We start from the raw sequence: 72089 nt of genomic DNA on the forward strand, positions 1-72089 counted from the left end.
GTTACGACCTAAAGTGTATTGTGCACGTTAAACTATTATACTAGATAACGGACAGGGGATACCGAACTAACTAGGAATTTGAAACAAAGAGCAGATGACATAAACCAAAAAAATCTGCTGTGTTTGATCGTATTTTGATGTCATAACCTTTGACCTCAACCATGTGTAAACCTTATAAACAAACATAATATACAATGTACATGCATTGGTGGATTTTTTCTGAAATGAGGAAAAGGAATTGACAATGATTGTTGAAATTTGAAATTTTATAGATGACTTAGTATATCTTTAGACACTGTATTAATAGACATTTGCAGTTGAAGAAAAAAAAGGGGGGGGGGGTCATCTAAAATATAAAAAAATAAAACAATTGAGATACATAGTAAAACCAAATGATGTTTTATCATGTACATAAGTCTTTTCAACGACACACAAATGCAGCGCAAATTCCTCTGTATAATCTGGGGTTTGTCTCGTATAAGGTGTCAATACTGGATGTCTGTTCAGATATATTTTGTCGCTAGAAAAAAACAGCTCAGTCGAGAAAAGTAGTTCTTCTTCTATATTTCTTAGAGAAATACGCATTCAATATAATATATCATGTCTTCGTTCGATATTATAACTTGAGTGTGAATGCACTGACATTGTCTATGTCCTGAGAAAAACTGTTCTGTTATCCGCTGATAAATCTCAGTTGAAGCCCCTACTGCAAACGGAAGTTCTGCCAATCATCCAAAGAAGGCCAATGAATAAGAAGGTTATATGTTTCTTGAAATAGGTATACATGTATGTATTTCATGTTTGATAGTCGAAACACTAACGTAAAAGTTAGTCTTTGATTTGAACCGACGGTTTATATTTACACTTTGAAACGACCCAAATTGTAAATGCTACCTGCATCCTAAACGTACTGAGGTGTATGACAGTTTATGTAAATGTCGAATATGCCATCCCAATAAGCCGTTCTTCGAAGTTATATGTTATTTAAATGCTGAGTGTAATGTTGGTAAACAAAATACAACTGTACTTCAAGTACAGTTAAGATAACACCAATAAAAACACCATTTCCTTTAACTGTACGCTGTTTTTGCTATTTTGCTATTTATGGTACACCCATAATTTATGAAGATGAAAATAACACTTTGCAAATTGGTTCGGTCAAAGCTTTTCTGGATTTACATTCATCTTGAAAGCTTCAACTAAATAAAATGGATGTCGTGAATCTATCAACATGATAAAGACAAAATGGAAGTCGTGGATCTATAAACATGATAAAGACAAAATAGAAGTCGTGGATCTATAAACATGATAGAGACAAAATGGAAGTCGGGAATCTATAAACATATGATAAAGACAAAATGGAAGTCGTGGATCTATAAACATGATAAAGACAAAATGGAAGTCGTGGATCTATAAACATGATAAAGACAAAATGGAAGTCGTGGATCTATAAACATGATAAACAAAATGGAAGTCGTGGATCTATAACCATGATAAAGACAAAATGGAAGTCGTGAATCTATAAACATGATAAACAAAATGGAAGTCGTGGATCGATAAATATGATAAAGACAAAATGGAAGTCGTGGATCTATAAACATGATAAAGACAAAATGGAAGTCGTGGATCTATAAACATGATAAAGACAAAATGGAAGTTGTGGATCTATAAACATTATAAAGACAAAATGGAAGTCGTGGATCTATAAACATGATAAAGACAAAATGGAAGTCGTGGATCTATAAACATGATAAAGACAAAATGGAAGTCGTGGATCTATAAACATGACAAATACTTGAGTACTTGAGGAGCTATATGAGAGTGTGGATGGGAGTTTACAGAATAGAGAATAATGGGTAAAAATTTAAAGAATAGAGAAAAATGGACCAAAAGAATAAAGAATAGAGAATAATGAGGTGCTAAAATATAAAGAATTGAAAATAATGGGAAAAAAGAATAAAGAATGGGGAATAATGAGGTGCTAAAAGTATAAAGAATAGAGAAAAATGGCCTTAAAAATTAAAGAATACAGAAATGAAGGACCCCCCCCCCCCCCCCCATCCAGACCCTCCTATATGACCAAAAGGAAACAAAAGTTATCAGCCAATTCTTTCTAAGGTAAAGTTGTTAACGTCTCTTGTGGAGAGTTGTTTCATTGGCAATCACACCACATCTTCTTATTTTCATATTGAGAAAGCTACAACCTTTAGTTAGTTTCTTAACAAATTCTTAAAAAATGAATGGAAAATAAAAGAAAAAAATTCTAAAAATCATGTCATAAACACGAGTATTAACTCAGAATTAAAATGAACATTCATGGCTTGTCGCGCTGTAAAATATGGTTCAACCCACCACCTTCGACGGAAAGTACCTTTATGATAATCTTTTACCAATTCCAGTATATGAGGGTCTGGATTTACAGAATAGAGAGCAATGGGTAAAAAGTGCGGAATAAAAGGCAAAAAAAAAAAACAAAAAAAAAAAAAACATCAAGAAAAGAGAAAAATAGTCTTAAAAATAAAGAAAAGAGAAAAACTGTCAAAATGAATAAAAAATAGAGAAAAATAGTCCAAAAAATTAAAGATTAAAGAAACGAAGAACCCTCAATCCAGACCCATATACACGTTCATTGATTGTTTAGAGTATAATTAAACTAGTATGAACTAATTCATTTGTTTATTTCCTATTCCTAAAGCTAGTAGATATTGTTTAGACACAGTACTACATTTTCATGGTAAACAGTCTTATAAAAATGAGTTCAAATGACGAAGACAAAAGCAGTTATAGGTCACCGTACGGCCTTCAACAGTGAGAAAACCCATACCCCATAGGCAGGTATAATTCGTTCATTAGGAAAGCTTGGACAATTTATTTCGATACCTGAGGTCAAAGATAAAGGTCATAACATGAATTTTAATTATTCAACCAAGCAAGGTTCCCAAAGAACTTTATATTCTTTGCAATCTAAAAATAAAAGATTTTTTTAGTTAGAATAATTCGCTTACCCTTTGTTTTTCTAAGTTTCCTTGTATGAGTTCGATTTTCATTGAAGATACTGAAGCTGAACAATAAAAATAAAATGAAAAATAAGCATTAGAGCAAAATAGAACTCGTCAAAAAGATTTTGTTCTTAAAATTTGTTGTCCTTACAAAATAAATTCTCTTATTGTTAAAAATACATATATATATAAAGTACAAACCTTATCAATTAATAATTTTTCTTTTCCTCCTTTTTAGCTCACCTGGCCCAAAGGGCCAAGTGAGCTTTTCTCATCACTTGGCGTCCGTCGTCCGTCGTGCGTTGTCGTCCGTCGTCGTCGTCCGTTAACTTTTTCAAAAATCTTCTCCTCTGAAACTACTAGGCCAAATTTAACCAAACTTGGCCACAATCATCATTAGGTCATCTAGTTTAAAAAATGTGTCCGATGACCCCGCTTGCCAACCAACATGGCCGACATGGCTAAAAATAGAACATAGGGGTAAAATGCAGTTTTTGGCTTATATCTCTGAAACTAAAGCATTTAGAGCAAATCTGACATGGGATAAAAATGTTCATCAGGTTAAGATCTATCTGCCCTGAAATTTTCAGATGAATCAGACAACCCGTTGTTGGATTGCTGCCCCTGAATTGGTAATTTTAAGGCAATTTTGCAGTTTTTGGTTATTATCTTGAATATTATTATAGATAGAGATGAACTGTAAACAGCAATAATGTTCAGCAAAGTAAGATCTACAAATAAGTCAACTTGACCAAAATGGTCAGTTGACCCCTTAAGGAGTTATTGCCCTTTATAGTCAATTTTTAACCATTTTTCGTAAATTTTTGTAATCTTTTACAAAAATCTTCTCCTCTAAAACTACTGAGACAAATTTAACCAAACTTGTCCACAATCATCATTAATGTATTTAGTTTAAAAAATGTGTCCGATGACCCCGCCCGCGAACCAAGATGGCCGACATGGCTAAAAAATAGTACATAGGGTAAAATGCAGTTTTTGGCTCATATCTCTGAAACCAAAGCATTTAGAGCAAATCTGATGCAAATAAAATTATTCATTAGGTCAAGATCTATGTGCCTGAAATTTTCAGACCAATCAGGCAACCCGTTGTTGGGTTGCTGCCCCTGAATTGGTGATTTTAAGGAAATTTTGCCGTTTTTGGTTATTATCTTGAATATTATTATAGATAGAGATAAAATGTAAACAGCAATAATGTTCAGCAAAGTAAGATCTACAAATAAGTCAACTTGACTAAAATGGTCAGTTGACCCCTTAAGGAGTTATTGCCCTTTATAGTCAATGTTTAACCATTTTTCGTAAATTTTTGTAATTTTTTACAAAAATCTTCTCCTCTGAAACTACTAAGACAAATTTAACCAAACTTGTCCACAATCATCATTAGGATATCTAGTTTAAAAAATGTATCCGATGACCCCGCCCGCGAACCAAGATGGCCGACATGGCTAAAAAAAGTACATAGGGTAAAATGCAGTTTTTGGCTCATATCTCTGAAACCAAAGCATTTAGAGCAAATCTGATGAGATAAAATTGTTCATTAGGTTAAGATCTATCTGACCTGAAATTTTCAGACCAATCAGGCAACCCGTTGTTGGGTTGCTGCCCCATAATTTGTAATTTTAAGGAAATTTTGCCGTTTTTGGTTATTATCTTGAATATTATTATAGATAGAGATAAACTGTAAACAGCAATAATGTACAGCAAAGTTAGATCTACAAATACGGCAACATGACCAAAATTGTCAATTGACCCCCTTAAGGAGTTATTGCCCTTTATAGTCAATTTTTTACAATTTTCATAAATTTGTAAATTTTTGTAAATTTTTACAAAGTATTTTCCACTGTAACTACCGGGCCAAGTTCATTATAGATAGAGATAATAGTAAGGAGCAAGAATGTTCAGTAAAGTAAGATCTACAAACACATCACCATCACCAAAACACAATTTTGTCATGAATCCATCTGTGTCCTTTGTTTAATATGCACATAGACCAAGGTGAGCGACACATGCTCTTTAGAGCCTCTAGTTTTCTTTTACAGTCAGGCTAATATAATCATTCGGTTTTCTTTATTATAATGATACGTTGATCCCCGTAACTCTCCGACAATGCTAATAATCCGAGTATATACCTGTTACGTTATTTGATTTTCTAATTTTGTCAACTTCCGCATCATATTAGGTAAGTAAACTCCTTATATCATTTGTTTTTTTTTAATTTGTTTTAAGGATGTACTTAAGTCAGGTTTAGGAATTTTTGTCAGATGTTCGGACTCCTTGGATTCTTTCCTACAATACAGGGTAAAATATTTTACCCCATAACACCCATTTGTGTTTTCATATAAAACCTTAATAGCTTTTAAAGGGTCATTTACTAAAATTTGAGCAGATTCTAGATATCCTTTCTTTTGATTTGAAACCCAAATAATATCAATGCAAATATAAGGTAAAAATCCGAGTCAGCCTTCTCCCGCCATTTTTTGAAAATTAATTATCTCGAAAAGGAGCTCCATAACCTATCAATATTTTAGCTCATTTTGTCCCTTAACTTATGCTCTTCTGACTTATAGTATCAATTTTAAATTCTAGATTTTTAAAATTTCACCTAAGTACATCCTTAATAAACTTACGACTAACTGATCTGTTTGGATCCTCAAACATTTTTGACAAATCATAGAAGTTTAGAAAAACCAGCCCTGTTTTGAACTTTTCCATCAGTTTTAATATCACAATCATATTCTCATTACATACATAAATTGCCTTTATACTGGTAGCCCTATTAACGTATGACTGTATTGATGTACAGAAGTTTTCTGCAAATAGTTCAGGATTGTCGCTGATAACGTTCGAAGGAATGACTAGAGAATATAATTGTTCCTTGTCTACTGCACTCAAGACGTTGTCAAAACTCCTCACAATCCGTGAATATTTTTCCTTTGCATGTTTTGCTGAATGTGTTAAAAGAGAAAAGTGTGCTACCATACAATGTGGTAATCCGTTTGTTTCTGTACTCATGGAAACAGCTGTAAGTGGTAGAAAGGAAACGATTATTATATTGAAATTTTAAAATATATCATAAGTCAATACGGTGTAATTTTATAGGGTAAATTTGCACCCTACCGTCAGTAGGTATGAGTTGAACCTTTTCTTTGAAATCGTGATAGATGAATCTAACAGAACAACATTATACAAAAAAACATCGTTTATTTTAACTATAAAAACAAGAGAACAAGAAAAGTGTTTTGGTATAATCGATTCATTGAATATGTTTTATTACATTAGTAGATACAAGACGAGTAGGACCATTCACGAACATATTGTTTAGTGTGGATTTGTAAGGGATGCATCCGTAGCAGGAGACGCCTAACCTGTCGGAAACGAACCTCTAGTATCATTATACTTACCTTGATCTGCTGACTGCGAACATATAAGATGTTTGTTTGATTGACATATTACATCAGCAGGTAATAGTTCAGCGGATCCATGTAAAAGAACAATATGAAAATCTTTCATCGGATGGACCCATTGTGCAAACTGATGTCTTTTTATCTCAATACCCTCAATTGATAGAGTACACTTAAATTCTCTCTCTATTCTTCTAAAAGCGTCTTGTATTTTAATTTTTATTCTAGCCGGATTACCATATTTACTAATCCATTTCATTTTGCGTTGATTTTCAACTTCATAAGTGTGGTCGTAAGATTTATCTTTTAATTTTTCATATCCATTGCTGTCTTGCATCTTTGTGGTGGAAGAACACAATGGAGTGAATTCCTTTGTCTCATGGACACCTGCAAAGAACTGCTCGTGTACACATGATAAAACAGAATTCAGCATAATGCTAATTTATTTATTCATTCATTCATTTAATTATCAGTTAATTTATTCATGTATGCTTATATCATTATGAATCACTAAAAATAAATAAATTAATTAAAAAAAAAAACAAAAAAAAACAACACTTTAGAAATTTCATGCGTCCGAAGCGCTTTTCTGGATTTACCTTCATCAGGAAAGCTCAAAGCCGAATATTTGAAAGCCAAGGATGTGTAAGAACCGAAACAGTTGAAGAGCTGTATGACAAAAAGGACCTTAATATATTGTCTTAATTCATCTTGATCGTTTTCAATTTCTTTATGTAATATTGAATTGCATTTTAATAATGTTGTTCATCCATATTAACTCCTCTTAGTATTTTAAATAACACGAGTAAAGGCCCTTTGTCTTTTGTATCTTGAAGCTTTCATATAGTTTGTTATAAAGTTGTTCGTTATGTTCCCCCCTGCTTTATGGTTAATAATAGTAAAAATGTAAATCATTGACAATACTAGAAACTACTATTAAAATTTCAAATCCATATCTTATAATCGATTTAAACGCGATTACTGTTTTAAACGAACCTGACATATCAACATATTCCTCATTCTGTAATTGTAGAGAAATCTTTTGAAAGTGTGAACCTCTGTAATGCTTCTCCTCAGCCAACCATAGTTTCAGTATAATCGACTTTGTGGCAGCTACAAAAGTGCATTCTGGAAACTGTTCATATACCAAGAACTTGCTTTCATTTTCTCTCACTACCGTGGTGAACTCGCGGCTACTGGTAAATAGCGAAAGATTTTCATAAGGTGTTGTATTTGTGAATGCTGTGCTTACAAAGTTTTCTTTCACGACAGCTGTGAGTAAAGTTTGGACGATTTTAGAATTACTAAAGACCCAAAGATGATTATTAGTGATTATAATTTCTGCTATAATTTGATTTGTCATTGAAGATTTCAGTAAGTCCATCGACATATCACATTTCAAGAGTTTCAAAATAAAAGGATCAAACGGAATCGAGACATAAAACACATTTTTACTAGCTATCCGTTCAATATCTGCAACAGTTTGAGTGATAACTGTATTTCTGGACATAAATCCTACTATATGGATTTGATGCTGACCGTTAAAGAAGATAACAGTTGAGTCCTGTATATATTTATTGAAAAAATCAAACAAAAGTTTAGAGACGTAATTATTTGGCAAACTGTTCATAGACAAATTTTCGCATACGTTTTTCCATTTCGATTCAATTTCACTGAAAGCATCAGAAAAAGATTGCGTTTTTAACTTCACATGTATCATTTCGTCTTGGTTGCATGATACTGTAAGACATTTTAACATCTCGGATTTTTCAAATGCTTGTTCAAGCCTCTCGTTGTGGTATTTAACAAGGAACTGCATTTTGACGGGAATCAAAGATGAAGAAAAATCCTTTTGCTCAATAATTTCCCCGTTATCAATGACCACAACTGTTTTATTCCAAGCTAACTGCCATGGTAATGTGGAATCCTCTTCTGGCATGGAGGTTACGGTATTTGCACTGTTGACAGTAAATATTGGCAAACTGGTTGAAGTTCCTGCAATTATGAATCTGACATAAATAAACGTGAACTCTAATTGCTTACATCAACATTCTTTGAACTCTGGTTGTTAATTGTCTAATTGGCAATCATATCACATCGTCCTAATTTTATATCATCCACATTTTTATTGAGTGTGAATTTGCATTGCGAGTGATGCATGTATAGCCGGAGATACTTACCCTGTCGACGCACCGGTATCGCGCAAAACATAAACACTCTAATTTGATTTATTGATAGCATGATGTCTTTGCAGCATTTCCTGAAAACGCAATACTTAATCCTGCGTGTTTGTTCATTAATCGACAATAGCAATAAAAAATGCACACAAACATTCCCGAATTGTTCGATTGTTATGAAGAGAAATAGGTCGCAGTCTTATTTCAATAAGTTCTAAGCCTTGCATTTAACAGTTATAAGAGATTAGTCATAATGTCATGTCATTTACTGATGTAAGAGGCAGGTTAGCAAATCATGTAAAAGTTTGGTTAGATATGGGGCAAATTCATGAAAACGTGCAACTGAAAAAAGTAATATATCATGGCTCACGAGCTAGCTGGATTTTCGAATCCTTGCAAAACCTTGTATTTTGCTCAATTTTTAAAGGGTTATCGATATAGTAATGTCGGGACAGTGGGCAGATATATAATGTACATGGACATACCATTTGTATTTATATATTAACGAAGTCTTTTACTATACCAGTTGAGTTAAGCTATATATTATTCACTGAATTCGAATAGGTCTTTTTATTATTTAAGGCTTATTTGTTTTACATCCCTGGCAGTTAAGATAGCTGTGGTGTTTGACGATAGATTTTACTTCTGTTAAAGACTTCTAATATTAATGTACTTTCAACTTGCAATATAAAAACTGGGCTCAAGGAGTTTGTTTTTACGTTAAAATACATTGAAATTAACAAAATTACAGTTATTTTATATAGGGGAAACTTAATTTTTTCCTTATTACGGAAACATTGAATGATAGAATTTCAAAATTCTTATAAATACCTTCGAAAGATAAAAAAATAGGGGTCACGGGCCTTATTTTCTGAAAAATCCAAAAAAACGCAAATTGTCCTATCAAATTCAATATAATTGTCTGCCCTTGATTTAAAAAAAATATTTCTGAAGATTTTAAAAACACTTAACGACACTTTTTTGTTGATAGTTTACTCTTTAGATTTTAAGTATTAGATATTTCTGTTGTATATTGAATGATACCTGATTATATATTTTAAAGCCAAGAAGTATTTTTGGAACAGGCCCAGAAGGGATGCTCAGAAAAGACACCCGATCTACCTTAAAAACCATTATTTGCATTTCTTTGTTCCAATTAACGTTTTAATTACTGTGTCTTTAAATAGAATACAAACACATGTTAATACAATACCTCCCGGTGGCGTCCATGTTTCCTGTACAGGACAGTAATCACCACAATAACTCTCATCTGATGAATCCCCAGACATTTCTTCTACGTCAAGATTCTGTAGAGTGATTTCAGTATATCAATCATATTGTCTATGCTACCCTTAAACCTAATAGATAAACTGATCAAATATGATCAAAAATACAAAACTACTTTCATTGGTTGAGTATATTCAATGTTTAAAGTATACCATGATCTTGTGTCAACTACAGTTTTCTTCAATGAAAAATCACAATCGCTGTCCTAATATATAAACTGCAGAAAAATGATAAATTCCAGATTTTTATACTTCTTAGTTTATATCATACATTTGTAGTTACATAATGTTTTACTGTCCCTAGCATCAAAAGAATATTTTCAAATTATTAACTTTTGCCAATTTTGGATTTTGTGAAATGGTGTAACGACGGATGTTGCATATGACACAGCACTATGCAGCATTGTGTAAACAATAAAACTTAAAGCAGTAAGATTGCAGTCCTTTGATTGATTGGAACTAAAATTGTAAAGATAGAAAATATAGAAACGGAGAGTTGCCTATTATGTTTTGGGCAATTGATCAAAGATAAAGGTCACTGTAACAAAAAATAAATTTTCTTATGTTTCTCTCAACCTATCGAATCACTCATTATATCTTCTTGTTTTCATGATAGTAAATATAACTTTAAACTTAAGTTAAGTATCTCGTCCTGTATATTATTTGTGGTGGTATGTGTTTTTGCTATGTCGCTGTTTTGAGTATTTTCTTGTTTTCCGATATTTTACTCTTGATTGATTTATTTATACGGAAACAATGTAATATCTTTTTTAAATCAATTTCTGATATAAATTGAAAAAAAAAAAAAATATTTACTACTCCTTTTTTGTGTATTGATATACCTGCAATATACAATTGATCCAGTTCTGAGATTCTGATGCACGTATTATTGCCAATGAGACAACGCTCCACCAGAGACCAACATGACTAGTTAGCAACTATAGATCACCATACAGCTTTCAACAATGAGCAAAACCCATACCACATAGCAAGCTAAGTAAAAAGCCTAACTGTAAAATATAAAGGCATACACCATTGGCAAGGGACACATTCTATTGCATGCACACAGCACGAGCAGCAAACCCTACAGTTACTAGTTTTAAGTGTGTGGACCTATCTATTAGAAAAACAATAATTTTATTATTATTGTATCGTGTAAATTTCCTGAAATGTTAATTTTGTTTAGGTATATACTTGATCACTTCAACTATTTTGAAGGAAACATCATAGTTAATACGAAATAGATTTTTAATTGTATTTTCCTTCGCGTAATTGTGTCCTCATTTAAATGAGACCGCGAAGTAACTGTAACAAGTAGTTTCATGCGTTGTTGCATTAAGCATATCCACACTCTTAACTCATGGTCAGAAGACTTAAAGTAGGTATATGGCAGATTCAAATAGCACTCACACGTTACATCAAATCACTATCAAGCCGCTGACCACTGATGAAGTTATTTTGTTAAGATGTATCCGAGAAAAGTGTGACGAAAAGAAATGTTGGAAGAATGCATTCAAAGTATCGGCAAACAAGAAGTCGGTCTCTGCCAGATCCGACAAATGCTCACGCGTTACAACTGATCGCTCTGACCAAATATGACAGGATTCTGTTTTTTAGTACCCAAGATTAGTGTGACGAACATATTTGTTGGACGGACGTCGTACGGACATACGGACAGACGTTTGGGAATGCATTAAAGTCTCAACTCATAGAGTAGTGGAAAATATGTCTATTTCGTCACCAATGTTAAACTGGATAGGCTGTACGCATAAAAGCAAACAACGAGTAGCTTCAGAATTCTTGAACAGCGCTTATACAAACATTTAAGTAATGACCCATCCATACTTTGTGTTTATTTATCAAAACATGATTCAAAATTTAACATTTTGTATGAAATGCAATCAGGAAGACACTTACCGTGTGAAGCACATATTTGTTAACTTGTTGCAACAATTTACGTTATCTGAAAATAAACATATTGTTATCTTATCTGTTGAAATAGTTTATCTTTTGTGATTTATAACAAATAATTTTTAGTTTTATATTTCAATACTTGTTATCTCTCGCCTCTCTTATAAAATACAGACACCTTTTTGGAAAAGAAAAAGGTAATATACAACATGCGTCAATCTTATCCTGCAGTAGACATATCAATATAACTCTTTTGATTGTTTATTTAATTTGTCGTATGAATTATATTTCTGCCCGGACTGCCTTGGATGACAATAGCCTGATGCGTAGGGCCGTGGATAAGCCAAGTTTACATATTTGTAAATTTCAAACGGTAAAATGTTGTGAATGAAATGGTACATACATATAAAGTTCCTTGTTGCAGCAATTATATACAGAAATTAAACTGTGTATATGAGTTGTATATTGTAGCAGTGCTAGAAAAATTATATGCGTCGTCTGAGTTTTGCAGGAATTGTAACATTTTAAAACGCCACTTCCCAGAAAAAAACAAAAACTAAAACAAAATGACACAATCTAATCAACCAGGAAATTTAAAATGTACTTAAAAATAGGTTTATACTAAGCATTTGAATAGAAGATTTCAATCAAGAACACATGCAACAACACACAATAATGTGCTTTTGTTTGCGACTGTTATATTGGATTTACAAAAAAATGATCACATCGATATACCTTACATTAGTATCGGTATATGCTATTAAAAACAAAATGACAAGACGAATTCACCAAAAATTGGGATTCTGTATGGATACATACCGATTCCATATTATTAACACTTGAAATAAATTAAGGACAATTTGTGATGTAATATGGAAGTATTTATCGTTATTTGGTTTTCTAATCTTTCATTTAGTTACAAATGTATGTATTGGTTATAGAGATTTTTTTCGTGTAAAGTAAGGTTACAGTTGTTTAATCAAATGTTACACCCCAGTTCTATTGTTATACTTCATAGTTTCTATTTATGAAACAAGTGTAGATTGAATATATCTATTATTACGAATAACAAAGGATTTTGACCACAGGGTGTGACGAGCGGGGTTTCTGGAAACCCCTGCTTCTACATCCCGCAAACAAAGTCCATTGTTATTCATAACAATAGAAATTGATTATTTTTTAAATAGCATGAACAAAAGAAATTACTAATAGTGGTCACTACAAATTGTTTCAAGATATTAAAAAAAACACATTATAGGAAATTCCAATTGCGAAAAAAAATTAAGCATCTATTTTGAATACAAAAATAATCCTTTAAATACTCCTTTGCTTTAAGGTAATTTTTTTTATCCCAGTCATATGTCTCTATTCTAAAGCTTTAATTTGGTCTTTTAAAAAAAATGGGGATTCTAACTCCCGGTACAAGACCCCCCCACCTCCCCCCGGTTACCCATTGGCCGATCTGGGGGTGGGGGTTCCGCGGTTTGGACCCGACTTTTATTTAAAAAATCAATGCATTTGAATGGTTGGACCCCCTTTTCTCTTGAGTTGGGAACCCCCAGCTGGATCAGCCCCTGTTTGCCCCCAAAAAGGGAGTTCCTAAATATTAAATCTGTATCTTTGTATGTTGAGCGTGTCTGGTAGTCGGGTCACACCTATCCCTTAGTATGTCCGAATATGAATGTTTGTTTAATCTCGAGAAGATGGGGGGGGGGGGGGGTTAAAACCGTAAGATATAAAAGTCTCTTCTACCAAATCCAACGCTTGCCACATAATGTCGCCCGTCTTATACCCGTCCATATTGACAACTGCATACAAGGAGCATGATGTATTTTTTGTTTGTAATAAGAATACACGAAACGGTCAACCTTGACCCGCTGATCCATATTAGCACAGGATTTAACGGGAATATGCAAACAACAAAAATAAAATCACAAAAATACCGAACTCCGAGGAAAATTCAATCGGAAAGTCCATAATCACATGGCAAAATCAAATGGCAAAACACATCAAACGAATGGACAACAACTGTCATATTCCTGACTTGGTACAGGAATTTTCAAATGTAGAAAATGGTGGATTGAACCTGGTTTTATAGCGCTAAACCTCTCACTTGTACGACAGTCTCATCAAATTCCGTTATATTTACAACGATGCGTGAACAAAGCAGACATTATAAATAAAATAGTCAAAATATGGGTACAGCAGTCATCACTGTGTTACAATATCAAAACAAACAACTTTGACATTTGTAAAATATACTCACTTGTCAAAGTTTGAACGAAGATAGCCAAAGAAAGCGCACTAGTGGGGTTTCATGTAATAAAAAAATATTCTTATAAATCATGGTTTGATATTGTCAATAAATATGCTATCAGTTTTTTTTTCCATTTTATAATCAATGCTAACAAATATAGGGTTTAGAATGGGGTGTATAACTATTACATAAATTACGTCAATAAGACACAGGTACATTCAATTAGAGGAAAGAGAAGTTTGCCTTAAATGTAACAATCGGTAAATTTTCAGGCCTGAAGATTGTCTCATATCTAAAGATTTAAGACAGCAAAAACATGTCAATATGTGGTTGAGAAACGGATATATCGTATCGGTCAAACAAAAAACTTAATAAGTGACGATTTCAGTCGCTTTTCCTAATAACTCCCTTGGAGCAGATTTCGTGACAGGAGCAAACCCCTGTTAATTAGGTCCATTAGTGACACCCGACTTATATGTCCCAAAATATCCCACGAGATGTGTAAAAAGAAGCCAATAAAAGACACACTTTTTTCTTTAATTATCAAACACTCCGTGTATAAAACTTGTGAAAGCTAGAGTTTAAATACATACAAACCAGTTCATGTTCATGATTTCATTATTTTTTCATAACCGACGTTGTTTTCAATATGATTCGTTACGATTTACGACTTGTTTAATTAAAATGAATTGATCATACTGTAGGATCTTCATAAAAGTTTTATGGTGATTTCACCCTTTTAGATACATATTGTAAATGTAATACTGGTTCATATTGTTATACTCATGATAAACTGGTAATGATGAACTATAATAAATTAATTCTTTTTGAAAAATCTGTTTTCGTAATATTTATAGCAACTCTTTGTGGATGTTAGAAACTATAATTGTCCAAAGTTGATGTTATGGCGAATTTAGAGGGAAAGAACACACTGTGCAAGCGGCATGGACAAATAATTATGCTTAAGAATATCATAGTAAGTTGCAGTAGGTCAAGCAGAAAGAATCTGAAATTCGATTTGCAAGTCGTCAAAAAAAAAGTGCCAAAATCAAATACACACAGATTTGCTAGCATTTAAATATACCCTGACAAGTTAAACTTTGGTGTAATTTTGTATACTAAGACCACTTATTCCGAAAAAAACGTCGATCTTGATATGCAAGCCATAATTATATCTTTAGGTCCAGTGAAAATAAAAAAAGACCACATAGAGTATTTTAATTTATATATATATGTTTTGGTATTCAGGTCGTCCATACATTGAACCAAGGAATTTCTGTTAAAAATAGTTAGGCAAACCCACTAGTTTATCCTCCGAAACTAAGAACCAGATAAATAAATCAAATTAAAATTTAAAGAGTGTTTTTATTTATTTTTTCTGATATCAATTTGAATATTTGTTAGACAACACCAAAAAGACTAATTTCGAAATACGGGATATAGCTATAGTGTGACAGTCATTTTTTTTATTTTTATTTCACTATTCACCGCTTCAACTTGAATAATGAAACATAAACTATTTCATTATTCATTATTCATCACTTAACATTGAATAGTGAATAGTGAACTATTTCATTATTCATTATTGAATTTTGAATAATGAAAAATGAATGATGAACGTACTTCAGCGCGGTTCTTTATGTACCAATAATAAGATCTGTAGACAACGTCAGATGTTCCAACTATTGTTGGATTTCAGAATGATAGAAGGACTAAAGAACGGATATATACATATCATTAGTGTCGGGGTGTTATCACATAATTTATTATCAATTGTTCATCTTCATTATATTTAAATACTTAGTAAATATTTCAAATAAACATAAATGACTATTTAGTTATAATGAAAATAGTTTTAAGCCAAACTATATAATCAGTCGTTAATTTCTGTATCATGTTCGTCGGTGATAAATAAATCTTGATCCATGCAGTCGGAACAGTTACGAATCGTTTGGTGTCTCATCAACCAATATGTCACCATTAATCCTTTTCCCTGAATAAATATAAACAAAATAATTTACTTATGTTTTCTCTGTCACCTCTTTTGTAATAATTCTCAAGAACCAACCCCTTAAGGATGTTATCTACTCTGTTTCAAACTAACAATTTTTAAAAAACTGTTATAAATCAATAGTTTATAAATAAAGGAACTGAAAAAGCAGAAAAAAATTAAAGGTCCGTGTGCTTGTTTTCGAGATATAAGCCATTGAAAATTTGGCGGGAAATTATTCTCTCTAGACTTTTCATACATTTAACATTGGCACCTTTTTTCTTTCAAAAACTATGAAAAAATTACAAGGATTTTATAAGATTTTAAAATATGGCTTTTAAAACTATATGTAATAATATTATGAAAAGAAAAAGTAGGGGTTACCGGGTAATTTTTTTTATTGGCAATAGATGGATAAAACCAGAGGATTCCGAATATCTGGCAAAAATTCAAAAACAAGAGTAGCGAACATCCTTAATCTTGTTAAACACCATACATGATTTAGCTCCTTTTTATTATTTGGTTACTGCTCATCGGATTGTTAATGTCTTAGCAGTACAACGGGTGAAACTAAAGATCCAAGAAAGGCTTACAATTTTGGTACATTAGAGTTCCCACACTTTAATGGAGTTCTTGAAGAGCAGCATTTTGATTTCTGTGAAATATCTTATCGACTATTTGTTTGCGGTAAATTGGTTTTGATATCGCTTGATAGCTTCTTACTTTCCGTCCAAAAATTTATAATACGCTGAATGTAATTCACTTAGAGGTTATTGAACTCAGAAATAACACATTTTGTTGTTTTTTTTTAAATATATTTTGCATTGAAAAAAAAACTAGACGAACATTTTGAATATGCAGTTATGACGTCAGTAGATGTGATCTAGAAATCATGGTTTTACCTTGATAATCATTTCACCCCGTCTTTGCAACAAAAAACCTGGATGTTGTTCAAGAGCACATTTCGTTGTGGAAGAAATTTGAATCATGCAGGCTATAAAAAAAGTAACATATTATGATATTATTTCCTTACGCAAAACATACAATTGTGTCATATCCTTTACTCATGAGATAAAAGATAATAAACAAACATGTCTCTCTATCTCAATCAAAAATAGTCCTGTATAGGTTTTTTTTAATTTGTTTTTATAGAATATGTTTTTTTTCATTTTCTTCTTTTGTCCATGTTATTATCTGTTTTCGTCGACAAACGATTTTGGTTGCAAACTTGGTATTCTTTTACTTGTACAAAAATTAATCAAATTTATATATATTAGGTTTTAACTATGCTCATTTTATCTTTAAACCTTTGTAATTAAGACAATTATATTATTTTAAAATATCTAATAAGTGTTTGACCATGACAGTATAATATTAAATTTCCGAAACTCTTTGAACTATACCACCAATGTAATCAACCCCACTGTTTCAGCTTTCTTTGTCCGTTAAAAAGAGATAAAATTCTGGATATTGTATGCACATGTCCGTATGTACCGGTACATTCATCACACTGCAAAACATTAAGTTAAATGAATGAAATTAAACAGAAGTACCTTTGACAGTGTTTGAAAAGGCGGAACATATTGATTCGTTTTCCTTTTCTAAATTGATGCATTTCTTCTTTTTAACACGTTCAGTTTGATTTTTTTATGTATCTAGATAATATTATACTAGTAGTACTCAAGACAATTGCCAGGCTATGATACGTTCACATTTGATTGGTTGAAATTTTCATAACTTACATTTACTTGTTGATTCCATCCGAGATGCAACGTTGACAGTATCACCAAACAGACAATATCGAGGCATTTTGGTTCCAACAACACCAGCAACCACAGAACCTACAAACAAACAATTATCAATTAAAACGTCGACATATTTTCGAACAAACCATGATTATTCGACACTGTCATTAGTGAAGCAGGATATGTACTATTATCTGAAATCATCGCCTTTTTGTAGTTGGGTTCGTGTTGCTCAGTCTTTAGTTTTCTGTGTATTGGTTTGTAGACAACGGTTTTTGCAGTGGGTTTCTGTTGCTAAGTCTTTACTTTTCTGTGTATTGGTTTGTAGACTGTGGTTTGCAGACTGTGCTTCTAGTGGTGGGTTCGTGTTGCTCAGTCTTTAACTTTCCTGTGTATTGGTTTTCAGACTGTGGTTTGTAGACTGCGGTTTTCGTGGTATGTTCGTGTTGCTTAGCCGGTAGTTTTCTATGTATTGGTTTGGAGACTGTGGTTTGTAGACTGCGGTTTTCGTGGTAGGTTCGTGTTGCTTAGCCGTTAGTTTTCTGTGTATTTGTTTGTAGACTGTGGTTTGTACACTGCAGTTTTTGTGGAAGGTTAGTGTTGCTCAATCGTTAGTTTTTTGCGTATTGGTTTGCTGACCGTAATTTGTAGACTCGGTTCTTGTGCTTGGTTCGTGTTGCTCAGTCTTAGTTTTCTGTGTAGTAGTTTGTTGACTGTGGTTTGTCTTGTCATCGTTTGTCTTTTTGCCAATAGTTTTATTTGATTACGTTCCAGCTTTGACTTTGGTTGTCTTCTTGGTACCTATTGATTTTTTAAATGAACTATACATGATTGTTTATTACATGTCTTTCTGCTATTTTAGTGTTGTTAAGTTTCTGTTTGGTTTACGCATATACAACATCTCCTTGTTTTCATTTCTTACTTTTTTAATACAGATTTATAAAAAAGTTTGCCAACTCTTATTGTAAGAAGAAATGTTTTAACATTTATTGCATTATGCACTGTATAAAACATTATTAATTACTTGCTTTCATTGATTTAGCATTGCTAGTGTATCTGAAGACTGTTAGTTTTCTATTTATTTACTTATCTAAAACAAAGATAAGAACATTCTAGCAAATTGTAACTTTGGAGTAGTAATGACTAATTAGTTTGATATTGCGGACCATTTGGATTGTAAAGAGCTACAAATGCTTGCTATAAACAATGTTGAGTTAGAATTGTACAAAAAAAAATAAACCTATTTACGATCAAACATGTGCTTTAAACATATGTTGCTATGTTTTATGTTTTAAAGTTATATATAGGATTTCATACACGGTAAAGCAAGTTTAATAGCAAAATGTTTATTTTACTATAATAGCAAAATTTATTGCGGAGTAAGTCCTTTGACAGTAATAGACCCTTTCGAAAATTAAGATTGATGTTACATTCTTAATAAAAAAAAAACATAGTATATGTTAGCTTCCATTGAATGATGCGTTCTTGTCACAGTTTTTGCTGTGAATTGAATTGTTAATTTTTAGAAGAATTATCAGTCTGTTAACATATCACCTACACTACATATGCATATCTCAGTATAGTTTTTTATTGTGGTATTTCGTCCCTTTAGCATTTCTGATTTAATCATATGTCACTTAATTGTTATACCTGTATGTATTCCAATTCGTATTTGCCATTTCTCATCTGGTAAATGTGGAATTTCCGATTCACTGACTATTTCTAATATATATAATGCCATTAAAGCTACTTCCAGTGCATGTCTGTCTTTATTCCTTATTGGCAAACCAGAAACCATCATGTAGCCATCACCTAAATTAATCATTTTTATTTTAAAATTGAAGATAACATGCAAATCAAAATTAAAAAAAAACCAAATACATAATACATGAGTGATACCTGTCGGGACGAAGCGTCTAACAGAAAATAAATTATAACAACACATTTTCAATTATATGCGTCCACAGCACATGTCTGGATTTACCGTCATAAAGGAACGCTTAAATTCAAATATTTGAAAGCCATGGATGTATAAAAACCAAAAACAGGTGAAGAGCTATATGACCGAACAGGATCTAAACATGATAGTCAAATCAATATAAAGACAACTTTTACTGAGGGAGTTGAAACCTTAGTTTCTTAATAATTTCTAAATTTCTACTTGGAAAATTTTAGAAAGGTTTGTTATAAATCATGTCGGTACCAAAGTACTAACTATTGAGCTGATGATACCCTCGTGGACTGATAGACCAGAAGTCGACTCAGTGACGTTATTGTACAAACGCATGAAGGACAGAAGACCTTTCACTAGTATACTATACATGCGTTTCGTGTACATAAATCGAAACAGTTTGACAGAAAATCCAATAATGAAGTTGAAGCGCATTGAAAAACCAAAATTCAAAAATAATGTGCAAAAAAGTAACATACCGAACTCCAAGGCAAATTAAAAAAGGGGAAGTCCATAAAAACTGACAAAAATCAATTGCTATCAATCAACGGATCAAGTGCAAAAATGACTGCCATATTCGTGACTCGGTACAGTCATTTTCTGAAGAAAATGGTGGGTTAAACCTGGTTTTATAGCTAGCTAAAATCTAGTGCAAAATTGAGGTCAGCCCAAATATGCCTGCCGAAAAAAAACCTTACTGTTTTAAATGATTTTAAAGATTACTAAACGTTAACATACGGTACATAACCTTATCAATGAAATATTATGTCATCATAGGTGATCGAACCTTGAATCATGCACTGGTTATAAAACAGCATAGATATATTCTTTTGGTAAACTATAAAACTTAAAAAAATTACCTATCGTTTCTACTTTATACACATCAAACTTTTCTATTCGTTCATCCATCACACTGTACAAAGCATTTAACATATAAATAACTTCCATTGGTGAACTCTTGGAGCAGATAGTTGTAAATCCAACTATATCGGAAAAGTATACCGTCACAGATTTAAAATACTCTGGAACTATAGTTTTTTTCTTCATCATGCGCTTGGCTATGGCAACAGGTAACATTCGGTAGAGTAATTGTTCGGATCTTTTTCGTTCATGTTCTAAATCCAATGTTTTATTCTTCAACGAGTTAGCAAATGACTGCAGCGTTCTGTTAAGACGATACACAAGCAAAACTATCACAGGGAACATTATTATTGCTCCAACTACTATGGATATACCTCTGATCACCTTCATTTCATCGTCATTCAGATGATTGTCTAAAACCACAATAATTTCCTACATTCAAAAAGTAGAAGACAATTAACAATGTAACAAAAGTGATAACCGATTCATTTGTTCGTTGAACTCCACGGAGCGGTTAAATGATTATTTGTATTTTCTACTATCCGATAGGAATGTTGATTTGTAAAATGAAATCTAATCAATTTTATCTGTTCCAAATGTACGTCTACACCAATCATCCATTTCTCAATGGCGTTTTCCGGATATTGAATATATTCATGAACACTGAAAATCATATATTTTAATAATCCCACACCGACAAAAATAAAACTATGTGTACGGTATAGCAACATACAAGAAAGAAAAATGCATTTTATAGATTTTGTGCATCTGAGGGCCTATCTGCATTCATATTCATCAGGAACCATCAAGCTTAAACCTTGAAAGCCAGGAGTGTATACCTAAGTCGCCTTTGAAGGTGTAATACCACCAAATCATAGTACGTCACATCCGGTTGCATACGAAAATAGGTCGAAAAAAAATATTCCCTTGAATTTGACAGTTGTAGGTAATTGATCCTACATTTCATTGCAGTAAAACATTTCTGGGTCATAAACATATATCTTGGGTATTTCAAAGCACTGAGGTTACATGGTTACTAAAGCTTGTACACATGTTAAAAAAGGGGGAAAATTTAATTGGTTAACTTCCAGTGATGGTTATTTTCTTATATGCAATGAAATATTATGTGAAGTTTTTTCTATAGTACTGGACAGGATAAAACTTTACTCATGCCAAGTATTTCTTTATTTGAAACAAAGATAAATTCTGCACAATTTTTTGAAAAGTGCAAATTTAACAAAGACTAATAGGGGAAAATCAATGGTGGTATTACTCCTAATATGGGAAGCTGTACATGCACCTTTGACCTTGTGAGTACTCGCATGTGTTAAAATTTCTTGCTATTTAAGTGAAATATTACAAATAATGAAATATTCTGAGTGGATTGAGTCTCCAAAACACATTTTATGAGAAAATTTCCTTGAAATAGGACTTTACTCTGAATATTAGTTGACAGAACAAGCCATACTTAGAGTTTTGGGGAGCTTTTTCTCCTTATTTCTTATATTCTGCTATACCAGAAAATTTTTCCTAAGAAATACTTTAAAAACTATATAGTTTAAAGTAAATGAAATTATTTTTAAAGCAGTAACAACAAATTATTCACCAAAAGAGAAGATTTTTATGTCACTCTCTGGAACGCGGCGTAAATTTAAATTTTACGTTAGGACTTATTGAAACCTCCTTGGAGACTGTAAACTTTTATACGGATAGTTCATTCAGCTTGAATACTTCAATTAATCATTTATTATAACATTTCTATCATAAATGAGTGAAAGTTACCCCAAAATATTTATTTATTGGCCTAAAAAGTAGAAATTTTGAGGAAATGAGAGGTATAAACGGACCAAAAGAGACCTTATAAGGAAGACAAAGAGGTCCATTAGTAGTATTTATCATCCTAAAGTCATCTTTTGTATCATATTCAACTGTTTTTAGGCAGATGAGATAAATATTTGATCATTTATTGGTCCACACTATATTCTATCATGATGCGGCTTGGTTTGGATTTTTCGAAGAAATTTTGCTCGAAACACTGTAGATGTCGTCTTACATTATACTAGATTTTTCTCAAACTATTGAACTGATTATGACAAAACTTGACAGGAATGCTTGAAATAACCAGTATTACAAAGGGAAAAAGTCACATTAAGTTTATTCAACAAAAAAGTCTTCTTTAGGTGTAATACCACCAAATCATAGTACGTCACATCCGGTTGCATACGAAAATAGGTCGAAAAAAAATATTCCCTTGAATTTGACAGTTGTAGGTAATTGATCCTACATTTCATTGCAGTAAAACATTTCTGGGTCATAAACATATATCTTGGGTATTTCAAAGCACCATTATTTTTTTATTTGGGGTTTCTATAGAATATTTTAGAAACTAGAGGTTACATGGTTACTAAAGCTTGTACACAGGTTAAAAAAGGGGGAAAATTTGATTGGTTAACTTCCAGTGATGGTTATTTTCTTATATGCAATGAAATGTTATGTGAAATTTTTTCTATAGTATTGGACAGGATAAAACTTTACTCATGCCAAGTATTTCTTTATTTGAAACAAAGATAAATTCTGCACAATTTTTTGAAAAGTGCAAATTAAACAAAGACTAATAGGGGAAAATCAATGGTGGTATTACACCTGAACGAGAAAGTCGAAACCTTAGTTTCTTAGTAATTACTTAATTTATCAACGGGGAAATTTCGAAAAATATGTTATAAATCAGGTCAGTACCTACGCAACTACTGAGCTAATGTTCCTCTCGGGAACTAACAGTCTAATTCAGCAATTTATGTTAAAAAGTGATAAATTATGTTGCTCCGCTTCTTCGAAATGTCGCTTCGTAGAAAACACTTATACAATTTCGTTACCTAATTAACCTTTTATTGGATTGTAAAACATTTGACGATGAATGATATATTCATTTTGGTGTGAATGCAGCTGATTATTTGACCTTTGATTCATCATGAATGTTTGAGTTCTAGTTTGTGATTAGGTATTTCCGGTTTACGTGAAATGTCATGTCTAACCGAATATTCTTATTTTCTCAAGTTATGATAATTTATCGCTAGAGTAAGATTGTCGTATTATGATCTTATAAAATTGTCAATTACCCAACAACCCAGTGACACACATAACCAAAGACATCTTACAAATTACAAATTAACGAGAACATTTTATTAAAAGTTTACATTAGTATCAGTGGTGTAAATATCAAACAGATATATATATATATATTGTTCAGAAGGTGTATTTGCGAGAAGGTAAAATTACAAGGTGGAGAAAAGTTTTCTCCATATTGGTATTTTTCGCAAATAACCTCCTCATGAACTATGATTATTTACACCGAATATCAATAGAGTTGATTAATTTAAACATTGACATCTTATTTTATTATTATTTCCTGTATAAGTTACATTTTTGTAAGTATAGACAATGTAATTTTTCATATGAACACCTTTTAAGCCTAAATTTGTGCCACGTTTACTATGAAATTTCATAAAAATCATATTCTGGAATTGAAAGTTCATATGGACTACTTTTGCAAGGTCAAAATATAGAGTTGTGCGGCATATTTTTAACACTTATATGCTATAACTACTTAGTGTTTAAGATTATACTAAATTCTGTACTACCGCTCCCTTTACTCTGACTCTTATGATTAAATTTGACCGCTATCCAACTGTAATTATACTGCTTAACCTCCCAAGCTGTGTCTCTTTGAGATGAAATATCTTTGAAAGAGAAGTTAAACAAAATAAAATATTGAATGTCCCTCTAAAAGATGTGTGGTTTGTGAATCAGCTATAATAAAGGGGAATTAGCTGTCCAATTCATGTTTACCGATTTGACTCAAATTCTTATATCTGATTTAAAACATAATAAAACGTATACCAAAATTACAAAATCTAAAATAAACAATTAACAATGCATTTCGTGTGTATTTGCTAGTCTAGACGCCATCTAGTTAGCCATCGAGATGACCTCCAAAGACTGCCGACGGTCATGTCACCTGATATAAAAATAAGTATAAATACAAAACGATAGCGAACACGTGTAATTGGATTTTCTAGGTCTGTTTGATTTCATGTAATAGGTTTTAAAAATATGTTAATCATCGTTTTTACCTGTATAAGAAAGATTTTTTGTGGTTTGAATCAGTCAACGAAATGGTTCAGCTTTGTTTCACTTTAAATGCTGACATTCTTTTCCTTTTAATAGCGGAACACCCCTAGTACATGCGTTACCAATCTCCAGCTAAGGGGTTAAATTGAAAGTATAACATATTGATGGAAGCAAAAAAAAAACTACATTTAATAAAGCGCTTAAATAAACAAGCGTCGAACTGAAATGTAAAAAAGCATATTTATTTTGGCTGGAAATGTAAAAAGGACATATCATGGTGCATATGGTCAGTTTATGGTGACCTATAATCAGTATTTACCTCTCAGATTTACCTTAAAAAGGAAAATACACTAAAAATCAATCAATGAAAATAAATGTAATTATTCATATACAATCACTTTCAATATATTTTTCAAAGTTTAATTATCAAAATAAAATTGAAAAAAAATTAAATATATGAAACTAAAACAAAATGTAGTCAATAAAATATGTAGATGTATTTTAAAGATAACATCTAAAACTACTATAGTTTGACATTTCATCAAAGGTATAGATTACTGAACTAATTTTACCATAATGTCGTTTTCAGAGAGGCAATGAAGTTAATTTGTTATGGCTCTTATTGTTTAACTGATGAAGAAAAAGAAAAAAAAATGTTCAAGGATCCCATCACTGTTTCAATACAGCTAACGTCCAATATGATATGAAACGACATGTAATGATTTTAATGAACTCTTCCAACTTGTACCTGTGCTAATTCGTCTTGTATGCTCTTCAGTATATTAATGAATGACGTCATATTATCAAACCATACCATACCATCAATGACAGATGCTCTAGTTTCATTGTTGGCGGATATTTGTTGACGCATAATAGTCAGTTCTGTTGCTAGATCTGTATGTATGTAATAACCATGTAATAAGTTCTTTGCTTTATCTGAATATTGCATAGTTCTTAGTAAGTATGTTTCACCCAGTGTTTTCTTTTCTGTATACCATAGTAAATCTTCCAATGGGAAACAACCTACTAGAAATGAAAGTAAATAAGAGTTGGATAAACGTCAATATTACAGCTACACAAATAACTAAAATATTTACATGTCAATATGCAGTCTGCAACAAATAAATAGGTGCCATATGTCAATCTCTGACTCGTCCATGTTTGAAATGTGTGCCATTAACATGATTAACATCAAACATTTTTTTGTGTAAACGTAAACATATGACTGAAATTTAAATATTATTTTACGATAAATTGGTACTAGCCACGTACTAATAACAATTAACTGACGATTTGAATGTCAATTCAAATGTTGTCATTAAGTTATTGTCTAACGATAACATTGTACGATTGAATGATTTTATTGACGAAGCATGATACGATTTAATCGTGCAATTCTGCTGGAAATTCAATCAACAGACAATTCTTTTTTCAGAGATACATTTATTCTTCGAATTCTAGAACTGCAAAATTCAAACGTCAGACTTCATGAACCAATTGCAGGAATGGAAAAATAATTGTCATATTCCTAACTTGATTCAGACATTTTCCGAAAAAAATCGGGTTAAAAATACAATGATTGTTTGAAATACTAGGTAACAATGGAAGAAAACAGAAAACTGGTTAAAGGCGTCTTTCAAATGATGCCATTTAAATATTGTGATCGAATTGTGGAGTTAAGTAATAAAACGAAAATGTATTGTCGAGTTTAAACTCTAAAATAAAAAGTAAACCATATTATAATAGATTACCTCTGGCATAAAATGTACTTCCAAGGGCTCTTTCAATTCCTGCCTCTTCCTTGCTGATCAACAGCATATGATATGCAGTCAAAGACTGCCAAGCTATTGCACTGTTAGACTCTTTGACAGTAGAACCTACCCATCCAATCATAAGTGCATTGTCATTCGAGTAAAATTTTATGACAGCGTTGATCGTTGTATTGAGATGGTCAAGATTGTCTCTATAATTTCGAAGATGGATACGATAAGCATCACGAGACCGAAATTGAGACGGAGAAGAGAGTGTTATCCAGCCGTGCAGGGAATCAAGAGAGGAATCCGTCTTTAATCTATTTGTTTGTAAATCCGTAAGAACTAGCGGACTCCCCCCCGAACTGATATACAAGGCAGTAGTCCCTCTTTCGATTTGTAAAAAGTGAACAAGTAGACCAATCTCGACACTAAAAGATATCTTTTCGCGTATTTTCTTTTCTTGGCTCAATTTTTCTTCATCTTTTGATATTTTGAAGGCATTTTCTATAACCATTGCAATTATTGGGATTATAACCAGCACTATTATTTTTAACATTTGACAATTTTGTCCTCTTTTTGTCGATACATTTGCACTGAAAACACTGAAACGTTCTATTGGAGCTACCAAATTGCTATCAAATGTGTCTTTTGATGTTTCCGTAATGCTTATAGAGCTTTTCCGATACGCCATTGAACCTACAGTATTTTTCACATATAAGGATATATTCATTTATTATTTGTTAAATTTTGTTTACCTAAAAATCCATGCATGAGTATTCATGTCATTTATTCAAAATAAAATAATACGATAAGTTGTGTTTGCTATCTTGGTTTTAATCAGTAGACCTCAGTATCCATTCTACCATTTCTCCTTCTTCCAAGGTGAAACTAAGCTGATTTCAAATCTTCCTATAACATCATAAAATATTTTAATTGATGTAAAAGAACGACAAAGAGAACCAAATGGATATTCATACTCGAAAGTAGAAAAAAAAACAACAAAAAAACTGACACTGTCATGGCAAAAAACGAAAAACGATCTAAAGAAAAATACCAGTATACAAAACACAAGATAGAAAATTGAAGACTGTAGGGAGTTACATGTATGTTTTTTATTAATTAGACAACAGCTAATATTTCATACGTAACTGAACATTATTCTTATATATATTGTCGTAGCTGTTACTTTTATTATGTGTTATATAACTTTCCTTACTTCCAGAACTTGCATTATGGTTTAAATAGAATAAAAATCACACATGCAGGAAGACAATAATACATATATATAAGTGCCAAGACATCTTCGCTCAAAGAAACATCCTTTTGATACTGTTACTTTTCAAATCATAGATTTGAACACTGTGGGACACCACGACGAGAAGGAGAAGAGAAAACTTTTGGATCCAACAGCTCCATACTTTAAAACCTAATGGTCTAAATGAAAAAGACGAGAAAAGATACAGGAAAGATAAAGGATAATTAATAATGAAGCATCGTCGTTTGATGTCCTTGTTGAATTCCTACGAGAAGGTAACACCTCCAGAAACGAAAGCTGATTTTTATCAGCTATAGTTAGGGGAGGGGATAAGGTGTCTGAGCAATGCTTGGCGGTGTTGTCGTAGAAGTATGAAGTGAAAAGTACAGGTTCCAGCCGCGGCAGGGGAGGAAGTAAAGAATCTGATCTACTCTAGCATTGTTCGGTTGATTTTCTAGGCCCTTTATATATATATATATATATATATATAATCAGACGAATTATATATACAGAATGTGGTTTTAGCCTTGTATCACCATCACTGGTGAGTTGTCACTGGTTCAGACGTACTTATAATATAATTATTTCTGTGACTGCATCCTACATTATTTTGTAAGATCCTCTACGATAGATAATTCAGCTGATCTGTAATATTCCATCTTCATGCCTTATATGTCATGTACTGTGTTACGACGCTAGATAAAAACTGACGAGGAAAGGTAACACCCGGCCACCGAAAACTTGATTTTTGTCGAGCCTAGGTGTTCGGGTGGTTCAGCGCGACGGGCATAGTGCAAGGCGATTTGGTGCCACGATATCTTAGTAGAATGAGTTCGAATTCCGGCCAGGGAAGAACAAAAATTTGCTTCCGCAAATTTACAGATCTTACATTGTTGGGCTGTTATCCAGACGAATTATATATATACATATATATAATAAGCAAGTCTAAAAGGGTACAACATCAACAAAAAAAAAATTAGTAAAATCATAAACAAATATTAAATATTTCGGATAACTAATATCCTTCATCAGTTAGATGTCGAATGATTCTTATCTTGACATGTGGTAGTCGAACTGAAATAATAATCTTGAACGTTATACAAATTATCACGAATCAATACTCTGGTAATTTTTTTCAATATTGATGTTTGGGAGGAGGAATACATTCCTTAAAACTGTGAGAGTCCTGTACAGAAGCCTGAGTGATTGTAGGGACTCATTTTATGTTTTTTCATTAATGCCTTTTGGGAAAACTGTCCTTATTTTCTTATCAAAAACTTTCCCGAGAAAGTCTAGTATGTTAGAATTGATTGAACTTGTGTAAACCGGAATAGTTTATGTAAATGATATTCCAGTATAGATCTTTAATTATAAGTTATACAGTTTAATTAATGTTTTACTCTGAATGAGATGTAAAAAGAGGGATGGTTGAGATTTATAAAATTTTCACCTAAGCACATGTTTATGTCAAAAACAATGCCAGCGGTTGTCATTTTCTATATGCAAACGTTTTACATAAGCACAATTTAGATTGAGCTTAAAATCGAAGAATAGGCACATTTATAGTTTACCTTTTTTTCTGTTGACGAACTAAAACCTCTTTGGCTAAGGCGCGTTTTGCAGCATTTGAACCTGTTAATATCCACTATCAATATATAATAAATTTTAATATTTCTAACTGGAATCTATGTTTATCCCACAATTAAAACCGGAAGCATTTCAGCCGTAACATCATTCACTTTAAAATAAATAATCTTGAGAAAATGCTTTTATAAATTTGAAAGGCTCGAAACCGAAAACAAAAAATTCAAAGCAAAGGAAGTTGAAATACTTGAATAATTGAGAAATAATATGACAAAAATGACAATTTCATCTTTGCCGGTTGGGAGTTGACATTTAAAAAAACCTGCTTGAACGGTTCTTTATAACTTTTTGACAAAAAACATGCATTATGCTGATGACCAGTCAATTATGTACAATCGTATATCAGTACAAAGCACAGTTTTCAAACGCAATTCAGACTGAGATAGTTGCATATGCGGGTAAAATAACCTGATCATAAAGAACTCACCTTTATTGTCCCCTTACCAAGTAGTCAAAGTCAGTGTGCGTGTGTTAAACTTTACTAAATGTCATTATATGCTTCCATGGAAACATTTTTTCAAGGAATATTAATATAAACAGACAATTCACAAGTCATATTGAATTAACACTTTGTTTTGTTAACATCTTTCATAGAGAGGTGGACATATTTATTAGCTAGATTTTCGAACAAAGGTTAAAACATTTACATTTCAAATAGTCCCTAAAATCTAAACCCCAATTAATATCAAGAACAGAAATTTATAATTGACGATAAACAGAAGTAGTTGATATATTAGATCTTTTATGAAGTACGCACACCGTTATTAGAGTGTTGGATGGCATGATTGTCCATCAACATGTTAAGTACTTTGAGCTTACTTCCGCAGCTGCAGACATCCCCTCATATTATATTATACTATTGTTTATTATTTTTTGGTTTGAAATTGTATTTTGTGTTATCTACTTATAAAGCTATTGTAGAGTCAAGTGCATGTTATGTACATATTTTATTGTATGTTCTTTATATACCTGTTCTTAGTCCTTTGGTCTAGATTAAAAGTGAAACGTTTTAAATTTGAACGATATTGCATGAAAACACATGTACAGTTCGGTAGAATAAGGGTTAAAGGTGTAATGTCAAGTACACATATATCATTTTGATGTTCGTTTATGCTTAAGGGATAGTTTCTTTGGAATAGAATATAACCGAAGTACAGTCAAACTTGTATAAAATGATTACTCAAGGGAGAAGATAAAAGTAGTATCTTACTACAGGTTGTAATTGAATACATGTTTACAATTCGAGTAATTTGTTCATGACTGTTCTAATGAAGTGAGCTATACAATTTTGGTCGCATGTGTATATCCACCATTTTGAATATTATCAATAAAAAAATGCATAATGAAATAAAATAGGATTTCCTTGCTTGTATTTATTTATTCTTTCCTATTTATTCACAAAAACAAAGTCCATTCTCATCTCAGATTCAACATCTTCATAAATAAATAAAACTATGTTATGTTAAATCATGTAACTATATCACTTAGCCGACAATATTGGTAATATTTGACTGCTTGTTCCTCATTGCCCGGACTCATTGTTTTCCCAGCCATGCAACTTTGTTGAACCACTAAGTTCATTGAAATTATTTTTGGTATTTTTTCCTTTAATGCATTTCATAAATTACCATTATTTGCCATTTGATATCAACAGTTCCGTTTAGAAGCAATGTTTCAATTTCGATTTTGATTAAAAACATTTGAACCGACAAAATAATTAGTAACAGACGACCTTTAGCTTAGGTATTGCCGTCCTGGTGGTTGAAGTTTGTGAACTACATTGTATGAATAATTAAATCTACGTATAAATGTCAAACACAATGCATTGAATGTTATATGCACATTGTATACAAAACATAGTAAAGACATGCGGGGCGAAGTAGTGAATAATGTTTTAAACTTCTTGATTGACAATAATTTTGTTTGTTATGGCAAGATTTTTTATTGTCAAATTATCGAAGTCCAGTGGGGACTATGTCTGGTAATTGGGAATTGGGATATTTGTAAATGGATATACTACCTATGAGTATCAATGTATTTGTTTATTTATTTTTATAGCATCAGCGCAGTAGATTATATTCCAAAAGTTTATTTTGTAATGAGTTTTGAAAAAAACAGCCGTGCAAGCGACATTAATACATATAAGGCAAAAGAATTATCTTATCATTGTGTATCCCGTTTTATATTGCCGCACTATATATTCAGGTTATGTCGAAGTGATTCATTGCCTTCTGATCGTTAATTTTTTATCTGTCTTTTCACGACATGTTATATAATATGTATGTTGTCGAAACCTTCATGAACGTTACATGTATGATAAGAAAGGTTTGATTCCTTCGACAGTTATCAATACCAGTACCTCCAGTTTAATTGTTAACAGTCCATTCTTTTGGGACTTTTCAGGCTGAAGATTCGTTAGCCAAAACAAATCGAAAACTCGATTCTTTAGTCTTTGGTATATACAAGAATGTATCATCATAAAGCTATAGATCTGCAGGAATTAAAACTATTTCTGGAAAGGAAAAATGATCATGACCATTAAGCTCAATCGCTTTAATTCCACAAAAAACTTTGAATAACAGGAACAAAACGCAAACTATCCCCATGTACCACACATCAGTTCTGCCACCATAGCGGACAACTGATTGGTTTCAGAACAATGGTAGGACCAACATAGTGGCGATGACCTTAAAAGTAATTCATGATTAAATGATCACCTTTCATTTCAAAAAGATATATAAAATCAACAGACTGTTTAATTTGAGAGGCATGAAGTTTCAGGATAGAGTTAGAATTGTTGAATTTCTTTTATCATGTTTTTCGGTGATAAATATATGTGGAACTGTGTAACGGGAACAGTTGTGACTCTCCTGATGTCCCAACAACCAATATGTCAACATTACTCCTTTTCCCTAAAAAATATCAATGAAATAGGTTACCTTTGTTACCAGTGTCATCTCATTGTAGGTTACAGCTAGCAAAAATGTTAATATTCTCCAATATCATTACTTTTTTATTGTTAAGTAACGATATAGAGATATCAGTGTCAGTAGCAATAGAACGGATGAAAGCAGAGACCAAAAATGATCTATTTTGGTCCAACCGCTTTAGTTGAATAGAATGTATGTGAAAGGAACTAAATCCACTTCTTTGAGCTTTAGTAGATAGTTTTCTCATTGGCAATTATACTACATCTCCTTGTTTCTATATAAACACTAGTGATGGGTTTTGATAAATACTTTTTGATTTTCTTTTCTTACTAAAATGCAGGGCATTTTTTAGTATTGTTTGCTTTTCTCAACATTTAGTTTTTTTTTAGATTCTCTCATTAATTTTTAATTTTCATCTAAACATTTATAATAAGCTGAATAAAGGTAATATAAATTATTATTAGTAAGACATATTGGAAAGTATTGTGGAGTTTTCGCCATCCAATCGACTTATAAAGAAATGAAAACATCTTGCAAAGAATTGAAACTAATGGAAATAATTGTATCTGGAATATCTACATTTATAGAAATGATTTATTATGCCGTCTTACCTTAATTATTGTCTCACCTCGTAGTTCCACCAAAAAACCTGGGTGTTGTTCAAGAGCAAGTTTCGTAGATGGCGAAATATGAATCATGCTCGCTATTAAATGAAACCAAAATTAATTAATCGTCTTATATATAAACAATACACTTTTCGTTACCTTTATGTCCCAAGACAAAGATTTAATGCATCATGCACAATAGCCAAGAAGTAGACTCAAACATGCACTTTGAATTTCAACAATTAAAAACATGAATGGTAATGAAGAAAAAATATACCCAGAATATAATTGTAAAAACTAGGAAAGGAAATTGTGAAGGCTTTTCGTTTTTTTTTAAATGTATTTGACAAATCAGTCTTATGTAATGTTTTGTTTTAGTATATCTTTAATTTATAAATGTAGGAAAGTATAAAAAAACACATTCAATCCTGCTATGAAATCAAGTTTCTGCTCCGAGTAAGACACCACGCCAGTGGTTTTTTCTCATTATAGCTGAAGGATTATATTTGTCTAATTAATTTGGCGTGGATTTTTTGTACATGAAAAAAGTTAATATTTACATTGAATTTAAAAAAAAAACAAATTTCTTTGACAATTAGGGACAAGATCTCCTATGGTAATTAAATTGTTTCGAAGCCTTGACCGCGGTTTAGTGTTTCTTAATTTTAGACGATGCTGTTTGACCCCTGGGAGCAGGATACCAAATGATGACAAAAAGTATTTGAACTTTATTCTTCGACGGATATTCATATTAAATCAATTTTAGGCTCAAAATATAGTTAATTGCATCAGACGAACACATGAGCAATCGAAAACAATCGCTGTAAATTCCTTTGTTCACTCAGGACAGTGATACTTCGGTAATATAACTTTTTAAATGAAATGTATTATAGTATTTGTTGTAGATTTGCACAGCGCGTTTATCAGGGATAAACATCACCATGTTCACTCGAGAAAACAAATCAAAATAAAATATAAAATGTGAGATCGTTGAATTTTCGTTTGAACTGTTTCAAATTTGCATGTTGGGACCTTTTAAACTCGACAATACGGTATAGATTATTCTCATTGTTAAAGGCCGTATGGTGGCCTATAATTAATAACTACTACTTCATTAATACTTCGGTGGATGGTTTCTTCAGTGGCAATCATACCACATCTCCTAATTTGTATATTAAACAATTTCAGCAATTAAAAACATGAATGGTATGGAAAAAAAAGAAAAAAGAAACAGAATAGAATTTTATAAACCATGTAGGGACATTGTGAAGGCTTTTTGTAAAGTAAAATGTATTTGAAATGGAAATAGCAAAATTTAAAGTCCAAACACTTCAAACGAATGGAAAACAACTGTCATATTCCTGACTGGGTACAGGCATTTTATGTATTCTGTTCATATATACCCTTAATCAATAAATTTAGCAAAAGCGTTAAAAAAATTGAACCCTTCTACAAAATCAATTTCCTGGTCCGAGAAAAGCCTTGGCTACAGGGCACATAATGTGTGAGAGGATCAGTCAGCAGCAGTATCGTTCCAGTGGTTTACACCTTTTTTCCGCGTTTGGCAATTGAAATTCATTATTTTTGTTAATATTATGAACTAAAATCCCTTTAAAAATAATATTGTCCCTTTTCATAAACATATAATCAAAAACTACAGCAGCAAAATAGTTTCCTAACGAATGGATTTGTAGACGTTACATATTTATAAATGAAACAATTCTTTTTATTTAAAATTATTCCTGATTTTAACATGACCCTAATAACACGAAAGGTTCAACCAGTGGCCCGAAAAATAAACTGTTATTATTTATTTATGTATTTCTCTGTCCTGAGTATTCTTGCGTTTATTTGTACTGTAGTCTTGTCACGTAATGTTGTTATTTTAGCGGTATTTCTAACATTGCCATATAAGCGGGAGGTTTGTCTAGCCATAAAACCAGGTTCAACCCACCATTTTTCTTAAAATATCCTGTACCAAGTCCGGAATATGGCAGTTGTTATCAAATAGTTTGTTTTTATTTATGTTGGCGTTTGTTTTGTAGCAGTTCAGTGTTTATGATGTTCCGTTGTTTTCCTTTTATAGTTGATGTGTTTCCCTCAGTTTTGGTTTGTGACCAGGATTTGTTTTTCGCTTAATCGATTTATGACTATTGAAAAGCGGCATACTACTGTTGCCTTTATTTACTCGTTCGGAGCATTTGAATTGTTCTATTTATTTTTTGAATGGAACTAGTCATATTTTGAATCGTTAGTTCCTGTGAAGAATATGTGTATATGTTGTCTTCTTTCTTTTGTGCATTGGCTTATATTCATCCGGACTTAACCATCATGAATGCAAACAATATCCCATATACAAAAATGAATTATAAACTAGCTTTTCATGTATTTGTTTTTCAAACTGGAAACTTAATCTGTGTTGATTTAAAGACGCTGTCTTACTTTGATGTTGTGAAACATTTTGGTAAAAAATAGTATATTAATATATTTTCAAAGGTCGGATGATTTAGTTTATTAAACGCAATTTATTTTGTATACAACGAGTACATTCCGGTGTATATAATCGTAAATTATCTTTATTAATACATTAAATTTTTCTATGTAATACGACATAACAATTACATGTATACATTGATGTCACAGGATTAAGATTGGCTTAATCTATTCTTATCTCTTTGCAATAAACATATTGTTCAGATCTTTGATATATGAATATATATAAATATATGTTTTTGAACACGCTGTGGTTTGAAAACAGGGATTATGGTGTATTATTTCAGGATGTAAAATCCCTATACGTACTTGGGAAAACCGTAAGCAAAAGATGAGATCTTGTATTGGTGGATCTCATCTCAAAGTGGCTAGGACGCATTCAACATGGACACCCATTTTCTCAATTCATTCTTATCTCTATTTTAGTTACGTTTTGTTGTGAGATGAATGTCTCACTAACGTTAACTCCCAATATCCCTTATCAGTAGTGACGCTCCTTCATGCTTAACTGATCTGGAATAATTGGTTTCTTGGAGCTCTGATAAGGTCTCATTTTGGTACAACGATCTTTAAAAAAAATCCTTAACAGGGTGTATTCCTGACACAAAAACCTCTCCGACAGAGATATGAGGAAAACCCACTGTATATGACAGGTGTTTGCGGTATTATACTTTTATATACCAGTACAGTCGTCTGATTTGTAATATTACTTATTGTGTCTTACTCTTTGTAGTCCAAATTATTATAAAATTGCTTTTCAATACCATCATTGTCATGAAAATTGTTTGGACTGGTATTGTGAAAATAATTGTATAAAGTTCGAGATTGCATTTTCGTTATGTAAGTACGTCACTGTTTTCGATGTCCTGTGGTGTCTGTCGTTGATGGGAGATGTTGTTTTTCTGAAGTTTGCTTTTTGTGTCGACTATTATATTATTTGTATGTGCGTTTCTGTGTGATGAGTGTTTTTATTTTGTGTTTTTGTGCTGTATTTCTGTCACGTAGTGTTGTCATTTTAGCGATAATTTTTAACATTGTCAAAAAGCGGGAGGTTTGGCTAGCCATAAAACCAGGTTCAACCCAACATGTTTTCTTTAAATGTCCTGTACCAAGTCATGAACATGGCAGTTGTAATCCAATTCTTCGTTCCTATGTATGTTGGCTTTATTTTTGTTGCACTTCAGTGTTCCTGTTGTTCCTTTGTTTTCCTCTTATAGTTGATGGGTTTCCCTCGGTTTTAGTTTGTAACCCGGATTTGTTTTCTCTCAATCGATTTATGACTTTTGAACACCGGTATACTACTTTTGCCTTTATTTATTTCCGATTATGCCATTTTCACTGATTGTGAATACCCACGACGGGACGCTTACCCTGCCGATGCACTCCGTCGCGGTCCTTTTGGAGTTCGTGCCATTCTCTCAGTATGTGTTTGTTACCCTGTATAAATATGAAAATAAGGAGATGTGGAATGATTGCCAATGAGACAACTATCCACTAGAATTCAAATGAAGTAAATATAAGCAGTAATAGGCCACTGCACGGCCTTCAACAAAGAAAAAAATCAAACCGTATAGTCGGCTATAAAAGGCCCTGATATGAAAAATTTTAAACAAATTAAAGAGCAAACTGAGGTCCTAGTTTATAACAAAACACTTTACGAACAACAAATATGACAGCAACAAACGACAACTACTGAATTACAGACTCTTGACGTTGGACAGGCACATAACAAATGTGGCGGGGTTAAATTTAATATGTTTGTAAGCGCTCAACCACTCGCCTCCCCCTATTGTTTGTCTTATCCTAATATTATCGATTTATGAAATATGAACATCGGTAAACTATTGCCGCCTTTATTCGAAGAAGCACTTATAACTAGATCCATTATCGATTTTATAGGTATATATAAATATTTATATAATAATATATTAAATTTATCGAAGTTGTACATATATCGATACAAGTTTGTTATGTTTTAAGGTACGTAAGGTACGTTTGCTTATGGTATTTATATATGAGACTGTTTGATTGGACAATTAAATTAATACGGATAGAAGTTCATGCACGGCTGGTTTGTTTGTAATTTAAGTCATTCGAGTCAAGTGAGCTAGAGGCTTTTTTCTAAGTAAATAAATATAAAAAATATCTATTTGCAGGTTGATTGTCCAAGATGGGTCGAAAATATTGAAGTGCTACTCCGAGACAGACAATTTTCATTGGGAATTTTGTATTATATAATTCATATTGATAAATATTTTATGTTCAATTGAACTTACGAAATAGAAGATAATCCAATAACTGAAATTTACAAATTTTTTCAACGAGTGACAAAACAATACGATACTTCACGAATGAGCGTAGCGCATGAGTTAATTCTTAGTGTTGTTCGGTCACGAGTTGATAATTTCCAATATTCTTGAATTAGTTATTCTTTTTATAATAATGAACATGACATTTTTAAAAATACAGTAAAAAGAAAAAGGACAATATCTTTTGATAGGCATTCTCATTTCGTTTTGATGTAATGTATTAACCCATTATTGTATGAGGATTGAAATTAGCGGATTTTGTTCACATGTGAAATCAATGGATTTTATTTTACTGCGAAATCACGCTATTCCATTGCAATCAAAGGAATAATACTAATTATCAAATAGCTTGGAAGCGACGAATAATCACAAGAATATAATTTTGTCAAACGAGTTTATATCAAATTATTATAGGACTAATGACAAGTGGTAGGCTATTGTTCGTTGTTCCGTAAACTGGTTAAAATGTTATAACTTACGTTGACTTGTTGATTCCATCCGAGATGCAACGTTAACTGTATTGCCAAACAAACAATATCGAGGCATTTTTGTTCCTACAACACCAGCAACGACAGAACCTTCGAAAAGAAAGCATTAACAAATCAAAACTTCAACTTGGAGAATTGAGGTTATATAATTTACCTTGATAATTGTCTAATTGATAATTATTTATCATATGTGTTTCGGGACACTTTTGAATAAAAACAACTTACAACACATGGGACTGAGACATATCCCTTAAGACCATCTAAGGATACGTCTTAATTCTATCATATACATTCGAAAACCAGGACGTTTAAGTATTTCTTTACTACACTTTGTAAAGCAAGTGTTAAGTAACGCAAGTGTCAGTCTTAACCTAAATGTAAAACGATCGTATGCCCTAATTATGTAATGATGAATACCTTCCAGGAAACTTCGAGTTTAAAGCAGTAAATCAAAAACTAATACGTTCGATATAGCTAGCAGCTTTATTTGTAACATAGTTAAACCAATGCTTTTCTTAAACAATTCTGAATCGAAAATTAAACAAAAATCTTTTTAAAAATTTGAATATATGTGTGCATTAAAAAGTCCATTAAAAAAGGCATGAGCTACGGTTTCGACAAAAATTTACCATACGATTCTTTTATTTCAAGTATTGACAAAAGCGTAAGTTTGAAATAATATTTCGTTATAAGCAGTCAGTTTGACCAATATTTGTCAAAATGGCCCAAGAACATCGCTGATGAAGTACTGCCTTGCAAGTCAATAATTCAACCTCATTTGAATCCGTATGTATGTGACCTTCAATTTAACCCCTTAGCCGGAGATTGTTACGCATGTACTAGGCGTGTTCACCTATGTAAAGGAAAATAATGTCAACATTAAAAGTGAAACAAAGGTGAACAATTTTGTTGACTGATTCATTCCACAAACAAAATCATTATTATACAGGTAAAAACATTAATAAACATATAACATGGAATTAAACAGACATAGAAAATACAATTGCACGTGCTCGCTATCTTTTTATATTCATGCTTATATATCGGTTTATATGACCGTCTGCAGTCTTAGGAGGTCATCTCGATGGTAAATTAGATGGCGTGTAGACTAACTCACGAAATGCTAATACATATTAGTCTATGCTTTGTCAATTGCTTATATCATACTTTTTGAAAATTGGAGATTCGTTTTAGCATGTTATAAATCAGATATGTGTGTTTGAGTTAAATCGACGAATAAGAATTCGACAGCTTATGCCCTTTTAACATCATTTTGGTATAGATTATGTTTTATATGTATATATACGCATGTTTGAAACCATTGAAAGGACCGTGTTCGGTAACTGAATGTTAATGCAAGTATAATAGCGAGAGACATTGTCCTGATTAATAGTTTGAAATTTATAGGAGCATGCATTGATTTAGATTGCTACTTCACTCTGAATTAAAAATGCATATAACGTTATTCTCTAAGATATTTTTTTATCACAGTTTCTACGAATTGAATTGGAATTTATGGCTGTGTGCGTTCCTGATGAAAGTAAATCCGTTAAAGTGCTTCGAATGCATAACATTTATGAAAGGTTATCTTAATTTTTTTCTCGGTAGAAAACTGGTAAAAGTCTCTTCGCATTTCAATAATAAATTGTACAATATTGTCAAACATAACTGATCGGTAGACAATTTGTTATATGATTTTATTGTGATCTTTCTTCTCTTAAGTGTTTTTCTTTTAATCATTAATTCAACTTAATTGCAATACCTGTATTTATTCCAATCCTTATTTGCCATTTCTCCCCTGGTATATGAGGTATTACCGATTGACCAACTATTTCCAATATGTCTAATGACATCAAAGCTATTTCCGATGCATGTTGGTCATTATTCCTTACTGGCAGACCGGAAACCATCATGTAGGCATCACCTTAAGTAAATATTTATATTTTCAGGAAATAAGATTTAAATCAACAAACATTAGAATCGAGACAGGTTGAAGGACAAATATCGCAAATAAGACGCAATTATTGTAGTTTCGATATAGACGTTTTATTATCAATATCAGTTACCAGATAACATTTCATATCATCTAATATTCTGGAGAGCCCGAAAATTAAACAACAAAATATGGATTTAAAGTTCATAAACCCTGAATTATGGGGTCATAACGATCGCTCTAAGCTAACAATTGATAATATTCTATTTTCTTACTGAAAGACATGACAAGTCATGTATGTTCTATGTATTAGGGCACATGTTCGTTCAATCATCACACAATGACATTTAATTATTCATGTTATATTACTGAACATACAGTTAATATTTAACGCTTACGCTTATTTATGGAAACCCCTTTCTAAGAACCTTTGGACCTGATTTGAAATGGTCTTAAATCTTTTTGTCCTTTGTAAATGCTCTATCTGGATTTATTGAACGCACTTTGACCATTAATAGATTACAAATTTACAAACTATTAAGCATTTCAGTTTACAAAGGATTAAAGGGCTCTTCAGAAAATGATGCAACCTTAATAGGTTTAGCAGCTACAAACATGTCTTGCTATGGTGTTGTTGAGTATTGTTTTACTATAAGTGTTGTCTATTGTACTTGAAAAAGGGGGTGATGTGCTTCTCCTGCACTGATGTGTATTGTTCATTTTGATAATATGTGTTTTTATTATAGTGATCGAAGTTCAAAGAATGAGGGTATATTCGTCATAAAACAAGTTAAACCCCGCCCCATATTCATGAAAGAAATCTGTCGATTACATTAGTCGCCTTATAAAATGTTTTTCCTGTATTTTGGTGTTATTGTATTTTTTCAAATGTGCTTTTATGAATGTCATGTTATTTGGTTGATCGTAATTAAAAACAAAAATGTAGAGATATCATAAAAAAAACCGGCCATATCACGTTCCTGTCATATTTCAAAATATTCATTTGTAGTTGTTTTTTATATTTTATAATTTGGCATTTACAATCTTCTTTTTGGCATTTAGAGAACGTAGTGTTGATTGCAGATATTTGTTTTGATAATTTTTGTTAAGTTTATTCAAAACGTTTTAGACTCGGACAGATTTCACATATCGTATAGGCATTTGACTATTATTGAAGATTGTTGGTCTGTCAAATTCAAATTGAATGGCAGCATTTTAGTACAAGTGATTTTTATCTACGTAGAAATTACTGTAAATGAAGAAAAAAATAAAACTGCATATCACCTAAATTTCAGAACCGAACTCACAATCTACGAAGGTTAAAGTATGTAGAATAATTTTTGTATAGGCTCTTCTGAGTACAATTATAAACCTTGTAATAGTAAAGCTATATCATCTTTTAGTTCGTTTATGAATTTATTTACAAATAAAAGTAAAAAGAACAAATAGACATGATTTTGTATACTATAAATATACTCACCTATTGTCTCTACTTTATATACATCAAACATTTCTATTCGTTCATCTATCATACTATACAAGGCATTCAACATATAAATGACTTGCATTGGTGAACTTTTAGAGCAGATAGTCGTAAATCCAACTATATCGGAAAAGTATATCGTTACTGATTCAAAATATTCTGGTTCTATAGGCTTATTTTTCATCATTCGCTTGGCTATTGAAACAGGCAGCATTTGGTATAGTAATTGTTCTGATCTTTTTCGCTCTTGTTCTAAATCATATGTCTTATTCTTCAATGAGTTCGCAAATAATTGTAACTTTTTGTTAAGACGGTACACAAGCACAACTATCACGGGGAACATTACTACTGCCCCAACCACTATACATATACTTATTCTCACATCCATCTCATGTTTACTCAAATTGTTGTTTAGAGACACGACAATTTCCTACAGATAAAAAGTAAAAGAGCAATAAGGATGAACAAGAAATGGTAAATTGGAAAAAATATCAACAAAAAAAAACCCCAAACTACCATGTAAATTCAAAAACGGAGAAGTCCATAAAACCTGACAAAATAAAAACGCTCGACCATATCAACCAACGGAATGCATGGAAAATAACTGTCATATTCCTGATTTGATTCTGGCGTTTTTCGAGGAAGATGTTGGGTTAAACTTGGTTTTATAGCTAGTGCAACCTCCCACTTGTATAACAGTTGTTCATAGTTCCGTTATGTTGAAAACAACTGAGTAATCAACCCAAACAGACGTAATTGGTTAACGTGACAATGATTGTGGTCCAGCAGTCAAAACTGGATGAACAAACATTACAACTGACTTACAAAAAGTAAACAAACATACAAATAAATCTCATAAAGACGCCAACATAAAACACTCCAGTTTTTGTACTTGATAGTACATATAGTAAAGTAAAACATAATGACATATACTTTACCGATAAAGTAAACATTAAGTAAAATATCAATGCAAGTGTATACAAACTGAAAACATTTTATCCTTTGTTATCCATTCGTTTGATGTGTTTGTTTTTTTATTTTACCATTTGATTGGGGACTTTCCTTTTTGAATTTTCCTCGGAGCTCAGTATTTTTGTGATTTTACTTTTTATAGAAATCTCATGCGTCCGAATCCGAAGAGTACAAAGACCAATAGAGGGGTAATTGTAAAGTGAATAAATTGATACACAATTCCAGCACCTATAATCATTAAGAAAACACATTTAATGTTTACAAAGGCGTAAGGATTAGAAGTTTAACTATTCACTGAGGGTCACCATAGGATGCAACGAATTTATTTTATTTGGACACATTTTCATTTCAACTATTATTGGGAAAAGTCATTTTGCAACTATGTAAATTACAGTCTTGCAGACGAAAATATTTGTTCTGACGGTACCGATGTGACGGAATGGCTAAGCAATGTTTAGTTTAATGTGTTAGCCTAAGTATAGCCCACGTAATTTTGGAGGCATTTTAGATGACAATTTAGCACAAATGTATGATTAATCAGTGATGCCTATTCAATTTTCTGAAAGAGGTTCTCAAGAAGATCATTTTTATATAAAGTAGACAGCAATATTCTAACAGGACACTGATTAGTCGAGTATCGTTTTGGTATTCGATACTCGGTATTACCGAGCGATATTCGAATACTCGAGTACTCGTTGACATCCTTAATAATTAGACATCGAAATCGTCTCTCTTGACATAGACCCTGGTACTGAGATGACCACTGTAGCTATTGCAATTCGAAGTATATGTTATAAAAAAAAAGAAGCGGAGTAAACTGTATCTGTACTGTCATTAATCTCTAATTTAGTAAGAAATATAAATGGGACCCAATCTGAATTCCAATAGGAATGCCGAAAACCTGGAAAATTCTACCTCCAAATTCAATAAATATGCTGTCAATGAAAAACGAGCACATTCGAAGGTTTTGATATAATTCATTTCAGAGGATGACCGGTATTTTAGTTTCCAGAAGTTCTTTTAATTTCTTAAGAAACCACATATGGTTAATGCCACTCCCCGAGTAAACAGTTTTACAGTATTTCTGTAATCCCTCTACCACTGCGGCCAAATGTTGTTCAATCTAACAGACAACTCCTTAGTAGAACATGAAGATGAGTCGACAATGAACCACTGTTTGTACAGAGTTTGGTGAAGTTTAGATATCGATAACAAACAAGGTAAGTCCGAAGATGTGTTGCTAAATGGAATATTAATTGAGGACAATAAGGACTTGTGATTTGCTCACTCAGTAAAAATGTTACAATCGGGAATGCGACATAATTGCTTATTTTACAGATCTGCTGAATATTCTGGTGTATGAAGAATGAAAACTGCAAACACTTGTTGCTTGTTAGTTGAGACATAAACACATCGTACCTGTCATATAATTTGTGTTGTTGCCCGTGAAACTTATGTAGTGTCGACTTCAGTTGTTCGTCCTGATAACCCTGTCGGAGCAGTTTTAGTGTAAGGAGCATACCCCTATTGATATAGTTCAATTAATATGAACATGCGATAGCGTAACCTTGTTTTTGAGACGTGTAACGCCATACGACGGGGCAGAGGGTATGTTACGGAGATACGGAAAGTTGAAAATCACGTTTTTAAAAGATTCTAGTTTGAAGTCGCCCATCCGTTTTACTATCGAGGAAAAAATCAAGATAGATAGCAGACCTTCATGGCCATAGAGTTGTCACCTCATTTTCGACTTTAATGAGTTTGAATGTTCCTTCGGTATCTTTCGCCTCTCTTTAAAAATACCATACAAAAAGAGACTAGGAATCAAAGGTTTCAAAAAGATATTTTGTTAAACAATAATTATACCAATAATGTTATTGCATATAATTAGTCAAAAACATTTCATAGAGTAATTAAGTAGCAAATCGAAAGAATTAATGAGGACCTCTGAACATACCATCAGACAAATAGTTTTGATTTTCTTCAATACCGGCTGATCAAAATGTCGTTATTCGTGTTCATGACTTTATAAAATCCCGAAAAATACGATAAATACGAAAAATTATGTATTCGAATCGATTTTATAGATTATTGACCTACATTTGTTATGTGTATGTAGGCGAACCATGACAAAGAATTAACAGACTAATGAATGATCAGTAGTCTAATGTTAATGATCCTGATATCAACAAATTTCTCTATGAACACTATAACCAGCCTGACAATTCCTCTTACCTCTCTGACAATCTTCTCTTTTGCTTATGTATAGACAACTCATGGCCTATAGTAGTGGGATATAAAGAATTCAGTGATAAGCTTATTATATGTAAATGTTTTGATATTATTAAAAAAAAAAATTATTATACAAGGTGAATTATACATGTTTGTACTTTTTTTTAAAAATAAAATAGACATGTATGAAATACTCTACTAACTTTTACTTAAGCTAATATTATGTTTACCTTTGCTAAGTTATCTTGTATAGTCTTCAGTATATTGATATATGACGTCATATTTTCAAACCATACTAAACCAGAGACGACAGAGCCGCTTTTTGCGTTGTTGATGGATATTTGTTGGCGCATTTTATTCAGTTCAGTTGCTAATATCGTATACGTGTATTGTTCGTCTAGCAACTTCTTTACTGAATCTGAGTATTGCACACTTCTAAGTAAGTATGTGTCACCAAGTGTTTTCTTTTCTGTATACCATAGCAAGTCTTCAAGTGGGAAACTACCTTCAAGAAATAAGACTGCATTTTTATCAACTGAGATATCAGCAAAGAAAACTTCTCCATACGAGAGAGTATTTATCACTAGCCTAATACAATAGACAATTAGTTTCAAATTTAATATCTTTTTTGAAAGTCCGCTCAATGGTTTTCGTTCAATGAATGTCAATGTCAACGAACGGCGTTGTTGACAATGTTGAAGGCATCAGTAATATCGTGACCAGCTGGATAGTATACGAATGGGAAACTTGGCCATGTGCAATCAGATATTTCATACTTAAGTCGTCGATATTAAAACCTGCAAGACATGTTTGTTGTTGAACATTTTGGTTGCATGTGGATGATATTGGCATAAAAAGCATACACTTGTATTCTTTTTCCTGTTCTCATATACCATGAATATCATGAATTTTTGGAATTTGGGCACACAAGCATCGTTTTATAAATTTTGTAGAAGTTTTTAAATAAACTCTTCTTAAAAGGGGAATTATAAATCTTATTTCAAATGAAAAAAAAAGGCAGAATAATTTATCTGAACCCAAAGCAGTGGGCAAGAAGAAGATGATATAGACGTCAAAGAATGTGAATATGCGAATTATTTTTAAGCGATTACAAAATTTCCGATTAATTTTCTTTCAAACGAAAGGTCAGTGTCGGTTTCAATTTTAAGAGTATACACAATAGACTACCATACTTGTTATTTATTAAGTTCAGATGTGATACTTTGAATTTAAAAATGATAAAAAAATAACAGATTACAAGAATACATAAACAAATGAAACACACCAACCACCAACACCCAACTGCTACGACAAAAGGTGTAAAAAACCCAAACACACATTAACAAACAACAACTGGTTAACAAAGCCTGGATAGGTACAGGCACACAATGAAGTTGAATGAAACAAGTTGTTACGTGCCCACATGTCTTGACCGTATGGCGTAAAAGTACAACGCAGAATAAAAAAAGGCAGCAGAATGTTAACTACATGTTTTGACACGTGATGCCATACAATTAAAAATAAAATTAGATTGAAACTTAAAATTGATTTACATACCAGGGCTGATATGCATAAAACCACTTAAGTTAAGATATTCAATCGTAGTACTAATATATCGTAGGACATGTAGAAAAATCTGTCCGTTCGGAACAATTCTTAACTTAAGTAGTTTTATGCATATCAGCCCAGAACTACAATTGATTTATTGAAATCTCAAGCGAATTATGTAAGGAGTTAAATCTTTAATCCATATTACATCTAAGTTTTGATAGTAAAGTTTACACTTTATCAGTAATAATGTCTGCTCATTTAAATGCTTTCTTAAATTCAAATCATTGCAATTCGCGTGTATATGTTCGATATTGATTTGTATAACAATCATGCTTAATACATTAAAACGGAAGTCATTCAATTGTAATACTGCAGACTTTACCGTCGTCGTCCAGGCTTGATATGCCGTTGAATATCAGTAAAACAATATTTTTTTATAAGCAGTATTTACAATTTCTTTCCCTTTTCTTCGTCCAAGAAAATTACAAACCAAGGCTCATTGACGAATTAATGATGGTGAAAAGGGTATAAGCTTTAGGAAACGGAGAAACGTAAAATCGTATCTTTTTAAGAAATTTTTGACATTAGACTAAACATATTTGCTTCTCTATCAGTGAATATAGGCATTCTAAAAAAGCCACGTATACTATTGCAGACATATGTATAGTGCCTATGGAAACAATACCACACGTTTGTATTTTACTTTAGATGTTCAACAAATCAAAATTCATGGTTTTTAATTCAAAAAGGTAACGGCATACACACTTCCTTTTAAACAGGCATTTGTTAGTTAGCAGTGCAATGCATATCTGCAAAGCTCGTCCAGGTCAGAAAATAAATAACACTTTATGAATGTAATGCGTTCTATATTTACTTTCATCAGGAACCAAACTCAAATAGATGTATAAATAAACATGCATCCTTGAGGAGCTAAATGACCAAAAGAGGCTTCAGAAGAATAATTATGGCCACATTTGTCGCAAGTCATCTATGCCTGAGCGAGTATGTCAAGTAGATTTTTAATAATTTCCATATTCAACAGAATTCAATTTCTCTTTGAATCAATATTTGGATGTTGATAACTTTACTTCAGAGTTATATTAAAAAAAAAAGTTTAGTCAATGTTTGATTAGCAGTTTCCTCTTAAAGATACTGTACTGTTGATATTGAACAACAATAAATGCTTAACTATACCAGAAATGTACAATATGAACACTTAGAAGATAACGGTATTGTATCTTAAGCTCCGACGGCATCTAATCACCAATTGATTCCGTCGGAAATTAAAATACAATATTGTTATCTCCATTCTAATGAAACTGAAAGAAAACAATCATACATTTAAAATCTGTCAAACATCGTCTGCGCTTGCGCGTACGTTTTCATAGCATCAATTGTGAATTGATGCCATGCAAATTGGTGACTTTATCCAATCAAAATGAACGTTACCAACGATGTTGCATTAGAATACCACATCTTTGCATACTTAGACATTTATGAATGAATAGCAATTGGCAATCTTAATATACAAATGTACTGGTCTCTGTTAAATTTCTCTTTTTTTTCTGAAAAGTTAGACCCACTTTGTTACAAGAAAGACATGTTAATCTTACGACAACATAAAAGACGTCTGATCTGTTAAGTCACATATTTAACCATATTCCTTACCGTTAAATTGTTAAATGAGTCTGGATTCGCAAGGCTTGTAATGCATACATAGAAGTACACGCTTACCCCGTCTCTGTCGACGCACCAGCCCTAGTGCTGTTCAGAGTTAATGCGGTTCCATCGTGTTTGTTTCTGGTTTTTATGTGCGGAATGGATGTACGTATTCCGAACATCGGTAAACAACTGTTACATGTTATGTATTCATATGATTACAATCATAGTTAATGACCAAAGCTTGGGTCAAACAACTTCTTGATACAGTAATATTCCTTAATTGAAATTACTAAGTTCTCAGTACTTATAAGGGTGATTATTACCGTATCACCATGGTGATACGGTCTGATTAGTCAGAGGCTGGACGTCTGGAATGTGGTTAATCTGTTAACGGTATCTCATTGGTTATAAATAACATTAAATGGCTGCATCTCAGCTGCTTCCGGGCTGCTTCTGGGGGAAGTGAAGGATATCTTAACGTCTGATTGGCTATTATTGAGTTGTATGCATTATATGTCAACGCGTCCGTAAGTGGGGTCGGATAAAAATCATGATAGTAGGTCATCGGTAGAAACTATAATGAAGTGTTCAATTGCTATCATAATTTAAGCAAAATTTAGTTCACGAAGCCCTGTTAATTTGAGCAAATAATATCATTCTGTGATGATGAAATTTATGTTATCTTGAAATTTTGTTGCAATTTTGGTACAAAGGTGTGTATTTATGGATTATTAATGTTCTTTCAAAAACAAAACAATAATACATCTAATCTTCACTTTATAGTGCATATTGAAACATATTTTGCTATATTTCTTCATAAACTATAATTTTAAATAGTAAATACACAAAACGTGTGCTCTATGATTAAAAATGTTATCCTCATATTTTCATTGCTTGAACATACTGATTAGAAAATATTCAAATCACGGAATTTACCGTATGTCCTTTCGTTTCCCCGCGCATTCACCGCTTCATTGATTTCTGATGTAAACAAAACAGACAATTGCCGATAAACAGCTAATTAGAAGAATAGAAAACAAACAAGGTGAGTAATATGGTTTCGTGTGTGCAAGGAAGCAAACACCAAGCATCACGGTTTAGTTATGGGCAAGGGTTTCAGTGCACTAAATTGTTTAATGACCCCTCTAGCTGGACGTCTACGACAATAGATGAAATTAAAAAAGGCAGCAATGAGCAATTTGAATAAATATGCCTGAAAACCCAAGATACTTGCAACACAGCGAGGTCCCAAATGATGTTCGCATGTGGGGTAGACAGTTTAATGTACTCGTACATGATGATTTATTCTTTGGAGTCGTTGTACACCCCAGGCGGATCCAAAAAGGGGGGGGGGGGGGGCTAGGGCCGCCCCTCCCTTTGGTTGATTATATAGCCCCGCCCCCCCCCCCCCCTTTATGAAAAGTTCTGGATCTGCCACTGTACACAGTGGCACTCAGCAGTCATTGTTAATTGATATATCAACAGCACTGAGAACTGCATTTGACAAATGTTTGATATAGATAAATCCAATTCTAATTTGTTCACATTACAATGTACAACTGTATCAGGTCTTACAATAAGTATATTTCGTCGTGATGATAATTACTATTTGCTTTGATTCACAAGCTCTAGATAATCAAGGTTTCCCATTTTCAGATGGTGCTGCTATTTTGCTAACCTTTTCAAATCTGAATGAGCTGATACTATATATATGTATAATCATCAATATACAATGTTGCTGAGTTTAATCTATAGGCTGTATTTGTAATATGTGATATTGGCAGATCGAACTGACTATGTAAAGGCTCTAGTTTATGACTTGGATGCGTTTACAATGATGGTGGTTGATAAGGAAATCCAGATCCAGGATGTTAATCCAAAACCGAACAGGTATTTTACGTATATATATTAGAATTCATCCTCCTGAACATAGTACCCATATATAATAACCATACACCTAATCACTTAATGGAATTCTGTCCCAGCTGACATGAGAATCTGTCCCGCTTCAACCATTGACATCATACTACAATCACTTTTCAATTTTGGCATCTGATATTTTGTATTATGACGTCAAAATTTTACGTGAACCTTTGCAATTGTGATGGCCAGTAATTGCAGACAAATAGCAATAAGTAGGATTCAAAGCAATCTTTAATAAATCAACTCTAATGAAGTATTCTTATATATATATAGATGATCACATGACATTATGAACATAGACGTCGTTTTACTAGTGCCGAAAATAATATTTTCAAATGCATCTATTGAAAATAAATTATTGCATGCCTTTCATAAGTGCTGCTTTGGACATAACTGAATAACAATGCCGAATATAATGGAAGCATACATTAAGGTAATTAAATTTCTTTATTTTTCACATAGCATTTGACAGCATTGAATGATACGATATGAATCAGCAGATTTATTGTTGTTTTAGAAGTTCAACGAGAAGTTGATATATTTTATTATATTATATATTTTACTTAGTTGGGTGGGTAACATAACATTTATCTTGTCATAATATAAAAAAAGAAGATGTGATATGATTGCCAATGAAACAACTCTCCAAAAAAGACCAAAATGACACAGAAATAAATAACTATAGGTCACCTTATGGCCTTCAACAATGAGCAAAGCCCATACTGCATAGTCAGCTATAAAAGGCCCCAAAATAACAATGTAAAACAATTCAAACGAGAAAACCAACGGCATAATCTATGTTTGCTCATCATTCATCATGAAAACGATCACATTACAAATCGTTTTAGGAAAGCACTGTGTAAGCAGACATTTCAGGAAGCAACAAGTCTGTAGGCTGACTATATTATCTGAACAAGTTCATTTCTTGTCAACTTCATAATTATTTCAAACATTTTAATAGATGTCATCCAAATTTGGTCTATTTCTTTTAGCTTAATATTCTTGCTTTTTCAAAGTCATGTTCATTTATTTTTCAACTGCGCCCAGAAATATGTGGTTACCTTTAATTTCAGAAAAGGATTTAGGGAAAGGCGATCTGGGTTCCCCTTTTAAAACCTACATTTAATGTTAATGCAGACATATTACTTGTTCCAAACCAAACCTTGTCAAGTTTCGGGCCCCCGGGTACCCCTTCTTTCTATAATTCATCCTTCATCTACTTTTGAATTTGTTGCTAATTTGTTATTTGGTCTATGAATATCTGTCTATATATTGACAAAAAAAAAGTCAATGAAACCACAAAAATGTTGATAATGTGTACATTTCATTTTTTTTTCTAGCTCCTCTCATATGATAGCAGTACCTTTTTGGTCACTATTCTGTGTTGCGTCTAAATATTAATTGTAACACTTTAAAGTGACTGAACAGGTAAAACAAATACTTCTCAAGAAACAGAAAAAGAAGACTACTTGGAACAGCACCAGACTATGTATGAATAAAACTCAGATCGGAATAGCATGGATGATATATTTATACATTTTGTACATCATTGTGAATAAGCAAGGAAAGCTATTAATAATGGTGCATTTTTTAAAAGTTTATTGGGTTTTTTATTCATATTCTGTTCGAATTTTCACACAATCTGTCAAAAAGGCAAAACTAACTTTACTGAAACTTTCAAACAATATGAGAAGTATTTCATTCACCAATACACTCTTGTGATTCTGCAAAAAAAAAAAATCATGCATGATTTTGTGAATGAAAGGGGAAAGAAGATCCTGACACAGTGCACCTGAGCATGTCAATTGCGAACTGACCCAATAATTTATATATCACGACCAGTCAACTGATACTGACATTATCAGAGAGTACACATCAAAGGAAAAATGCACAAATTACCGATAAATTGTTAAATATGATATCATAGAATTAAATATGTTTTATTACAAAAAAATGTGTTCTCAATCTTGTCGATAGATATAACAGAATGTCATATCAGTACCAAAGACAACTCTCCATCCAAGTCACAATTTGTAAAAGTAAACCATTATAGGTTGAAGTACGGTCTTCAACATGAAGCCTTGGTTCACACCAAACAGCAAGTTATATAGTCCATATCTATCATGACAATAAACATAAACAAACAAAACAACAATCGCTTACTAATAATCCTGACTATACTGTATGTATTACATGAACTTGTTGCCATCAGAAATGAAAATATAAATATTCCAACTAACAAAAGCATATGCTTACACATGCAACCAAATATAAAGCACTAAATGATAATACCAATATGAAGCTCTCATCTATAGAACTTACAAAAAAAATGTCAAGATTACAAACCGCAACAAAATAATAAAAAATATAAGAAGCCAGCTGACAACATGTTCTAGAAAATTATTTGCAATTAATATTTCATTCCAAATCCATTACCACAAAACATCTTCTTACAGTTATACTACATCTGGAAATTAGTAATAACAACACTTAATCTGTACCTTCAAAACTAATTGCTTCTTCTAAGACAAAAGCCAGATGAGATGTTCATCACTTGAAGTGCTCCAGCTAGAAATAGAAAGGGGCAGGGTGCCAGTGAAGGGCAGGGCACTTTTTTATGATAGGAAAAGGCACTTCTCATTTCCTTTGTCTACGTTTCTGTGTGTATCACGAGTTCACTTTTTTTTTACTGTATATGTTGTTAATAAAGATGCACAAGTTGTTGTTTTGATTATTTACTCTATAAAATTTGCATTAGAAAAGTCATTCATACTACATGTTCATAAAACATGGCAATACACATTCACACATCAGATCACTATTAACCAAAAGAAGCGAAATAAATTTACTATTCTCCCCCCCCCCCCCCTCATATTCGAACGGCCAACTATAGTAGTCAGAGTCGGATTTAGAGAGTTTTTCAGGGACCCCCCCCCTTTCGTGGGAAAACTTTGATTGATCATATACATGTAGTGAATCACTGAAGCATGACTGGAGCTGGCCCCCCTCTTATGAAAATTTCTAGATCTGCCACTGGTAGTCCATTTTGTCTAGCAGTAATCCTCAAAAGTAAATAATACGTTTTTCTAATCAACTTGATTATAACCTTGCTAACTATTACATAACTGTCAAGACACAGTATGCATGTTAAAACTACTTGCATTGTCATAAAGAGTAAACAATCATATTCCACAAAACAAACAAAAAAGTGTTTGTATCGTTACTTTAGCTATTACAAACCATATATATATATTATCATATGTGACTATCAAGCCTCCTTCAATGATAACCCTGATTCAGCAATACTACAACTAAAATAAAAAACCAGGAGAAAAAAAAACACTATATATTCTAATGCTTGGAGTGCAAGATTCCAATAAAAACCCCCTATACCCACAAACCACCGATCTCAATACATGTATAAGCAGCTAAAATACGGCAAGCTTTTTAGAAAAGCTATTACTTGTATATATATATCTCACTGATCCTTACAGATTTATTTAAAAGATAATGGCCGTCTATTTTCCTTAGAGGTCAGGTTTTTAAACAGGATTTGTTTGAAGGCGGAATGTAATGAAATAATGACTAATTCAATAGTGCAATGACATGAGCAGGATATGATTACTCTGCTGGGGCTAATTATATCGCTTATGTTCTTTGATAATATATACGACTCAAACTTTTATTTCCAAAGTTGTCTGCAGTCTACATATGTGTATACTATGAAAGGTTTTCGTTTCCTGTAAGTGTTCGTTCACAAAAACCCTTAACCGACAATATTTATTGGTTCGCAGGAAACAGACAAATAATAACTGTACCAGTTTTAAAAAAAACCTTCAAACAGAACTTGGGCTTCAAGAACACTTCTTTACTATCAAATGTAATCCTAATATATATACATGCAGTTTTTTAAAGCACATTTATGTTTCTTCTTAATTTCACTTACTCCAAAATTTCCCAAAATAACTATTAGATTTTATAAACAGTAAAGTTTGATTGCACGATTTGTATTTGACATTAGGCCGTGATGAAGCACAAGTAAACAGAAAATCAAACACATCAAAATTAAAATAAGATATATAAACCATACCAAAGTTTAACACCAATACTACATATATTTGTTTTACTAACTCATGTTCATGATACGCTATGCTTTACAACTTTCTGATAATCAATCTTATTAATCGGCGAGGTAAAAAATGAGAGACGTTAAAATTGAAGAAAATAGTTTAAGCTTGTTTCGTAACACTTTTTATTTAAAGAGGGAAGGAAATATTTACAAATGTGTATTATGTGGCTAATCGTAAGCTTACATACACACTGCATTTATTAGATCGTTTGGCAAATTTGGTAGAAAAATGTCCTAAAGAGATTGTTTTATTCGAAAATGCGTAATAAGTAATATATATACTACCTCTGGCATAGAAAGTACTTCCAAGGGCCCTTTCTATTCCTGCCTCTTCCTTGCTGAGTAACAACATATGATAAGCAGTCAGGGACTGCCACAATGTTTCACTGTTCGACTCCTTCACAGTAGAACCTACCCATCCAATTATAAGTGCATTGTCATTCGAGTAAAATTTGATGGCTGCGTTGATCGTTGTGTTGATAGGGTCAAGACTGTTTCTGAAAGTCCGAAGATGGGCACGATACGCACCACGAGACCAAAATTGAGACGGAGATGAAAGAGTTATCCAGTCGTTCAGAGAATCAAGAGAGGAATCCGTCTTTAGTCGATTTGTTTGTAGATTGGTAAAAACTAGTGGACTCCCTCCTGAACTGATATATAGAGCAGTAGTTCCTCTTTCTATTTGAATATAGTGAACAAGGAGACCAATCTCCACACTAAACGATATCTTTCCGCGTACTTTCTTTTCTTCACTCAATTTTTCTTCATCTTTTGATATCTTGATTGCATTTTCTATAACCATTGCAATTATTGGGATTATAACAAGCCCAATAATCTTTAACATTTGACAATTTTGTCCTCGTTTAGTAGATAGATTTTCACTGAAGATACTAAAACGCTTGCCCCGAGTTAACATGTTTCCATCAAATGTGTCTTTAGATGTTTCTTTAACATGTATAGAGCTTTTTCCAAACGCCATTGTAAATACACACAGAGTGAAAATCTAGTTTTTAAAATCAATAACAATTTTCAAACATTAAATGAGTAAAACATACATTTCAACCGAAATGTCCATCTAGTAGTATTCACACTTTTAACATATTATACTATTATGTTTATAAAAAAGTAGATTTCAGGATCCAATCAATTGTCCAGGTGCAATTAAACTGATTTCTTCCTTTACTGTCATACAAATCACTCAGTGGAGTAATGTTTCTCATTATAAGATAATCAATAGCATTATGATACTTCATGTAGCAGAACTTGATATTATTTAGCACTAGTTTAAATGTTATTTTAATATCAATAAATAACATCATTTCCCACCTTTTTTGTATGATAAAGCCATTCATATTATATTAAAATAATGTTAATTGTAAAATATTTGTTACGAGTTTAAAACAGTCGTTAAATGTTTATTACAACTGTTTACATGTTGGGACCCGCCCCTCTCTGATGGAGCAACATAATATGGTTAATGCATTGAGTTTTTCCATGTTCCTAGTTGGGGCCCCTTTTTCAAAATCCTTGATCCGCACCTGGCAACTGAAGTAAATTCAAAGAATGTGTCAACCCAGCAAACACACAACATTTTAAAAACATTTTTTAAATGTCATATGGAAGTCTCTCACACAATATTTCAATAAGATATCGTTTAAACATAAAAAAAATGTTTATTTTATTGTTTTTGAAATGTGTTATTTCTAACATTTAAGTAAAATGTTTTTACAACATTAACAAAATATTATTTGCTAATATCTTTTATTCATGTTCTCAAACATTGTTCTCAAATATCCCCTAGATATTTTATAATATAAAAAAATAATATTTTCTTCAATTGGTATTTTATATTTTAACAACATTTAAAGTAGATATTTTCCAAATATCCAAAAAACATTCTGCAAAAAATTGTTTTACAGAAAATATAGTTTTGCTATTTGCATAAAATGTTTTATAACGTAAAATTAAAATGTTTTACATAAAACATCTTAAAAATATCAGCTAAATGTTTTCTATAAAATATTCTGACATACACATTACTTAATAGTCTTACTGATATTTTATTCAACATTTTACGGATATAAAAATAACATTTTATTTAAACTTTATTCAAAACCCCACAAACAACGTTTTGTGGAATTAGCTCGTTTTTTTTTCAGGATAAGATATAGTACTACATTTCATCAATATCATGACAAGCAAGATACTATGGTTGAAATCCTTAATTGATATCTTGAAGATCCTTGAAGTCAGATTTTATTCCTTCTTATATTAAAATTCAAAAGAGTCAACATTAAATTAAGCAATAATGTATTAATAAACAATCACCTTTCTGTAATGTTTATTCATTTTGTTCGTGTATATTTTAGAAATTAAGAAATGAAAACTGTAACTGTACTAAGTTCAATTTTCGTATCGTTTATATGCCTTACGGAAAACCGACCTTTTTCCCGAATCGACTTTTGTTTTATCACCGGAAATGATTTTGAAATTTGAATTTCGAAACGAAGGAGTCGTTGAGACAGGACCAGACAGGATATCAACAAAGAGAGCCAAGAAAATTGTTTGTTACGCGATATATACTCACTTGGTAAGAATGCTTAATCTGTTAAGATGAAACTTGTGCATTCATTGTGTGTCTTCAATCATAATCGGAACCAAATTACATCTGTTTCTGGAGGTGCGGATCAAGGTTTTGAAAAAAGGGGGCACCTGCCCAAGACAAGCAAACGATTGGAGTGATACTTGTAAATAGTCTATACATTTATCTTATAAGTAGCTCCATAAGGGGGTCGGGGCCCCTAAATCCGCCACTGTTCAAGCATCTACGTACAACAATTATGAATTTGTTCATTAATATAAAAAAATTATAAGAATATGTGGCTTGTGTGTTTGATTGCCAATACACCTTATCGCTATTTGTCCACCATTACTGGCCATGGACATCACAAAAGTTCCTGTAAAATGTTGACGTCATATTAGAAAATATTTGACACCACAATTGAAAGTAATACACCTTATTGCTATTTGTCCGCCATTACTGGACATCACACAACTGACACAAGTTCCCTTAAAATTTTGACGTCATCATAAAAAATATCTGATGCCACAATGGAAAAGTGATTGTTGTTTGACGTCAAAAGTTCAAGCAGGATAGATTCTCGGGTCAAGCGGGAATAGCGATAAGGTGTATTATTGTATGACGTATGCTGACGTAAAAAGTTCAAGCGGGACAGATTTCCAAATACTGAAATAGCTATAAGGTGTATGAGACAGCTATCCACCAGAATTTAAATGACTTGGATAAAAGAAATTATAGGTCACTCTACGGCTTTTAAAACTGAGAAAACCAATGCCATATAGTCCACTTTGAAGCCTTGACAAACAAATGTTAAATTTTTCTCAACACAATTGAAACAACAACTAACTGCCTACATTAAATACACATTATGAACAAGAAATTTGACAGACTTAAACCAACAACAACTATTGCAATAAGCATGACTCAATACCTTGTTTTTGAGGCACACAAACAAGTTACAATAACACTAATATAAGCACAGTTTGAATATGGAGATTTTTTTTTCTAGTAAAATCAGTGTATGTATGTATTTGTAAAACAGTAAATTAAACTTCCCTTAACAGCTTAATGAACATTACAAAGACTATGTAAGACTTCAGTACAAGCAAGATAATATAAACTGTTGCTTAAAATTATATTTATTGCTTCATACACACAATGTACATACAATGTATCTTTTATTTTTTAACAAGAGCTAAAAGAAAAGCCACAAAGGACAAGTTCAATATGCAGGTTTACAATTTGGAAGTGGCGCAGGTTCTTTGGAATGTCTACAACCTTTCAGGAGAATTTTTTTTGAAGTAAGATTTTCATACAGAATTACTGTTATTCCATATTTAAATCAAATATTTAGCATAAACAATGCATTACATTCAAGATTAAGGGCATACAATACAGAAAAGATATCTGGATATTTGAATAAATTATTTTTTTTGTGACAAAATAGAAACAAGTTGTTTATTTAAATCAATCTTTTAGTCCAACAGTGTGCTTTCATAAACAACATATTTGCTTGCCTTTGAAGTATTTCAAATACATATAAACAACTCATTTAATGACATCTGTGTGTTTCTCGGAAGTTAAGTTATATTATTATCATCATTGCGAAAACAATGCGTGACACTTCGATAAGTTATTATGTGCCTATAGTATACTTCTAGGACTGTATCATATGCCCTTAGATACAAATGACAAGTTATAAACTATGTCACTCTACAGAGTTTAACACTTAAAAGGACAATAAGATGTTTAATGACATTATGTAGCAGGGCTTTTAAAGGCCCCTACATGATACAATGCATTTAATGAAACAAGAAAAACAACAGCCTGATTTATACAAAACAATAAAAGAAAAAAAAATATGATAGACAACAATCTATATAAGTATAATGAAATAAGACTCTTGACTGGACACATATCTAGTCTAAAGTTTTTTATGTGTTTTTTTTTTAATAACTAAATGAAGGTCAGCGTGGCATATTGCTCTTTCTTAACACGGTCAGCCATTTATCGTCCCCTTCCGACAGACTATCATCGTTATTTGTTTCAAAACTTTAAAGGGGAGGGGATGTATATCCTTCAGGCAACATGAATAGTTCTATAATAAAGGAATGTGCAAGAAATTTATATATGAATGTAAGATTAATTTTTTTTTCAGAAGCATGGCACAGCAAGAAAAAGATATAAGACACTACAAGACATTCCAAGATTTTGAATAAGACATTTGATTGAATTTTTCAATGTATTCTTAAATAAATCAAATAGTTGATGTAGAATGGTGTTTTGTTCTCATCTCTTCAGCCAATTATCAATGATTATTGACTTAAGATGTAACCCTATTAGAAGTGTAGTGTTTTAGTTTAGAAAGAGAAGTTGTATTGAAAAATCTGAATTTGGGACACAAGTTTTAGTCAATGTAACTTGAACTTAAAAATGTGTATAATGTTTGCATAATGTCCAATGGCATATATGTCATGCATGTTCAGGTTGACATATGCATGATGTGTATAAGATAGTTAATAAAAGTTTAGAATGAAAAACTAAACATTATACCATTGTGGATGGAATGTGGGTATTCTTGTATTGTCTGTCGTCTGTCCACCTATATTTGTCGGATTTTGTCCAACAAATATTTTCATCACTGTTTTTCCCAAAACTGCTGATAAAGATGAGTTCATATTTAATGAGCTGCTTGATAGTGATGAACTGTGATGTGTGAACATTTTTGTATCTGGCACCTGTTTCCTGTTTGCTTATACATTGTATTTCAAAATGTTGAATGTTCTCAAATTTTTCATTACTTTAATTAGTAATGCTGATGAACAGAATGACTTCATATTTGGTAAGTGGCTTGACCATGATGAGTTGTGTCTGCCATTTTGGATGTGTCAAAATTTGTAGATACTTCTTGTTTTTAGAGACTTTGAATTGAATTTCATATGCTTAGCAAAACAACTGATTTATTCTTGTTTGTATATAGAATTAATCATTGTGTATAAATTAATTTAACTAATGATTTAAAAAAGCAGGAAACTCAATCAAAAGTACAGAAATTTTTATATTGACATGATCTAGATATCAACCAAAAACATCTTCTTAAAACATTTTGAAAACATTTTTTAGGCACAGTCTCACTTGCAAGAAAACATCCAAAAAACATTTTTATAACATTATTTGATGTTCATGATGTTTTTCAAACGTTCAGAAAATATTTCTAGAAAATATTTTTTAAAAGATTATCAAAATGTTTTATACACCATTGTTTTTCACATTATCATGATATTTCTTTACAACATTTTAATTATATTATGCAAATATTTTAGAAAATATATTAGAAAACGTTTTACCGATATATATTCTACCATACATTTAATGTTTTTCTCACGTTTTTTTGTGATATTTTCATGACATTAGACACAACATTTTAAAAACATTTTAAAGATGTTTTTGTGTTTGCTGGGAACCAACAGCATAATACCTGTTTTTATTTGTATGACTACTGAATGTCGGAATACAATATCTATGAGTGATATCTTCCGATAACAAAACCGTTCGACAGAGGGTCCTTTAAACTTTAAAGGCAAAACTGTCTAGTCCATATACCATTTTATTTGTTTGTGTTTTGGGGCTGCTGTCACTTTGTTATATATATACCCAACATCTCCTTTTATTCATATTTTGAATATTGGCATGCATGGCCATCCATATCAACACATATGTCAGAGATGACATGATCTATTGATGCCACGCTTGAATTTCCCTCTGCCACCTTGGATTTTCATGCGCCACGCTAAATTTGCTGTCCTCCACGCTAAAAGAATTAGCAATAAATTCGGTAAGCAATAGACAGCTGTCAAATTAAACTCAACTTCTTAAGGCTTACTGCTGAATTTTAGGACATGTCAGTAATTTCACTATTTTTTTCTCCTTTCTCATTTTTTTTACCTATTTTTCTCTATTCTTAATTTTTTTGGCCCTTTATTCTGCACTTTTTGCACATTATTCTCTATTCTATATAACCCCATCCAATTCTTCATAAAGGGGAATTGTCCTTTACACGATAAACTTGATTTGTCATGAACCGGTTAACATGGAAACTTTTAACTTGATATACCGGTCGGCTTAAGACAGTGCTTGGACTTAAACAAACCTTTGTGAGGGCACTACCCATAATACTTGTCGGATGACGGTTAAAATATCTGCTATTCATTCCGGTCGAATTTCTTTGCAAAACCTGATTTTTTCAATGGTGTATTTGTCACATCACACTCAGCAAATCACAATAATTCATCAGTCACTCTGAACTCATTCCAGTGATTACTAAAACTGAAATGTAAATGTAAACGGGAATCCCCAGTTTGCATCCTGGGCAACTGAGAAAAATGTAAACAGGAAAATTTTGGAATAAACAAGTATCTATTTAAAAAAAAAAAAAAAAAAAAAAAAACTGAAATTTCTTTCTTAAATATGAATATTATGGATGACAAAAAGTTAATTATATCGATTGGTTAGAAAAATAAACAAAAAGGTGAGTGTTATTGTTTCAATGAAACCATTTTCCGTAATTGGTAAGGTTAAGGTACACCCATATTACGAATGAAACAAATAATCAAGAAACTGTTTGCATCAATCTCTGGAGCAAGACGAACAATACTTATATTTTTGATCCCGGAATTTTTTTATTATTCGAAAATGAGTTATTTATATAAAAACAACAATTGCAAAAGCAACAAAAAAAACTTGCCGTCTAATAACTGATTATCTTGAGATGTAGTTTCCTCCATTCAGGTCCTTTTCCCTGAAAAAATGTATTGCAGTTACAAAACCTGGACTGAAGAAAAAGTCACTACATCTTTAGAAGTTTAACTTTTCTCGCTTGTGGAATGCATAAACACTTGAAAGGGGTAAATTTCTCAATCACTTGCGATTTTATCTTTTCCATATTTCGCCAAAAACTTGTAGGTGTTCCGGTTTTTATATGGATCAATTTTTTTCGGGGGATATTAAATTAATTTACTTTGGTTGTTTGTTTGTATGGTTGTGTTCCCTCAGAAAAGTTACGTTATCTTATATATATAATATTAATCAATCGATATAATTAGCTTTTTACCATCCATAATATATCTATGTCTCATTCATAGAGTCTTTATCGGAAATTGGTGGAAATTGAACATAAAAGAATTCAAATAATATATTTCACTTTTAACAAATATACCTAAATACAATGTATATAATGAATGAATGTGTTTTTGGAGTGTAGTTTGCTTCTGTTTCAATTTTGAGAAGAAAAAAAAAGGCTCGGCAAAAGGAGAAGGTATGGTAAGATCGATTCTCGAAATTTTATTGACCTTTTGTTATTCCATCGATAAAACGGGGAAAATATATGGAGAACTACTAGCTCAAGCACCCCATAATGGTGTTAATATATTAGTACCTGTACAATTTAAGGTCAACAAACTTTTTAGTGATTTATCTTTGTTATATCTTAATGTTGACAGATGTGGTGTGGATGATAGATCTTTGACACGGTTGTCATTCGGTATATCGAGAAAAATTATCGTGAAAGAATAAGTAACGTGATCAAGTATTGCGTTTGAATCGTGAATGATCTGGTATAGGATCGTGAAGGAAATCTTATCGAGAAGACACATGCAATGTCAGTAAATAATCCAATTTAATCAATTACAATGACAAATATTGGAAAAATAAAACTGTTTTTCAAAATGGTTCAACATCATGATCAGTATCCGAGTAAAATCAAGGTTTAAAAGTGCTCCGTTTTTACAACATTACAAAAGGCAGATTGCTCATCGAAATTTCAAAGAAATGAAAATGTAAATAAACATGATTTTTTTCAAATTTTTAATGCATAAACTACTTTTCTCTTAAAAATATCGTTCAATATTACAATTTTAAATAGTTCTTAATGTTATTTTGTTTTAGTTTAATCAGAAACTTTGCCAAAATGGAAACATTTGTAAGAAATTGATATTTTGGATGGTGAAAGATCGGGTACCGCATTTTGATGATCGTGAAAAGGATTGAAAAACATCTGCTGCTTCTTATTTGTTATTGCAAAAATCCACGAAAAAGATCAAATATTTCTTTAAACACATGTTGATTTATATTTGTAATTGGTATAACGAAAGATTGGATTTGCATGACCTATTCCGCTTCACTTTTGTTTGTGAATAGGTCTATAATGGATCAGTGCCATTGGATCTGCTTATTTGATAATGCCACACCGACTAGTTTTCTTATAACAATATAAAAGCACAACAAAAGAAAACAAATTTCGCTATCCCTTCGAAGTTAGAATTTGATAATGAAGAAATAACATGTTCTTTTTCTATTATACATGTGTAGTTACCATGATTCTAAATTTAGAATTTACTTTCCCCCAAAATTGCGGACGGAATAGAAGACACCTGTGGATAAAGTTGAAAGCTGAGGTTGAGTGACATAGTATCGAATTATTCTGAGATAAATGTTAGAGTGCTCCATTTTGTGTTTCTTCGGTTTTTCAAAAAAATATTGTGGGGTCATTTCTTGTTTGATTTTAATACCAATAGAAGCAGAATTGTAACTGGTGTATTTTGTTTTGTTATAATTTTGTTACGGATTGGTACCCTCTTCCGTATGTCTAAAAAAAAACAAAAAAAAAACAAAAAAAACAGTGGTCCAGGCTAACTAACGATAGGATACTCAGACTTCTTATTGGAGTAATTCTGATAATTTCTTTGAAGTTTTGAGACAGCACAGGAATATTTGTTTGGATTCGTGATAGACCGCATGAAGTCATTTCTCGTTCGGTGGCCTATTTTTCCTTTCTTGGTAATATATTCTTGTTAAACAAAAAAAAAATGATCTTTGTAGGTAACGTCTGAAATAAATAATGATTGATTTATTGATTTTTGGTGACTAAATGTTTGAAATATAAAAAAAACAAAATATAAAGACTTGACGATAAGGTCGCCACACTTAAATTGTAATGAACAAACTGCTTTTAACGCAGACCCAACCTATATTGCTTTGTCCGTACAGTCCCAAAATAAAAGTGTTCACCGTCTTATTTCTTTTACTGCATATAGTTAACTAACTTTCTAAATTTATTCCGGTATACATTTTTTCTAATCTTTAAAGGTATTCAAAAACATTTTTATTTTAAAGCTTCATGTCCAGCGGCAAATATTACAGTAATAATGCAAATACATACATGTAATAGTTATATGTGATGCTGGAAAATTGCTTTAGTCAAATTAAGATTCTAGGTTATATAGTTTTGTTTAAATAAAACAATGATCTGTGTAGGTAACGTCTGAAATTTGCAATGATTGGTTTACTGTATATTCAGAAATTATTGCGATGTTTTTATTATTGCGAAAAATGCGACAGGGTTATAATCGCAATTATTTAAACTCGCATTTTGAAATTTTTTATAAAAATTAAACAGGATTTTTCTGAATATCGCAAAGATAAAAATCGCATTTTAGTCTTAAATGACAAAATCGCAATAATAAATGCACGCAATAATTTCTGAACTTGCAGTATTGATTTATGGTGTTTAAAGCCACTATCATCACTATTGGTTATTTAATGGCGGCCAGTTTTTATAAGCGGAAGAAGCCGAACTGCCCGACCTAAGGCATGAAAACTGACAATCCTAATCAATTAAGTTGGTATTGAAAGCACCTTGGTACGTGCGGGGTTCGAAATCTGAAATAAGCAATGAAGCGGGCAATTATTTTACTACGAAAGAAACTTTTTAAACAGTATACAGTTTTCGGTTGATATATACTTTTGTTTTCCATTATGTAATTGTAGATACACCAAGACTTTTAACAAAACAAATCGAAAAAAAATAAATGGTAACATCGGCCAAGTGAATAGAAAAAAGACGAAATTGTCTAATTTTCAAAAATTACATTTTTGGTCGCTCATAATCGGCTGTCTAGAAATATAGTTCCTGTCATTTTTATGTATGTAAACTACAGTTGCTATGTCTTTTCGTACAAAATCTATGGCTTCAAATTATTAGTTATGTTATTTCTTTTGTAGTAAAGTGTATCATCATTTTATTTCATTTGAACATTTCCAAATGGCATTGTGGGACTATGAGTCAAAGTTGTATGAAGGGCAACTCTGTCTATTTAAATAAAGACAACAGTAGTATATCGGTGTTCAAAAGTCATAAATCGATTGAGAGGAAACAAATTCCGGTTACAAACTAAAACCGAGGGGAACACATCAACTATAAGAGGAAAATAAAGGAACAACAGGAACACTGGTCAAAGTGCAACAAAAACAAACGCCATCATACATAGAAACGAACTATTTGATAACAACTGCCATATTCCTGACTTGGTACCAGGACATTTTAAACAGCGAAATAGAAAATCGTAGCTTTAAAAGGGCAACTTTTCCCATGTGTCTTAATGACTTTATTTCATGTCTAAGCAGTTTAGAATAAGTAAACACATACGTTTATGTCAAGATGTGCTGCAGCTTTTCAACTTTTGTTTTATTTAGTAACTGTATAAATCAAATGTGTGTACGTAAAAAAATGTCTTCACTGGGAACTCTAGAGCTGAAACCAAAAGACTTCAGTTTAGCAGGGACGTTACTCTGTAGTACATTTGTGTCATTTTTGCACATAGGATCCCTACAGAGATGGTCAACGTAGAAAAGTTTTGCCTCCCAAGATCAGGTCTACTTAGGTACCGAATGATGCAGTCAAATAGTGACTGCGTAATACATTCCCAGAAATTTCGCAATCTTTATACACAAAACACACCCTTTTCTATCAACAATACATATTTTGTATTTAAAGGTGTCGACTTAACGTCAGAAAACGAATTTACTGAACTTTAAAAAGTTTATCTTAATATGAAGACTTGAACATAAGGTCGCCACACTTAAATTGTGGTGGACAAACCGACCTTTTAACGCAGGTTCAACCATGTTGCTTCATCCGTACAATCCACTAAATTTTCTCCGTCTTACTTCTTTTACTACATATTGTTCATTCTAAATTTATTCCGGTATAAATTTTTCCTAATCTTTGAAGGTATTCAAAACATTTTTATTCTAAAGCTGCTTCATGCAATTATTTTACTACGAAAGAAACTTTTTACACAGTATACAGTTTTCGGTTGATATATACTTTTGTTTTCCATTATGTAATTGTAGATATACCAAGGTGTTTAACAAAACAAATCGAAAAAAATTAATGGTAACATCTGCCAGGTGAATAGAAAAAGACGAAATGGTATAATTTTCAAAAATTACAGTTTTGGTCGCTCGCAATCGGTTGTCTAGAAATATAGTTCCTGTCATTTTTATGTATGTAAACTACAATTACTGTGTCTTTTCGTACACAATCTATGGCTTCAAATTATTAGTTATGTTATTTCTTTTAAAGTAAAGTTTATCATCAGTTTATTTTATTTGAACATTTCTAAATGGCATGTGGGACTATGTGTCAATGTTGTATGAAGGGCAACTCTGTCTATTTAAAGTTAGAAAACGAACTTAATTGTTTAACATCTCACAGCAGTATACTACTGTTGCCTTTATTTATTCACCCCTTATTCTATTGCTTTTGTATTTGCATTGTATCATAGATCGAATTTATTCGTTCAGTGTATGTTCACTTGTGTTAATATGTCTTTTGATTGAGTTAAGCCATTTCAATTGATATTTAATAGCGTGTCTTTCTACGTTTTGATATTATTGTTTCGGATAAAGGTGAAGGTTGGTACCTATTAAAACGTTTAAACCCGCTGCATTTGTTTGCACCTGTCCTAAAGTAGGAATCTGATGTTCAGTAATTGTCGTTTGTTGATGTGGTTCATAAGTGTTTCTCGTTTCTCGTTTTTTATATAGATTAGACCATTGGTTTTCCCGTTTGAATGGTTTTACACTAGTCATTTTTGTGGCCCTTTATTGCTTGTTCGGTGTGAGCCAAGGCTCCGTGTTGAAGACCATACTTTGATCTATAATGGTTTACTTTTATAAATTGTGACTTGGATGGAGAGTTGTCTCATTGGCACTCATACCACATCTTTTTATATCTATTTACATAAAAATTAAAACGTTAAGAAGACATGAAAAAAAGGTCCCCTCTCTTAAAATTGCGATGGACACACTGAACGTTTAACGCATTCTCAAACTATATTGCTTTATATTTTGTTTTTATTACAAATAGTTAACTAACAAATTTATCTATTCTTCAAGGTATTCAAATCATTTTAATTTTATAAGCTGCTTCATGTGAAGCGGCAAATATTACAATAAGAATGCAAATAAATAGTTATGTGATACGGAAAAATTGTTTTAGACAAATAAGAATTCCAGATAATAGATTCTTGTTTAACAAAACAATGATATGTGTAGTAAACGTCTAAAATAAACAATGACTGATTTAGTGGTTTTTGGTGTCTAACGCCACTTTCATCGCTATTGGCTATTTCATAGCCGTCAATTTTTATTATTGGAGGAAGCCGGAGTGTCCGGAGAGAATCATCCGACTTTAGGCACGAAAACTGGCAATCCTAGTCAATTAAAATTGGAGTCGAAAGCACCTGCCACGTGCGGGGTTCAAAATCTGAAATAAGCAATGAAGGAAAAGTTTACTTACGAAAGACACGTTTTATCAAAGTATACAGTTTTCGTTTTATATAAAGTTTTCCCACTATGTAAATTGATGATACCAAGACGTAAACAAAAATCGAAAAAAAAATAAATGGTAGCATCAGTCAAGTGTATAGTTCATTCATACATATCTTTTCTCGCTGTGATGATGGATCATTGATCATTGCCTGTACCAAGTCAGGAATATAACAGTTGTTGTCCATTCGTTTGATGTGTTTGTGCTTTTGATTCTGTCATTTGATTAGGAACTTTCTGTTTTGAATTTTCCTCGGAGTTCAGTATTTTTGTGTTTAACTTTTCATTGATGGGAAATACCATCTGTTCTTATCGTCAAACGTGCATATGTCTTTTGACGGTACCTTTCTATCCCAAATTCATGTATTTAATTTTGATGTTATATTTGTTATTCTCGTCGGATTTTGTCAAATGTCTTAACGTCTTTTCTGTTATATTCGTGTGTTATGGAAAAGATAATTAATCACCCCCTTCATTTATTAGATTTTAGTTTGGTTCAACGAAATTTATACGATATATTTGGTTTACAGTTCGATTCTGACGAAACACCGACATAGCTAGATAATACAATTAATTATCTAATTACTACCACAATTTGATATTAATAAGTATTGTAATTTTCATTGTTATTAATAAATGTAATGTCAGTATTACAAATCTAATCTTGAATCAATCCTAATCCTATCTTATTTCTGGGAAATATTTTTACAAATTCAAATGTGACGTCACTTTGTGTGTTTTTTTAGAATTTCAAATGTGACGTCACTTTGTGCGTTGATGCTTTGGATAACTCGGCTGTGTATTTGTATATGTTGGATTAAGTTGTTTTATGTAATGTATCCGTTTTTATTCTGTAGTTAGTCCCCACTTCGGTTTTATCATGTATATCTATTATATAGTCATTTTATAAAATTTACTCTTTGCAAAATTATAAATTATTCTAAATAATAAGAATGTTCTTGTCCCAGGCAGAAAACCCTGACCGTGTTAGGCGCAACATTTTAGAAGATTTGGTCCTCGGTGCTCTTCGGCTTTGTACTTGTTTTGGCTTTCAAGCTTTTTTCATCTGAGTGTCACTGGATAGTCTTGTGTGAACGAGACGCACGTCTGGCGTATTGAATTTTAAGCCTAGTACCTTTTGTTAGCTATTATTCGTGTGTTTCTTTGTCCTATATGTTCTCCTATTTATTTGTATTGTGGTCCTGTCATGTGATGTTGTCGTTTTGGTATTGTGTTTGACGTTGCCATTAAAGCGGGAGGTTTGGCATGCCACAAAACCAGGTTCAACCCACCATTTTTTTCTTAAAATGTCCTGTACCAAGTCAGGAAATGGCCATTGTTATATTATAGTTCGTTTCTGTGTGTGTTACATTTTAATGCTGTATTTTGTTGTGTCGTTGTTCTCCTCTTATATTTGATGCGTTTCGCTCAGTTTTAGTTTGTAACCCGGATTTGTTTTTATCTCTATCGATTTATGAGTTTCGAACAGCGGTATACTACTGTTGCCTTTATTTTAATATTTTTGTCGCTAGGTTGCTGTTTCATTCACGTTTTTCCCAAATTTTCTTTAATTATAATTGTTATTTGTTTTGTTTTTTTAAATACCAAGTCGGTGAATAGCTCTACAATGTTCAATGACATGTTTACTATGATTTTTTTTATTTATCTTGTCTGAAAAGTATTCTGACGACACGACGTAACCTTATGACCTTACTTAAAGCGTTTATTTTTATTGATATCGTGATCTGTTATGAAATGAATGATTTCAGAAAGGTCTCGCAGACAATTTTACCCATTTGTTAATGTTTCTAATAATATTCAGAGAACACAGCACTTTTTGCAACCTGAGCAAATATACATTTTTGTATGCTTTCCGTTGTAGGCTTTTTTTGAATGGATTGTAAGGATAGGAAGCTAAATCACAAGTCGGAGAAGTACGTATTCTAAAAAACTATACAAAAATGCATTTCTTAATATAAAAGAAAAAAAAATAACAACTTGACACATTAAATAAAATGCAAAATTATCAGCAAGAACAGTAAGACAAAAATGGGAACCTATCCTCAACCCCCATCTTCCCAAAACACTACAACAAAATCAAAAACCACGAATCTGATTAAAAAACCAGTGTTCACCTAAATGATGAAGGATACGCACTCTTCCTGCAATTAAGGACAGAACATACTTCGGAGTTTACTGTCTGAGTGAGTGATTGAACTTGTCGTCATGTGAATCTTATAATGATGTATGTCCAATTTGGTAATAGGGAGATAGACCATTGTACTTGGATCTCAAATATATAGCTATCTCCATGTTTATCACTATAAGATTCACAGGACTATGTGTATCTAGATAATTCCACATCTCCTTTGGTCAGCCGTTAGTCTGTAATTGAGACAGCAACATAATTATCAATAAAAACAAATATGAGTAAAAATATGAAAACAGCAAGAGAATGTCTTTATTTGTACAAAATAACAATAAACTGATTTAGCAATCGCTATAAATGATTGTAAACAGTGATTGAACCAGTTTCAGATCTGTGATTATCAGTTTCCCATACAAGGTTGACAAGAAATTTACCTTGTAACGTATGCATAGAAAAAAGTGTAAAGTTTTTACATTTTAGACGGTATTTCTAGCGTTTTATTATTTTTAGGTTAGCTGCAACATTTTTTTCACGTAATCAATAAATAGTGCAACACTGTCATATAATTACATCAATTGATATATCACAATATACATTGTATTAAACAGTGGTTTATTCATTTACTCCGTATGTTCATATTAGTAGGCGCTTGTAGTGAACATACGTGTTTTGAAAGAAATATCTTCCCGTTGATTTAGGTGAAATTCAAAACGGAACTCCCTTGTAAAGCCGTAATATCATTATGCCAACTAAAACGTTATTTCATTAAAGATAACTGTTTTTCCATGTTTTAATATGGCTTCATAGGTTTCATTCCTTAATATCAGAGTTACAAAGGCTTTTACAGTGTTTTATCGAACAATTTCATGATCTTATTTGGTGATTTTTTTTAACATTAGTGTAACTTTGATTAGGTTATATCCTATTTATGTAAATGTTTTCTTTCGTGTGCATGTAGACACGATAATGAAAATCAAATATTGACAGTTGCATCCTTTTTCGAAGATTTCAAAGATATGTGTTATCATTGATGTGCTGCATGTAAATCGCACTCAAAACAACATTTGCATAATATTCCCATTTGGCTTTATAGTTTCGCCGTCTTTCAGACATAATAAATATAATAGTATAAACTTTCTATATACATTGTGTTACACAGTGGTTTGTGCATTAACTCCGTATGTTCAATCAAATGAAAATATTATTCGGCACTTGCTGTAAATATATGTGTTTTAAAAGAAATATCTTGCCGTTGATGTAGGTGAAATTCAAAACGTAACTTCCGTGTTAAGCCGTTAAATTATCATGCCAACTAAAACGTTATTTCATTTCATTTAACTGTTTTTCCATGTTTTAATATGGCTTCATAAGTTTAATTCCTTAATATCAGAATAACAAAGGCTTTTACAGTGTTTTATCAAACAATTTTCATGACCTTATTTTGTGAATTTTTTAACATTAGTGTAACTTTGATTAGGTTATATCCTCTTTATGTAAATGTTTTCTTTCGTGTTCATGCAGACACGATATTGAATATTAAATATTGACAGTTGTATCCTTTTTCGGAGATTTCAAAGACATGTATTAACATAGATGTGCTGTGTGTAAATCGCACTTAAAATAACGTTTGCATAATATTCACATGTGGCGCTATAATTTCGCCGTCTTTTCAAATAGATAAGTCAGTTTGATTTTGGTTAAAACTTTAAACACAAAAGGAATCGAAAAATCCAATGCACTCTTTAGCACTGCTATCTATTGAACACAGCCTCTTTATATATGTTCTTGTTCTGTTTGTAGGTTAATACATGATCACAAGGTATGCACTGAAAGTCTAATCAATTTTTGGGGATCTCAAGGAATAGACTATATCGACAGCTTCGTTGTGTAAAAGGCACACTTTAACTGAAACATGGAAGTGATTATTACAGCCATCATGTGGTTCTTATATCAACAAAAGATTATTCAAGCTTGTAAATTATGGTTGTGTTATTGATAAACAAAAAGTTTAATATAATCTTGTAGCCTTGGTACAGAAAGTTCACTTACTATGTCACAATGATATCATACACATGTCGAAATTGATATATTGCACATACAAAAGGCACCTTAACACAATTAATATCTACATTAAAATCTTTGTAAGAAATCATCTTTAGCAAACTATGTTTTTTTAATAAAGCATTGGCTAATATATACATATGTATGACAGTATCATCAAAATGAAACTACTTTTGTAGTTTTTACATGCAGTGTTGCACTTAATCCAAGCAGTTTGAAGTTCAAATGCAAATATGTCAGAAAAAAATCAAAACTTGAAATGATATCTGACAGATTAATGTCGTATGAACTCTGCAGGATGTTATTTGATAGATTTGTAATACTTTCGATTTCAAGTGTGAAAACAATGGCCTTCTCATGCGTTCTCCTTTGTATAATATTTCTAATTTTCACAATCATTGTTGGTAACCTACGTGAACTTGCCGAATAGGATTACACAACGATGAAATAATTAGAAAAAAAAAACCTTAAAAATACTCACTGATATGTATTTAAAAAAAATAGGTTTGTCAGTAGGACAAGAGTGCCCAAACCTGTAGTTTA

The 72089-nt window shown here is 32.0% G+C and overlaps 2 protein-coding genes and 1 long non-coding RNA gene across 3 annotated transcripts; 1 reads left to right on the forward strand and 2 right to left on the reverse strand.

The window, feature by feature from the left end:
- Positions 1 to 15689: 15689 nt before the first annotated feature.
- LOC127719817 (atrial natriuretic peptide receptor 1-like) lies at positions 15690 to 21138 on the reverse strand. The gene is made up of 5 exons (XM_052226124.1): positions 20596 to 21138; positions 19435 to 19596; positions 17782 to 17880; positions 16942 to 17033; positions 15690 to 16042 (listed from the first exon to the last, which is right to left on the reverse strand). The coding sequence occupies exons 1-5, from the start codon at positions 20984 to 20986 to the stop codon at positions 15923 to 15925; spliced, it is 864 nt and encodes a 287-aa protein (XP_052082084.1). The 5' UTR covers positions 20987 to 21138; the 3' UTR covers positions 15690 to 15922.
- Positions 21139 to 31204: 10066 nt separating this feature from the next.
- LOC127719818 (atrial natriuretic peptide receptor 1-like) lies at positions 31205 to 42044 on the reverse strand. Its single transcript, XM_052226126.1, has 5 exons — positions 41616 to 42044; positions 39965 to 40126; positions 38194 to 38292; positions 32919 to 33010; positions 31205 to 32289 (listed from the first exon to the last, which is right to left on the reverse strand). Exons 1-5 carry the CDS (start codon positions 42004 to 42006, stop codon positions 32155 to 32157), a joined length of 879 nt encoding a protein of 292 aa, XP_052082086.1. The 5' UTR covers positions 42007 to 42044; the 3' UTR covers positions 31205 to 32154.
- Positions 42045 to 56616: 14572 nt separating this feature from the next.
- LOC127719836 (uncharacterized) lies at positions 56617 to 58877 on the forward strand. Its single transcript, XR_007990500.1, has 3 exons — positions 56617 to 56677; positions 57862 to 57969; positions 58827 to 58877. It is a non-coding gene; the product is annotated as an uncharacterized LOC127719836 (long non-coding RNA).
- Positions 58878 to 72089: the final 13212 nt, after the last annotated feature.

Source organism: Mytilus californianus, unplaced genomic scaffold, assembly GCF_021869535.1.
Source record: "Mytilus californianus isolate M0D057914Y unplaced genomic scaffold, xbMytCali1.0.p SCAF_11, whole genome shotgun sequence".
In the NCBI taxonomy this organism is placed as follows: domain Eukaryota; kingdom Metazoa; phylum Mollusca; class Bivalvia; order Mytilida; family Mytilidae; genus Mytilus; species Mytilus californianus.

Coding starts and splice junctions, on each gene's coding strand:
- LOC127719817 (XM_052226124.1), bottom strand. CDS start 20,986: ATGAAGGTGATCAGAGGTATATCCATAGTAGTTGGAGCAATAATAATG. Junction 17,881..19,434: donor ACGAATTGGAATACATACAG/GTATAACAATTA, acceptor GTTTGTTTGTAG/GTTCTGTGGTTGCTGGTGTT. Junction 16,043..16,941: donor GGGGTGAAATGATTATCAAG/GTAAAACCATGA, acceptor ATATTTATTCAG/GGAAAAGGATTAATGGTGAC.
- LOC127719818 (XM_052226126.1), bottom strand. CDS start 42,006: ATGGATGTGAGAATAAGTATATGTATAGTGGTTGGGGCAGTAGTAATG. Junction 40,127..41,615: donor ATATAAAGTAGAGACAATAG/GTGAGTATATTT, acceptor TATTTACTTAAG/GTGATGCCTACATGATGGTT. Junction 32,290..32,918: donor GAGGTGAGACAATAATTAAG/GTAAGACGGCAT, acceptor GATATTTTTTAG/GGAAAAGGAGTAATGTTGAC.